At 39.9% G+C, this 72,089-nt stretch overlaps 2 protein-coding genes and 1 pseudogene across 2 annotated transcripts; 1 reads left to right on the forward strand and 2 right to left on the reverse strand.

Annotated features, from left to right (window-relative positions):
- Positions 1-1,916: 1,916 nt before the first annotated feature.
- On the forward strand, positions 1,917-57,546 carry LOC114305379 (BTB/POZ domain-containing protein At1g03010-like; annotated as a pseudogene).
- LOC145806244 (uncharacterized) lies at positions 39,305-40,020 on the reverse strand. Its single transcript, XM_082902687.1, has 3 exons — positions 39,934-40,020; positions 39,492-39,833; positions 39,305-39,394 (listed from the first exon to the last, which is right to left on the reverse strand). Exons 1-3 carry the CDS (start codon positions 40,018-40,020, stop codon positions 39,305-39,307), a joined length of 519 nt encoding a protein of 172 aa, XP_082758813.1.
- On the reverse strand, positions 40,346-41,234 carry LOC145806245 (uncharacterized). The gene is made up of 4 exons (XM_082902688.1): positions 41,036-41,234; positions 40,909-40,938; positions 40,570-40,820; positions 40,346-40,489 (listed from the first exon to the last, which is right to left on the reverse strand). Exons 1-4 carry the CDS (start codon positions 41,232-41,234, stop codon positions 40,361-40,363), a joined length of 609 nt encoding a protein of 202 aa, XP_082758814.1. The 3' UTR covers positions 40,346-40,360.
- Positions 57,547-72,089: the final 14,543 nt, after the last annotated feature.

Below are 72,089 nucleotides of genomic sequence, written 5' to 3' on the forward strand. Positions count from 1 at the left end.
TGGAGATCCCAAGATCTAGGTTCAAAGGGGCAACCGAGTTGTGATTGACTCAGAAGGATCACTGTGGAGTCCAACTCCTACCCATTTCTATGATAAAATAAGTGATGTCTGCAGCGTTTGAGGTTAAGTAAAATTTTAATGATTCTTATTTCTAGGTAAACCTAGTGGAGTATGGCAGGATACTTTTCATAAGAATCACCTATGTGAGCATGAACTGGGCCGGTTCTGATGGTGTTTGGGAAGTGGGTTTTTATGTAGGTTTTTTTAGTTGTAGGTTTTTATTGGATAAAATTTTTTGGTGTTTGGGAAGATAGTTGGGTTTTTATGTGGTTGGATGTGATGTTTGTGAGAGAAAAAGTGAAATGATTATGGGGTTAGATGTGATATTTTGTTTGGATGTGTTTTTTTTGGTTTTGTAAAAAGTTTGTCTTTTAGTGGAAAAAATGAGAAAAAAATCCGGAACCTAGGTTCCCAAACACCACCTTTATAAGATTTGTGAAGGGCTACAAGTCTTTAGAGCACTCATGAAAGACCAGGTTGTTCAGGGCCAAAATGAACACAAAAGTGAGAACTAAACTGTGTCTGGGAATATACTGTGTGAGTTCTATTGTCTTGGTTTACACAAACGACTGAGCAGTTCAAGACATCATGTTCACTGGTTAGCTAGTAAATCCGATAGTGTCTTATAAGGGAAGGTTCAAAGCCAAAAGCTACCTATCCTATGCAGAATATTTCCAATTTCTGTACTATCTGACATTAGATCATGTTGTTGCATTTTCTCTCCGTCAAATTCCATTCTTGTGGGGGATTGCTGGAAAAATGGTTTAATATAGGCATATTTTAGAGCGCAAATTTGAGTGGCCCCAAACGTTGTTTGGGGTGGGTCCGAAGAGGTGAAAACAGAACGTCAAAACCATTTATGAGTGAATGGGAAGTTAACGTCGTTTTCGAATCTAACATTAATTTTTTAGATAAAATTCATTTGAATTTTTTCAATTAAAAATTATTGTGGGAATTTAATTTAATTCTAAATTCAAATTTTGGATTCCTAGGTGGTTTCCTAAAGTTTGTAATTGTGGGAATTTAATTTAATTCTAAATTCAAATTTTGAGTTTCTAAGTGGTTTCTAAAATTTATACCTCTTACTTTATTTATTAAACTATTCAATTTGTTTAATATATATATTCAATAGTTTAATATATATATATATATATATATATATTTTAAATAGTTTAATTAATATATAAAAGTTCCATCAGTTTGTTGCAGATGCACTAACAGACGAAATTGTTTCCAAGTTATTTGAATTGTTTGCAACGGTCAAATCTTGTGTGATTTAGTGGTGCACCTTTTCATTCAATTTATGGAACCTGTTCGGGCTGTATTTTTGCCTATTTATATCCTTCTTTTCCAGCAGTCCGGATCGAGATGAAAAAAAGATATATGTCTTTGTGATCCGAATTTTCCATCCGGAATAAATCAGTCTGCAAATTGTTTTTTGTTGCTGTCTATTTCTTTTATTTTGGGCATTTTCCTACATTCTAGTTTTTAGGAAAATTATTAAAGAGAGTATTAGAACACAAGGTTTGGTTCACCGAACAAATTGTTTGGAGTACTACTACAATTTGTGAAGATCATTGTATCCTGGGAGATAGACGCTACTCATCCGTAAGTACCTTAGCGGGGCGAATCTGTCTTAAGGACAGAGTGTCACACACTCGACTTGGTCTTAATTTTATTTCGGTTCGATAAATAAATCTGGTATGTTATTTATTTGTTTTGTTTGAATTTATTTCAAGTTTTTTTATATACACAGAAGATTGTTCCAACACCACCATGGCTACATTTTCTTGACTTTATCTTAATCAAATCATAAACACTGATTAAAAGTATATCTCTCTACCCTTTAATCCTGCATGGGTTCATGTGTCTTTCTCCTCACTCCAGCTTTCTCTTTCTTTCCCACATGAGAGAGAGAGAGAGAGAGAGAGAGAGAGAGAGAGAGAAGCGTTCTTCAACATAGTGGTAGCAGAGCAAAGGAGTTCACTGTTTGGGGATCTTGAAAAAGTCAATTCTGTTAAGTTTTGGAAAGAGTGGCTAAAGGCTGAATTTTGTTAGGTTCTGAAGAGCTGGGAGTTGTGACTCTTAGTGAATTGAAGCCAAGCATCTCAGGGAAGAGCTCTTTTTGGCCGAGTTCGAGTACAAGGCATGTCACTGAATGGTAATCTTCTTCTCCTTCTCTGTTCCACACACTAAACTAGTACTATGTTTTACAAAAATTAGGCAGTTTCAAACCAAGTAGGATAAAATTTGGTTTTTGCAGCCTCTAATTCTACATTTTAACATAAATCTTGATTTTTTTTTTTTTTTTGAAAATCAGTGATGGGTTGGGTCTGGTTTGTACTCTATACTTTTGGAAAATTTGAGGTTGAATAGAATTAAGAACTCGTTTGGCAAGTAGCTATTTTAGCTTTAAAACCAAAAAGTTACTTAAAAAAATCAAAAAGCCTATAACCTATACCAAAAAGTTAAAGATTCCATTTTCTCTCCACTTTTTGCACATTTTTTCGTAAAAAGTCAAAAAATAACCCCAAACAAACTAGTTTTTTTACCTCATATTTTAGCCAAAAAACTAAAAAGTTACTAAAATAGTATGTTCCCAATAGGAATGGCAACGGGGCGGGGCGGGGCGGGGCGGGGTCGGGGATCACCCTCCCCGTCCCCGATCCCCGATGGTGGAAATCCCCCTGTCCCCGGCCCCGATCCCCGACGAGGAACCTATATCCGCCCCCACCCCCGCCCTCTAACGGGGATTGGGTTTCCCCGACCTCGATTAATCCCCGGCCAAAAAAAAAAAATAGATACAACAAATTCGTTCATCATCAACAACAACAACGTAGAGAGAGAGAGAGAGAGAAATCTGATGCTCAAATGTAAATAAAAATAAAAATTCAGATCTAATAGATCTATTCATCACCATAACAGATCTGATGAGCTCAAAAAAAAAAATTCAGATCTAACATATATATATATATATATATATATAACAAATCGATCGATCGAGAGAGAGAGAAAGACTGCCGCAAACAGTGGTGAGTTGTGGTAGCTCAATCGGCGGAGAAGGGAGATCGGCGGAGGAGGGCGATCGTCGGACGAGGCAGAGGAGGAAGACCGGTGGAGGAGGGGCAGGAGGGCGATCGGCGGAGGAGGGAGAGAGCTCGATCGGCGTCTACGAAGGTTTGAGAGAGAGAGATGAGAGACAGTGAGTGTGTGACTGTGTGATGTGAGTGAGGGCCAGCCAAACATATAATATAATATATGTATATATTATAATAACCCTACCTAAACATATAATATATATATATATATATATTATAATAACATACGGTACCTAAACATATAATATAATATATATATATATTATAATAACATACAGGGATCAGTCAGGGATCAAACGGGCCGGGGCGGGGCTGGGGCCGGGGCCGGGGCCGGGGTTGGGGGAATCTATCCCTGTCCCCGACCCGAAAATCATCGGGGATTTAATTTTCAATACCATCCCGGCCCTATGGGGATAATTTTCGAGAAAAAACCGTTCCAATCGGGGTCGGGGGATCGGGTCCCCATCAGGCCGGGTTTAAATTGCCATCCATAGTTCCCAAAGGAGGGTAGTTCAAAATTTTACAGAATTAAAGCTTGATTTGGTCTTGTGCAAGAAAGCAGAGATTCCACCAAGCATCTTCTTCAACTTATATTATTCATTCAGCCCAAAAGTTGTTTTTTCCACTTTCACTACTGAAAGAAAAAGAAAAAGAAAAAAAAAAAAACTTTAAATTTGAAATGCCTTTTTAGTATCGTAAAATAGGTTATTGAATTCATTTCATAACTGTAAGCAATCTTCATCATGTCCAATCCTCCAAATTTGACAGAAGGTAGCAAAATCTCACCTAGTTTTTGTTAGAAATGGTTTTTGAAAAATCTGGATAACAGAATTTTTCATCAACTTTGGTCTATTTTTTAGGTGGGATCCATACGCCGAATTTCACGGGTCTAAGTAGTAACGCATTCTATGCCGCGTTGTGATTCACGTGGTATATTTGGTTGCTCAAAACGATTATCAGGTGAATGGGAAATTGAAACTAAAGTGAGCTCCATGAAAATGAAGTTTTTAGTGGAAATTCCTTAAAGTTTGAAAATGACTTGTCCCACATTGATTTGGTGGGAAACTTTGAGTGAGTTTATAAGGTTTGGAGTTGGAACTTGGGAGAGGCCCCAAGGGGCATCCAAGAGGGAGGTTATGGACTAGACCCATTGGACCTAAAAAATCACCACACGTACGCACCGCTGTCCATCCAGGCTAGGTGAGTGGTGTAAGGTTGGGTTGGGTTTGTCCAACCCAATACCTATTTTTTTGGGCCAAAAACATTTAAATTTTATTTTTCTAAATTCAAATTCAAAAAATTAGAATTTAAATTTAGAAAAATTAAATTCGAAATTAGGTCCGTTTTTCCCACTCAGACAGATTCAAATCTGTGCAATGCGGTTTTAATCTGTTCAAGTTTGAACCCAAACAGTACCAATTCAAATCTAACAGGTACAGTACCTGTTCAAACAGGTATGCTACCTGTTCAATTCAAAATTAAAGGATGCCACTACATCTATAAATAGACTAGCCCTCATTTGATCATTGATTCAATTCTTTTCGTCCAAATAATTCTGCAACTATTCTCTACATATTGCTTATTTTCTTGTGAGAAAGAGTGTAAACACTTAGTGTGTTCGTTGTGCGAATAAATTATAGTGCTGCATTTATTCGTTGATTGATCATTTTATCCTAGGAGATAGACGTCCATATTCTGAAAGCACCGTGGAGACGACGAATTTGTCTTAAGGGCACAGTGTCTAACACTAGACTTGATCAGAATATTGTTCAAGAAATTAATCAAGTAAGTTGTTAATTTATTTTTTGTTATTTTATTTATGTAAATCAAATTTTGATTTTGCTTTTTGTAACAAAATAAAAATCTGTTTTTATTTATTTATTTTATTTATTGGTTTGATTTTTGTAATCAAACATTCTCCCTCCTTTCCTATTTTTCTTTTGTATTCTGTTTGTAGTTTAGTACACAAACAGAATTTATTTATTTAAATATAGTGAAGGTTGTCTAACAGTTTTCAAGATTGAATATGACTTGTCGATTATGTGTCAACAAATCTCTTGTGCTTAAAAAGCACCCCCACGAGCCCGTGATGCTAAATGTCCTTATTTCAACAAACACCCATCAATGCTCTGATCTGGTTTTAGTATCTATCTACCAATAATTTTTGCATCTCACCCCTATCCAGAGCCCCTCAAGCGTACGAAGGAGTCATATAATAGATGTTTGCGTATGACATTTTTTATGTGAAATAGACTAAACAAATGCAAACAGACAAATAGACACGTTTTCTGATTGATATAAAGGGTCCCAGCATACCTATGAAAGTAAGCGAAACAGCCAAATCAAATTGTTTCCTGAATGCAACCAACCTTGTAATCTTCATTGCAGGTTTTAGAACCATTGGGTTAAATTTGGCCTTATCTGCTAAAAGTACTGCTTGTGAAGTCCCACTCATTTTTTATAATTGAGCTTTTGCTTTCAACTAGGGTCCTCCATGTCGAACATAAGATCCAAATGGATCACTGTATATGAATTGAAACCACTTTGGAACACATTGGTATCATAGGTTCAAACATGGTGATGAAGATGCAAAGAAGAAACCAAGATTTTTAACTAATAATTATGTATGCGCAGTTTTCTTTCTTCATTCTTGATTTTACCCGTCTCTATGATGCTAATTTTAGCATGTCTTATATCTTGCAGGCCAATGTCTGATGTTTCTAGTGATCTTACAATTGAAGTTGGAACAGCAAGTTTTGTGCTTCACAAGGTCAGGCGAATGTACTGCAATAATGAGAAATTTCACCTTTTGTGTAAATCAATAGCTTAAAGTGCCATAAAATCCTTTTAAAATCAAGATTTAATCCAAGTATCCCACATCAGTTTTTTGAGGAATCAAACAATTTTCAACTTGAGAATTTGAAAATTCAGCAATATTTTGGCTGGAACAAAATAAAAAAATTTTGCTTGAACATTATGGTTTGTAATGGAGTAATAGAGGTGAAATTTTACATAAAAAAGTAGATGACAATGAAATCTTATTAAAAAAGGCTAACACGAAATAATAACCATAACAATGTTACAAGAAAGTGAATGAAAAATGTGAAAAGGAACTTTATAATATGATCAGGATTCTTTTGCAGTTCCCTCTAGTTTCTCGGAGTGGAAGAATTTGAAAACTGTTGTTGGATTGGAAGCAAAAGATTCAATAGTATCGCGTATAAATCTATCAGCTGTACCGGGTGGACCAGAGGCATTTGAGCTAGCTGCAAAGTTTTGTTATGGAGTAAACACCGAAATTACTCTATCAAACGTTGCAATGCTACGTTGTGCGGCTCATTTCCTGGAAATGATAGAAGATTTTGCTGAGAAAAACCTAGAAACGGAAATTGAAGTATATCTGAAGGAGAACATACTTCCAAACACATCAAACTCAATATCAGTTCTTCACTACTGCGAATCACTTCTACCCATAGCGGAAGATATCAACCTTGTCAATAGGATTATCAATGCCATTACAAGTAATGCATGTAAAGAGCAACTCACATCTGTCTTGTCCAAGCTAGAGCACAACTTTCCTTCAAAACCCAAAACAAAAAATATAAATTTAGGTATAATGCAGCGGGTAAAAATTATACACATACCGTAGGTGATAGAACCTAAAACGAAGAATCTCGTGGGTAAATCACGTGCTTCAAAAATGCGAATAACGAACACCCAGCAGTAGAGTGATACCACAATATCAGTATCACCCACACAAGTCATAGTGCAAAAAGCTTGATCGTTGTTTTAATGGGAGAGAGTCAGTATGGGAAAAAACATACGTTGTTTCATTATCCCATATCCTGTATATCATATCAGATGTATAGGATAAGTATATCATCTATCCATATCAATTGATATGATAGATATAGATATCATGAGTGGTTATCCAAATAAGTTTTGAATTCAAATTCAAACTTACATGGATAAGGTTTAAAAGGTTCATGGGTCATGCCACATGGCCGCCCAATTTGTAACATCTCCCACTCGCACATGAGTTGGTGTAGACGTCCCCGAACGCCCCGGGAGGGTGAGTCCCGATCTGTTCATTTGGGGTCACTACAGCTCAGGACTCTCAATTTTGTCACGGTTCTAAGTCTGAACCAAAGAGTCCAAATCCGGCAAATCGTTTTGAGAAAACAGATTTTTAGAAAAGAAGTGCCAAACATGGACTGCTTTGCCAGATACAGAGTCGCCACCTAAATGTTTTATTTTTGGAAAATTTAGGAAACCCTGACTCGTTTGCCTAAGGCCACGTGTCCGTCATCACCAAAGTTGCCTCGGCTCGGGAACTTGGGTACGATTGGGGAAGGTCACTTCGTGAGCACCCCTGCTCGCCCGATCAAAGATCGGCCTCTACTAACCATGATATCAAGTTTTGAAAACATTGTGTGTTCTTATTCCGGTTAGCCTAGATTACTATGTGATGCGCATCATACAAGTATAGACTGGATCGCCTGAATTGGAACAAAACATTTCATGTTTGTTTATTTGAAAATGGTTTGATGGTGCTACCCGCAAGTAGGCTAAGACGTGGATTTGCCACCCTTGGGTGGGCTTAGAAAATATGATTTTGCCACTATGTAGTGGGCTTAAAACACACATTTGATGAATTGTTCCAATCCAAATAACCCAACCTTCACCCACAGGCATTCAGGCAGTTATATCACATAAGCAAATAGTCTCATGGCAAGCATGCTATCATGGCAGTCACTCACACGCATGCAAGGATGCTAAAGCATAAAACTTACCGAGTACTCCAAGCCAAAACAGAAGCTTATTAGAAATCCATGCATGATCCTAACTATACAGAAATGCCTAATGCAACACATGCAAAAATGCAACTATAGCAGGCTCGGCTATTCTAGACATGGTATATGAAATGCTACAGCTAACATGTATTCAATTTGGAATTGAAAATACGATGCAGTTAGTATGATGCGCCGAGCCCGGTGCATGCAAAACAGATGAATGAATGCAAACATGCTATCATACTGTATGCTAATTGAAATATGCCCTAATCTAACCATCATAAGCGGGTAAATAAAAGGGAGAAAGACGTGGGGTTGGAAGACATGCATCACACACACGCACAGTTATTATAATTTTGCCCTCGCACGGAGGGTCCGAATAAATAGTACAATCCAAATATAAACAAGTTCCTAATTAATTTACAAATTAACTAAGAAAAATAATAAACTGGCATGCAAGCCAGGGACTGCCTTGACTCTTCTTCAGATGATGGATGATGCATGCTCGGGTTGCCTTTGCACGGAAATCCACTGGGATGCCCCAATTAGCCTCTGTTTTGCAATTATTCTTGGAAAGCGCGCCAAGCCCCGGAAGACTGCTGATTCTTGATTTGCTGCAACAGAGAGCAGGAAAGGGGCATAGCAATGTATTTTCACAAATGTATGCATGCCTCGATCCTCGTGCCACTAATCACGCATCTCGATGCATGATGGCCGAGGAATCGGTTTGCATGACTCAATATGGAATGGATGCACATGAAAACTCAACTAAAACCTAACTCCATCATGGATAATCCGGAGTGTCGGTGACTGGGGAATTGAGACACGTTCCGTCACTCGGAGTACGAAACGTACCTCGTTTCTCGTGCTCGGGCTAACCCCTATCCCAAGCACAATGCAATATGCATGATATGCATGAAATGCAACTAAAATACAACCTAGCATACACAATGCTATGAAATGGCATACACGATGCACGAGGTAACATGGCATACACAATGCGCTAATCATATAACCTAGTATACGCAATGCTATGAAATAAAATGGCATACACAATGCATAATGGACTTACACTAACACAAGTGGACCTCAACCACACTCACATAAGAGGCCATTAGATGAAAATGAGATACTCGAAATGCGTGCACACGTGCACGCAAACCGAGGACCGACCCTAAGGCACCAAATGCCACTCTAACAGGATATGGCAAGGCATGAAATATGATATGCCAGCATGAAAATTTCAGCACTAGAATATGACCCGAAACAGCCCCGAATCATGACAATATAGCACCCGATGCATGAAATGGTCCCGAAATGCAAGATTAAGCACATGAAATGACTTGTAGCTACATCAAGCATGCATTATTTGGTCATGACATGTGAAGACAGATTCAAGGCAGTCCCAAAGTAAGCATGTTTACAGTTCTAAGCAAGGCCAAACAGCAAACACAAATAGGGCAAAACTAGCATGCAAAAATGTCCCTAAATGTGAGATAAAGAAGCAAGTCACAGCTTCAGGCCTCAAACAGATGAGGGCCCTTCAACAAACATGAAGAGAGGCCCAAAAAATGATATTTTACAGTTTATGAAAAACCACAAAAACCAACACAGGTATGGCTAGGCTCTCATGCAAGAAATGGGCCAAAAGATGGACAAAGAAGCAAGTGGTGGTTGCTGGCCTCAAACACAAAGGGGGCCTTCAGAAATGTTGAAGAGGGGCCCAAAATATTGCACTTTACAGTTGATGGGCGGACCCAAAACAGTATGCAAGAATGCTCAAAATGCTATGCAAAATAGGGCCAAAAGAAGAGATATAACACAAAGTATATAAAGGATTCTCCAAATAGTGAAAGACCCTTAATGAAACATGAATAGGGGGTCAAAATAAGGTCATTTTTAGTTTGGACCAGAACCCAAAAACAGAAGCATAGGAGGCTAACAAATCATGCAAAAATATGACCAAAAGAGAGATATAATGGCAAGTGGAAGATAGAAGCCTCAAACAGCAATGAGCCCTTCAAGAATGTTGAAGAAGGGCTCAAAATAAGCAACTTATCAGTTCATGACAGAGCTCAAAACAGTTTATACATAGGCCAAAAATACTACACAAGATAATGGCATACAAGAGGGATAATGAAGCAAGTGCAACAAGGAGGCCTCAAACAGTGAGAGGCTCTTAATGAAATATGAAAAATAGCTCAAAATAAGCCTAGTTTCAGTTAGGGTCAGAGCCCAAAACAGCAAGAAAGTATGACTTATATATGAATCAAGAAAAGGGTAGAAAAGGGAAAAAGGGAGCTCACCCTTGTAGACCAAGTCTTGACAGCCTCTTGGCTTGAGTTGCAGCACTCCTAAGCTCTAAAGAATCACCTCCAGCTGCTGGAATGAAGGATGAAAGGGTGGTGCTAGGTGGTGGTGTAGAGAAGGGTGTAGGACTTGAGAGGTTGGAGGATTGAAGTGTATGGAGAAAGAGAGATACAAAGCAAGAGCTTAGAGGGGATTTTTTGTAACCCTAAAACCAGAGCTGGAGGCTCTGTTATATAGGCAAAAAGAGGGGGAAAATGGGGGGAAAATAGAGGGAAAACCAACCAAGTTTCCCTCCAAAAAGCAGCCCCCCGGATACAGAATCTGGGGGGAAAACAGATGCGTATTTGCACTGTAGATGATGTAAGGATTCTGGCCGGCTGCTTATCTAGGTTTCAGGTGGCCGGCTGGCTACTTCCCATGGCCGGCCGGCCAAGGGTCAAAAGGGTTAAGTGTGATTAATGGCCGGCCACCACAGAAACAGGGCCTCCCATGTGTGCACAACACAACCCTGTGGTTAAACATTGAAAAAAGTGAACCAGGAGAGAGAACAACCCACTTTTCAAAGGGGTTCAAAAGGGTCAACAAAAATTACTGGCCGGCCACCAAATATTGGTGGCCTCCCAGATGTGTACATCACAAATATGTGGTTTTGGGTGCAAGAAAATGGCCCAAGGGTGTTCAACATTTGCTTTGAAGTGAAGAAAATCGGGCGACGGAGGGCGATGAAGGGATAAAGTTGGCTGACAGAACAATTACTGGCCTCCCACCCTTCTATGGCCTTCCTAGCAATGAAACAGAGGTCCCTGCCAAAAATGAACCAAAACCGATGCAAAATGAAGGTTCGGGGGCTGAAACGCGCAGTTCGAGGCATCGAAAACTGACCGTCAGGCACCGGGAGTGGTGTTCGACCACGAGGTTGGTCTCTCGGACCACAGTGTCCCTCAAAAGGGAGCAAATAGGATGTATGCCAGAAACCGGAGCAAACGGAGATGGTTAAGCGGTCCCGAACCGAGGCACACGGCCAACGGCCTCGAAAAATCGAAAATCGGGCTCCAAACGGGCAAAATGACCTACGACCACGAAACGTAGCCTACGGCCACTGAGAGATGATGTACAAGACCTCTCCCTCCTTTTGGGAAGAGAAACAGAGAAAACCAAGCCTGGTTCGCAAACCGAGGCAAAGCACAGAAGAGCCCGAAAGTCCGAAGGCAAGGCTCGCAGCCGAGACTCTGAAACTTCTGAGCAAGCACAATATGCAATATCACCGAGTGCTCAACTGGTGACGTCTGAGTCTCAAGGTCGGTCAAAAATGGGGTGTCTACAGTTGCCCCTCTTTGACAGAACTCGGAAGTCATAAGTGACGGGAGTGAATGTCAAAGCCTAGAGACGACCCATTTTTGACAAGGCCGAAGACTTAGACAAACAGGCGAGATAACACAGATGTGCCCGCAGGCAGGGGCAAAATGCAACCGAAAATGCAAGAAGCCGAAAGCAACTAAATGATCATGCAAATGCAGCAAGCTGTAATGAAGCAAGTATTGCGCAAATAGATGCAACAGTTTTAAGCGAGAATGCAAAGCAACAACTACATTTCATGCAGTTAAGAATGCGGAGAATTATTCAATTCTCGTCGCGTCTCACACGGAGAAGATACGATACCTGTGCGATTCGTCTGGTCGCACCAGCCTCAAATGAACCGTACATACAATATCATGCCTGCAAAAGAAACTCAACATGCATAACATATCTAACAGCATACGTTCCATGTGATATCGAATACAGACAATCATGGTGTTGATAGGAAAGTGCATCGCAATGCGGGAAGAAATGCTCGTTTCGGTGAGGGCGACTCGATCGCAGCCTCCGGTTCACCTCCCGGAGAGGTTACAACATGTTCAAAAAGGATACATCTCAATTTTGATGAGTAATGATGAGACACACATCGGAAGTTGAAGCTGAGGTCCCGGCGGAGCGATTTCGCGACAGGAAGTAAACTTCTCTTGTACTTTTTCAGGTCTCGGGGACTTCAATCCTCCTCAAAATTTGCAGGGACCTTGGGGGGCATGTGGGGAACATGGCCGGCTAGTTTTATTGGGAGAGGGAGGCCACCGGCCATTTTTTGAAAAGTAAATGGCCGGCCTGCCAGAAAAAGTGGCCGGCCGGCCATTTTGCCTAATCCGGGGGCAGTTTTGTCTTTTCGGCCTCTTTTCTTTAAATACATCCACCCAAACACTTCGGGCTCATAAGTGTAGGTCCGAAATCTTCTTCTCTAGCTTCCCAAACCATTTTCTCCCTCAGATCTGTGCCCTATACGCGTTTTCCAACGTCCCACGCAACTTGTTATCGCGAAATCTTTCAGTTTCAAGCACTTTGAACCGATTAAACTTTGGTTTCGGGGCTTCTTTTCTCATTTTCGCCACTTGAGGTGAGTTTGTCTCAATATTTGGAAGATTTTCTCGGGAGTTGACTTTTGTTGACTTTTTCATTTCCCGAGAGTTGACTTTTGTTGACTTTTTCCAATTTTGGCTCATTTTTGCCCCTTTTGCAGATTTCTCGAAATGGCGGGTCAATTTCCCCACGGCGGAGGTTCTCCAGGCGTCGGAGGCGATCCTGACATCATGTCTCTGCCTCCGAGGGTTCGCCCCTTCATACCCGAGAGGTATGACCCACCAGTACACGTCCTTCCGCTGGCGGTTTTTCATCATTTCACAGAGTTCGACGAGTGAGCGCCCGGGGATCTCCTCCTGCGGGAGCCTGAGTATCATCTCTCCTATGAGGCACGAGAGGTATTTACTTCGTTTTTACCTTTTCTGTAACGCATTATGAACTTTTCTTGTATTCTGTTCGCACTCCGAACACACGGTTCAATCACTTGAATTTCTGAACACGCAGCCCATAAATTGATTGTGAACACACAGCACACACCGGTTGAGGGTTGAACACGCAGCTTACACACTGATTTTCTGAACACACAGTCCAATTTGAAGGTGAGCACGCAGCACACACTGATTGGGAGTTGAACACGCAGTCCAAACACTGATTTTCTGAACACACAGTCCAAATTGAAGGTGAACACGCAGCCCACATTGATTGAGAGTTGAACACGCAACCCAAACACTGATTTTCTGAACACACAGTCCAAATTGAAGGTGAGCAGCAGCACACACTGATTGGGAGTTGAACACACAGTCCAAACACTGATTTTCTGAACACACAGTCCAAATTGAAGGTGAACACGCAGTCCAAACACTGATTTTCTGAACACACAGTCCAAATTGAAGGTGAACACGCAGCCCACACTGATTGAGAGTTGAACACGCAGTCCAAACACTGATTTTCTAAACACGCAGTCCAAATTGAAGGTGAACACGCAGCCCACACTAATTGAGAGTTGAACACGCAGTCCAAACACTGATTTTCTGAACACGCAGTCCAAATTGAAGGTGAACACACAGCCCACACTGATTGAGAGTTGAACACGCAGCCCAAACACTGATTTTCTGAACACGCAGTCCAAATTGAAGGTGAACACGTAGCCCACACTGATTGAGAGTTGAACACGTAGTCCAAACACTGATTTTCTGAACACGCAGTCCAAATTGAAGGTGAACACACAGCCCACACTGATTGAGAGTTGAACACGCAGCCCAAACACTGATTTTCTGAACACGCAGTCCAAATTGAAGGTGAACACGCAGCCCACACTGATTGAGAGTTAAGCACGCAGCCCAAACACTGATTTTCTGAACACGCAGTCCAAATTGAAGGTGAACACGCAGCCCACACTGATTGAGAGTTGAACACGCAGTCCAAACACTGATTTTCTGAACACGCAGTCCAAATTGAAGGTGAACACGCAGCCCACACTGATTGAGAGTTGAACACGTAGTCCAAACACTGATTTTCTGAACACGCAGTCCAAATTGTAGGTGAGCACGCAGCACACACTGATTGGGAGTTGAACACGCAGTCCAAACACTGATTTTCTGAACACGCAGTCCAAATTGAAGGTGAACACGCAGCCCACACTGATTGAGAGTTAAGCACGCAGCCCAAACACTAATTTTCTGAACACGCAGTCCAAATTGAAGGTGAACACGTAGCCCACATTGATTGAGAGTTAAGCACGCAGCCCAAACACTGATTTTCTGAACACGCAGTCCAAATTGAAGGTGAACACGCAGCCCACACTGATTAAGAGTTGAACACGCAGCCCAAACACTGATTTTCTGAACACGCAGTCCAAATTGAAGGTGAACGCGCAGCCCACACTGATTGAGAGTTAAGCACGCAGCCCAGACACTGATTTTCTGAACACGCAGTCCAAATTGAAGGTGAACACGCAGGCCACATTGATTGAGAGTTGAACACGCAATCCAAACACTGATTTTCTGAACACGCAGTCCAAATTGAAGGTGAACACGCAGCCCACACTGATTGAGAGTTGAATACGTAGTCCAAACACTGATTTTCTGAACACGCAGTCCAAATTGAAGATGAACACACAGCCCACACTGATTGAGAGTTGAACACGCAGTCCAAACACTGATTTTCTGAACACACAGTCCAAATTGATTTTCTGAGCACACAGCCCACTTACTTTACTTTGCGCGCAGCTTATTCATTTCATTTGCACGCGGCTGATTCATTTCATTGGCACGCAGCTTACACATCACACCTTGAACACACAGCTCACACATTTCACTTGTGAACACGCAGCTCATTCATTTTATTTGCACGCAGCTTATTCTTAATCCTGAAACAACTATTCATTCTGAATGCAGGTGACTTCCCGCAATGTGCGGGGATACGGCTCTACCGCGGCCAGAGACTGGTATGCTGAGCTCCCGGAGGCCATTCGGGATTTGGTCGACTTGACGGGGTTTGGGCCCTTCTGTGCTGGGCTATCCCGTTGTCCTGCCAGGAGGACGCTGATGGCCGCCCTGGTGGAGAGATGGTGGGACACCACCAACTCTTTCCATTTCTCTGCCACTGGGGACATGACTATGACCCCTTTTGACTTCGCTGTATTGACCGGCCTTGATGTGGGAGGCTGGGCGATCCCATATGATGAGGACATGGGCGAGTGGGTGGTCGCTTGGATATATCTGCTGGGGACTCGCCCGCCTGTTGACAGAGCTTCGGGGAGAGTCCGATATACCTGGTTCTCTTCCCACTTCCGGCGGGCGAAGATGGAGCCCGGGACTCCTAATGAGGCGGCACAGTATGCCCGTGGCTTCCTGATGTTCCTCTTTGGGACCACTCTGTTTGCTGATAGAGGGAACACCGTCGGGCTTTATTTGCTGAGTGCCTTGGTGGACCTGTCACAGGTCAGGCGGTATGATTGGGGTGGTGCCGGCTTGGCCACCCTTTACTGCTATATGAGTGCGACTTCCCGCGGACGGGGGACTTACTTGGCAGCTATTGGAGAGCCTGGGAGGTACTTTCTGCCCTTTTACATTTCTGCTCCTCATTACTTGTACATTGCACACACGGCGCACTTTATAGTCTGTATCATGCATTTTGCCCTCAGTATTTCACATTCTGCTTTGTTTTCTACAGTTGTGGGTCTATGTATATTTTTCGACATTGGCCCCAGAGTTGATGGTAGCGGGACCTCTCATGACCCCGTACTCACTTGTGTTTGAGGGCCGGCACTGGCCAAGACCTCGGGAGTCTCTTCTTTACCTGCGAGAGTATTTCGACACAGTGCGCTCATCGGAGGTACTTCAGAACTCTCAGTTCTTTTTGTTTTCATCTTTGATTTGTCCTGTACATCTTCAATTTTTGTTTGGTTTATGCACCTGTTATCTGTAGATTACATTGCAGCCCTGGGCGCCCTTAGGTGAGAGTCTCCGATTCCAGTTTGCCGGAGGGTGGGGTGCCTCCCGGTATAGACTCTTGTTCGAAGGGCCGGTTGGTAGGGCCTTTTTTCTGGGGGAGCGTTTCCTGCGTCAGGTCTGGGGGTATACTTCTCAAGACCCTCCTTTAGCACCCCCTGTCGATATGCGGATTGCTGATGTGCTCATTTCCCGAGATGTTGTTAATGCTATGCTGGGCACTGATGCTTTGCTATATCTTGAGGAGGGGGACTACGCCAGTTACCGTCACACATACCTGATCCCTCCATTGACGGGAGTTCGCGCTCCGATGGTGAGGCTTGCTGGTATGCCATCTTCGAGCCAGGCCCGGGCTCGGGCTGCGGACGCCCCTTCCACCAGCAGGGCTGGTACATCTAGAGGTGGGGGTGGATCGGTTCCCCCGATTCCTCAGACTTTTCCTCATCCTGGGTGGCCGGATATGCCGACTGAGCTGATGGGGTGGCAGTATGGGACTACCTCTCCGATTCCGATCCCGATAGAGCCTCTGATGCCCGGTCATCGATACGTCATTGATCCCGACTCACCGCGGGTATGCCCCACTGTTTTTTGTCTATCATTCAAACACTTAGACATTCCTTTATTCACTGATGATTGTGAGCTTGTATCTGCAGCCACCCAGAGAGTACATGGAGGAGGTGATCGGATTGGTGGCCTCACTTGAGGGGATGGTCCTGCGGAGGGAGGCACAGTTGTCTATCATGGGCCTCCAGGTACCCCTTAGTTTTCTGGCATTTATCATACTTCTGATGACATGCTGATTTCTACTGCATTGATAGGCTACTTGTGTAGAGCACATCTGACACACGCCTCACTTGTACACTGTGTTTACATGCACTCATTTCATGTAGTTTTGGCTTGTATTTGCATTTGATGCACACATTTGGACTGATGTATTTGAATTGAACTCTTTATTTTCAGATGCCCCCAGTATATGCTCAGCCGCAAGCCAGGCCACCTGGGCCTTCTCGGGGAGCTGGGCCATCCAGGCCTTTTCATGGAGCTGGGCCATCCAGGCCTTTTCACGGGGCTGGGCCATCCAGGCCTTTCCGAGGAGCTGGGCCATCCAGGCCTTTTCGAGGGGAGGGGTCGTCTCGCAGACGCAGAGCTCACATTATAGAGGAGGAGCCCGATGAGGATGAGGAGGAGGAGGTTGCAGACCGTCAGTCGGAGACATCTGCTGATGGAGAGGACGGCTCTGGCCTTGGTTCCGGGAGTGGAGGCGAGGCTGAGGGGGACCCCGAGGATGACGGCTCCGATGCAGATGATGGCGATGGCGACGGTGGTGGAGAGTCTATTCCGCAGAAGAGGACGAGGAGGGCCTCTTACTCCTGCTCTTGAGAGCACAGATGCAGCTGTTTCCTGTTTTATTTATCTTTTTGCTAGTAGTTGTAGCACATTTGTACATTATCGGGCAGTTTTATTTTTGTAAAACTTGTGCCTTAGTCTGTAAAATGTTGTAACAGGCGAGGCATGATGGAATGAAACAGCTTTTGAAAGAAATGTTGTATTTTAAACTCTTAGCATCATATTGCATCATTTTGCACCATAATGAGATTGAATGGAAACATGTATTGTGCATTTTGCCCAGTCAGGTAGTGAACCGACACAACAACTTAACTTTCTAAGATATAACAAAACCTTAGCAAGCTTACAACTCGATAAACAAAATATAATAATGTTGACAATTCGATAAACAGGACTCAAACAAAAGGCTTAAACAAAGAGTAACAACTCAAAACATGAAACACGACAGCTCGAAAAACAACTCGATAAGCAAAACGACAACTCGATAAACAAACAACAACTCGATAAACAAAACTCAACAAGATGAAGTGTACTTCGGACGATCTGGGCAACGAAACGCATCCAAAACAGAGGGAAATAGAGGCCTTCGACACATCCGTTGCATGGAAATGCTTGAAACCTTCCCTCGGAGGGTAAAACAGGGCCAAAGACATGCATTGGAGCATGGCCGGCCACTTTTGGGAGCCGGTCGGCCAGGTTTATTGCAGAGAGGGGGCCACCGGCCAGTTTTGAAACAAGAAATGGCCGGCCTGCCAGAAAAGATGGCCGGCCGGCCACTTAATTCAGCAACCGCCCAATTTTTGACACTTGTCCCCCTGAATAGTGTCTTTTCCTCTTTAAAAGCCTTAGCTCCGTGTTTTGATTCAATTCATCTTAGTTTTGCACAAAAATGGAGGCGTTTCTCGTTGAAAATCTCACAGCTTGGATCGCTTCTCTAGATGGCTCAGAGAAGTTGAACTTCCGGGGTTTCGGCTTGAATGCACTATTCACGCTGAGTCGCACCCCGCTACATCTCCCTTTCCTCCATGCCGCGGCGAGGTTTTGGAACCCGGTGACGCATGTCTTTAGCTTCGGTGGTCAAGAGGTATGTCCAACTTTTGAAGATTTTCAAGTTTTGATGGAGTCTGAAAGTCATGAAGAGATCTTGCCCCAGTTCCGCTTTGGCCACGCCCAAGCTTTAGGGCGGATGTGTGGACTCAACGCGCATGATGCTCGGTCTCTGATCTGTAATGGGGAACTGGATATCCTTGGTTTGATTCATCGCTTTTCTGACGCCGGTGACCGCAACAACCATTATTGGCAAGGTTTCCGGCAACACGCCCTTTGCTTGTGCCTGCTGTCTCACTTTCTGCTTTCCCCGGGCTTTGGCGGATTTAGCATTCTTCTGATTGAAGTGGCTCAAGGCTTGAAAGAAGGAAAGAGCTGCATTGCCATGACCTTGGCCGAGACATTGATGGGCTTGGATTCTATCTATCGTCGGGACACGACTAGATTTGCTGGGAGTCCACTGCTGCTGCAGGTAATGTTTCCCACCCGATCTTACATATGTATTTGCTCACATCACTCGGCGCTCAGGCTCGATTTTTCTCACAAAACCCTTATCTTACTTTTCTCTCATCGTACATCTCTCTATTCTTTATTCTCTCATTTTTCATCCCTCCCCAGGTATGGTTGATGGACAAATTGCAGGTTGTGGACTCTTGCCCAGCCTACTTAGCTCGAGGTTATTTCTTTCGACAGCGCCTAGTTGATGCCCTTGATGAAAGGTGGTGGTTTGACTGGATGTGCAATTTGTCCACAGATCGCATTGCTTGGCATTGTCCTTGGCTCAATCTCCCAGCAATGAGCTATAGCATGTCCCGGCTGATCGGGATCCAGTTGATTGGTCTAACCCACTGTGTGTTCTACTTTCCGTTCCGGTTCCTGCGCCAATTCGGTCATGATCAGATTTGCCCACCAGAAGGGATTGAGTACTTAGCTGCTTTCCCGGTCCGAGGTGCACAGCTTGACCGATATGCCACAGCATGGAGGACTAGAGAGCTCCTGGCCCCGGCTCCCACTTTCAATTGCACTTTGTCTGACGAGTGCTTAGATTGGCTCAACGAGGAGGCACAGGTTGGGCCTAGCTTGGCGTCAAAGGCTTCGACCAGCTCTGGGAGGGGGCGCAGGGATACTTGACTTGACTATGCCCCGGATTTATTGCTTTATTAGTACTTTCAAGTTTTCTTTATGAATGTAATAAAAAGCAACTTCGATTGTATGCAAGAGCAGGAGAACTCTGTTTTGAAATCAATGAAATTGAAGGTTGTGGTACTGAAAATTTTCCGCTTTGGTCCAAAAATGGTCTTAGTTGTAAAGAGATTAATTTGAACAAAGTCAACTTTTATTAAAACTTTTCAAAACCATTTTCGATATGGATCAGAACTGGACACGCCTAAGATCTGTCACTGAGATGCACAACCCCAGATCCCTGCAACTGGAAAGTTGCCCCTAGTTTGAAGAGTACCGCGGCACTGCATGGCAACGGAAAGTTGCCCCTAGTCTGAATAGCGCTGCACCGTCGTGGCAACAGAAAGTTGCCCCTAGTCTGAATAGCACTGTACCAAAGATCGCGATAAATGCTGATGGATAAAGATGACCGAGATGGTCAAAATAGACGAAGTTGATCGGGGAAAAGTTTATGACTGAACTTCAAGATGAAGCTGCCTACGTATCCCGAAGATGGGAATCAAGCCTTACGTAGTTCAGGCTTAGGTTCACTCGGGTATTTTCACTCTCCTTTTATGCTCTTACTTTTGCCAAGGCCGCCCTTTGCGGGTTTTCAACCTTGCGAGCTCAGTTTTTATATTTTCCAATTTTTTGTGCTCTAACTTTTGCCTAGGTTGCCCTCTCGGGTTTTCGGCCTAGTGAGCCTCTCAAGGGTAATATTTCTTCAACTTGTCCATATTGATCGGTTGTGAGAACTCTAAGCCATCTAGATCCATCAAAACCACAGCTCCACCTGACCAGATAGCTTTGATGATATAGGGACCAGTCCAATTGGTTTTGAACTTGCCCCTTGGGTCATGGATGGGAGCTCGGTTGTCCTTGAGCACCAAATCTCCTTCTTTTAGATTCCTAGACTTAACTTTCTTGTTGAAAGCCCGGGCAATTCTGCGCTGATAGCCTTGAATATGGTACAGTGCTTTCAGTCTTCTCTCGTCAAAAAGCATGAGTTCCTCAAATCTGCTCTGCTGTCAATCTGCTTCGGCTATTTGACACTCAGCCAATACTCGTAACGACGGAACCTCAATCTCGATAGGTAGAACGACCTCCATCCTATAAACCAATGAATACGGAGTCGCTCCAGTGGAAGTTCTGATTGAAGTCCTGTAGCCCCACAGAGCAAATGGCAGCTTATCTGGCCAATCCCGGTAGGTTTCCACCATCTTCTGCAATATGTGTTTGATATTCTTGTTGGCGGCCTCGACTGCTCTGTTGGTTTATGGCCGGTATGTAGATGACTTATGAAAAGCCATGTTGTATTTCTCCAACAAGTCAATCACTTCCTTCTTGAAGTGGGAACCGTTATCTGAAATTATCTCGTTCGGGACCCCATAGCGACAAATGATGTTGTTTCTGATAAACTTTGCAACGTGTGACTCCTTCAACACCGCATACGATTGGGCCTCGACCCACTTCGTGAAATAATCTATCGCAACCAGGATGAACTCATGCCCATTCGACCCTTTCGGAGTGACAGCTCCGATCACATCGATTCCCCAAACTGAAAAAGGCCATGGCGAAGTCATATTGTACAGCTTCGACGGCGGGATGTTCATGCGATTTGCATGAATTTGACACTTGTGGCATCACCGAACAAAGTCGATACAATCCTCCTCCATGGTGGACCAGTAGTAACCCTGTCTGAGGATCTTTCGTGCTAGCATTACTCCGTTCATATGCGCACCGCATTCTCCTCCATGGATGGCCTCCATCAGGCGTTTCGATTCCTCGGCTTCAACATACAGCTTGTGCATTCCCAGATGGCCTCTCTTATACAGCTTACCCCCACAGATGATGAACTGAACGGCCATTCTTCTGATTGCCCTTGGCGAATATGCTTCCTTCTCCAAGAAATTCCAAATGTCGTAATACCAGGGGTTTTCGTCCTGAACCTCATCTATAGCAGCGGTCGACTCATAGGCTGGCGCAAACTTCTGGTCAATGACGACTGGACGCATCCGGATTCCAAACGGGATGTCTATCATGGAAGATAGAGTTGCTAAAGAATCTGCGAACCTGTTGTTCTCTCTTGGAAGATGAGCAAAGTTCAGCTTTTCAAACCGAGGAATTAACAAGTCCAAGGTCTGGTGGTACATCATCATCTTTTCTTCTTTTGGTACATCATCATCTTTTCTTCTTTGACTTTCCAGTCTCCGTTTGCTTGAGACACAACAAGGTTCGAATCCCCGATGACGTCCAACTGTCTTGCCCCTAGTTCCAGGGCCGCTTCTAGACCGACAATGCACGCCTCATATTCTGCTTCATTGTTCGAGACTTTGAACCGGAGTTTGAAGTCTAGAGGGATACGGGAATTGTCGGGTGCTATCAGCAACACTCCTATCCCATACCCGTACTGATTTGACGCTCCGTCAAAGTACATCGTCCAATATTCGTCGTCGATGTACAAAATGGCTTCATCTGGGAATAAGTACTCAACTGCTTCACCTCCTTCGACTGAATGATCGGCTAAGAATTCTGCCACTGCTCTTCCTTTGACTGACTTGCGTGTCACATATTTCAGATCGAATTCGGAGAGCAACAGCAGCCAACGAGCTAGCCTGCCCGTAAGTGCCGGTTTCTCGAAAAGATATTTGATGGGATCGAGTCGTGAAACCAACATTACGGAGTGAGCTAACAAGTAGTGCCGCAGCTTCCTGGTAGCCCATACCAAAGCTAAGCAAGCCTTCTCAAGCGGAGTGTAGCGGGTCTCATAATCCAACATCTTCTTGCTCAGATAGTAAATGGCCCTCTCCACCTTATCTTCCGATTCTTGTGCGAGCATGCAGCCCATTGTAGTCTCAGTCACTGAAAGGTACAATATCAACGGTTTCCTCGGCTCTGTGGCAACAACACGGGCGAGTTCTGCAAATATTTCTTGATCTGTTCAAAAGCAGCTTAGCATCGGCCGTCCCATTGAAATTTCTTGCCTTTTTTTTCAGGAGACCAAAAAGTGATTCACAAGTCAAGGTTAATTTTGAGATAAACCGTCTTATGAATTGCACTTTACCCAGAAAGCCTCGCACCTCCTTTTCAGTCCTTGGTGGTGGCATTTCTAAGATGGCCTTGATTTTTGAAAGGTCGACCTCGATGCCCCTTTGTGTAATCAGAAAACCCAGCATTTTTCCCGCTGTAAAGCCGAACGTACACTTCTGAGGATTTAGCCGCAACCGAAATTTTCTGATCCTTTGAAAGAATTTTTGCAAGGCGGTGTAGTGGCCCTCTCTTTCCTTGGACTTGACAATCATGTCGTCCACATACACCTCAACCTCTTTGTGGATCATGTCGTGCAATATTGTGGTCGCGGCCCGTTGATAAGTAGCTCCGGCATTCTTCAACCCAAACGGCATTACTCTGTAGCAGTATGTTCCCTACGGGGTGGTGAATGCAGTCTTTTCTCTGTCTTCTGGTGCCATTACTATCTGATTGTACCCTGAGAAGCCATCCATGAATGAGAGCAAAGCATGCCCTGCTGTGAAATCCACCAACTCGTCGATATGCGGTAAGGGAAAGTCGTCATTCGGACTGGCTCTATTCAAATCCCTGAAATCCACGCACACCCGGATCCTGCCATCCTTCTTCGGTACTGGAACGATGTTGGCCAACCAAGTCGGGTATTCGGAAACCAGCAGGAAGCCTGCGTCGATTTGCTTGGTGACCTCTTCCTTAATCTTGAGAGCCCAGTCGGGGCGGATCCTTCGGAGTTTCTGTTTGACAGGTCGGGCCTCGGGGTCAAGGGGGATCCGGTGCTGTACAATCTCAGGATCGATCCCAGGCATGTCTTCGTAGGACCACGCGAAAACATCTTTGAAATCTTTTAATAAAGCGACTAAGCGCTCGCGTTCCTCCGAAGACAGCGTGGACCCGATCTGGACCAGCCGCGGGTCCTCCTCAGTACCAATATTCACGGTAATGATTTCATCTGTTAAGGGTTTGACAAATCTCTCCTGTTCTTGCTCAATTAAATGTTGCAAAACCGGAGGAATTTCTTCCTCGTCGTTTTTATCAAAATTTTGAAAGTCTGAGTTTATGCTATAAATTAAGGGCACAGAAAAGTACTCAGAAACCACAGTTACTTGATTCTCATTAAGCTCATCCAAATCGTCCGAGTTCTCGGTTACAACAGGCTCAAATGAGAAAGAAAAAGACGACCTGGACATAACTGTGGCATCCGGGTTATCATTCCCAAGATTACCAGACTCAGACTTAGTCGAGCTGGAACCTGATTCCGACTCACAGGACTCGGTGGAATCAGATTCCGGCTCACTACCTGACCCGGTGTTGCTGGACAAAAATCCCTCCTCGTACTGCCAAGCGAGAGAGGGTACGATAGATGCATCCAAAATAGTCGTTGGAAGGCCCGCAGCTGTTTCATCCTCAATCATGGAAACCGAGGAGTTATCCCCCAAGCACTTTTGGTCGATCGAAGGATCTGAAAGTAGGCATGCCAGCGCTACCCCCATCTCAAGTTCGGTGCTCTCGGAATCTACCGCCTTACATTGCTCAACCTCAGCTGATGGGTCTGTCTGCTCTTCGGTAACGTCATCCCCGGGTAGTTGCAGGTCGAAGAAGATCTCGAAACCAGGCACGCGCTCCCTCTCCGCGTTCAGCCATGGCTCTGGGAAGCTGCAAAATGGAAAGTCCTCCCCCTCCCAGACGAAGCGTCCGTTCAGGGTACCCCAAATGGGCCGATGCATTAACTCAAAAGGCTTCCCAGCCTGCTTTGCTCTGGCTCTTCCGGCCATTTCCTTTCCCTTTCTCACCCAGTCCTCTTTGGTGGGCAGATAACCCACACCAAAGGTATGAGGGTTGTGTGGCACTTCGGCCAATGCTGAGACGCCCTTCCGGCCGCTCTTTCCCAATCCCATCCCAGGGATGTGTTGTAACTTGTTCATGAGGTAGACGGATTGAGAACTAACGTACATCCCCTCATTCACAGCCATAATATTCTGCACCACTCGAGCCTCAGCCAAAGTGAACCCTTATAAGAACACATCCTCAGTGCCCTGCTCGATTTCTAAGACTGGTGTGGACACTTTCGGCGGTGGATGGATTGATGAATTCCCAAAAACAATAGCTACCCCCTTCCCGTGAGGGTACTTCAGCATCTGATGCAAAGTGGAAGAGACTGCCTTGACCTGGTGCAACCACGGTCGCCCCAAGAGTAGGTTAAAGGTTGCGGGAACGTCCAAGACATGGAATTCAATGTTGTGTTGTCCTGGACCAACCTGGGTCTGAATTTTGACAGTCCTCATCACTTCCCCGCTAGTATTATCGTATGCTCTGATTACTTGAGTAGTCGGCACGAAGTTCGCGGGTTTCAACCCGATTGCATACGCTGTTCTAGTTGGGTAGACATTGATGGCGGACCCGGTATCAACAAGTACCACCGGTATCCACTTGTCTCTACATTCCACGGAAATGTAGAGGGGTTTGTTGTGATTTGTGCCCTCAGGCGGTAGTTCTTTGTCTGAAAAGGTTAATGCTGGGGAACCTCCTCCCGGAAAAACCAGCCCAACCAGCTGTTCTGGTGTAGTATCTATGGAGAGTTTGGACTTGTCCATAGCAGATAAGACAGCTTGTCTATGTACTCGCGACGCCATAAGCAGTCCCCAGATGGAGATGTCTGCTTGTATCTTCTTTAGCTGTTTCAGCACAGCTTCCTCTTCGATCTGCTTCTCCTTCTGTTTCTCAGCTTCTTTATCCTTCCCGGATGCCTCGGGTTGGTCTAGGTGCGGGGGCTTGAAGTACCGCCCACTTCTTGTCATGTGATCAACCTCATCGAGGTACCAAGTGTCATCCGGTTGATCGCTTCCCTAGTCTTCGTCTGTGTGGGCAAGACATAAGTCATCGTCTTCCCACCACATTCCGCTGGCATTCAAAAGGCACCTGTCTGGTTCGGGCATGTTTGTACTCACAGCACTTTCAGCCTGCATGCTCACAACATCCTCTGTTCTCGTGCCCGCAGCACTTTTGATCCCCTCATGGATTTTGGCTTTCCCGGTTCTCTCAGAACCCTGTTGTTCCACCTGCGTCAGTGCAGTTTGTTGCTCAACTTTCCCTGCATTCACAATGCTTCTGTCCCGAGCGAAATTCTTCGTACCGGCGCTCTCCGGCAATGTAACCTGACTTCCGGCCCTTCCGACCACAGTTGATACTCTCGCCCCTGCCGGGCCCTGTTCTGTTTGGGATTCTTCCACTATATCTGGTTGATCATCCAGCCATCCAGTGGCCTCTGCCGATTCCTCATAGTCGAACCAGTTGACTGCCGCGCCCTCTGATTCTTGGTCATCAAAAAACTGTAGGTTGGCAAAGTCCTCCTCCACAACTGTCAGATCATTTGCCCCTTGCTCAAATCCATCCCCCTGGATCACACACAACTCTTCCTTCTTTGGCAATTCTATTCCCAGCCTAATCTGGCTTGTTGACAAGATGTACTCACTTGGATCATAGGCTCCCCCAGCAAAACTCTGTTCAATCCTGGACTCAACAATCCCATTCTCTCCTGGAGTTTGCCTTGCCCCATCTTCGATGGTCACCACCGTCGGCTCTGGTTGGGTTGTGGAGATGTCCAACATGCACAAGAAGTCAGTGCAGTCGGGAAGGAGCACCTCCGGCTTAGATAGATGGGTAGGAGTAATATAGATGCTAGGATCGTAGGACACGACCCCAGTCTGGATAAGATTGACTCTTTTGGGAGGTGGAGTTTGGTTGTGTGTAGGGAGTGGATTGGTTGTGACGTTAGGTCTCTCTGGAGGTAGAATCACATTTTTATCAACGAGGACTTGAATCTCGTGACGCAGCCTGAAACATTGGTCAATATCATGACCGTGCTGCTGGTGATATGCACAGTACTTGGCTGGGTTATGAGAGGGTGGAAGTGGATTTGGTAATGGCCTCGGCTCTAGGGGTTTTAGATGCTCCTTTCTGATTAAGACCCCTAGAGCCTTGGACAAAGGCATGTACAGTGGGGTGAAGGTTCTTTGGCCTCTGGGCTGGTGTTTAGAGGTTTGAGTATTGCTTCCGGATGCACCGGAGAAGGGTGTGGCTGCCATGGGTCTCGGAAGAGGAGGGGGAATAGTGGTGACCATGCTCACCTCTGAAGCTCTTGCAGTCGCAGCGCCGCTCGGGCCTGCATTGTTGTTACGGTTGAAAGTCCTCCTCGGTGGTTCCCTATCCTGGTCAATCAGACCTTGTTTCATTGCATCCTCTATTTGTACCCCCATCTCGTGTAAATCTGAGAAGGTGGGAAAGGGGAGTACAATCATCTTCTGCATTAATTTTGGTTGGAGATTGCGCACAATCATCCTGATTTGGTCTTTATCAGTGGGCCTCAAAGTCATCATCGACGCCTTTGCCCTCCACCGGGTTACAAAATCTGAGAAAGTTTCCTTGGGCTCCTGCCTTGTCGTTTTGAGATCACGAGTTGTAATCTCGATCTGAGTGTTGTACGAGTACTGTGCGACAAAGGCCTCAGCCATTTCATCCCAGCTCCTCTTTACCTCATCTTCTAACTTCGCGTACCAGATGACGGCTACACCCGACAGGGTTCGGCCGAACAGTGAAAGCTTTTGTGGTCGGGTTAGGCCCATTGGCCGCAGGATGTCTGAGAATAACCGGAGGTGGACCATGGGATCCCCGGATCCGTCGAATCGATCAATCTGCGGCATCTTGAACCTATCGGGCAATGTCACGGCCACATCGGTATATCCATCCTCGATATCCGAAATAGCCTTTACCCCTTGTGATTTCTTGAAGAGCTTCTCAAGCTTGCTCAGTTTCAGAGCTGTATGGTCTATTTCAAACTCGAAGGGAGAGTCCGGGTGGTTGGGTGTATGGGTCTTGGACAGTTGAGGCGGAAGCGGGGGCGGAGCTGGCCCCGTTGGAAGGTTCGTGTCCTCTTGTATGTTCTGGATATTTGGCACGGTGTTCTGGGTGTTTAGCAGAGTGTTTTGGACAGTAGGTGCCTGCTCGGGTAACGGAGCCCCTGGCGGAGGAGGAACTTGATGTGAAGCAGATGCCGCATTCTGCTGTTGCAGTCTAGTGATTAGCTCAACCTGCTGGGCCATGATCGCGGCCTGCTGTTTGGAGAACTCCGCTTGACGGGTGGCATCCTCCTGCATTTGTCTCATGCTCTCCTACATTTGGCGCATCAGGGCTTCCATCCTGGATGTATTTTGCTGATCCATCCGACTAACTGGTATGTCTATTTCTATAGCAACAATTGAGACCTCAGTCCTATTGTCCTCTGATGGAGTAACCCATTGTTCTGGCAACCTCTGTTCTGACGCACTACGCTTTCGTGGCTTTCTTCTGACAACGGGGGGTAGAGAATGGAACACTGGTTGTCCGTCAATTAGATCCTCAGATCGATTGAGTCGACGACCTCGTATCCAAAGTGCTTGGGGAATATCTACTGGGTTGGAAGCAATTGTGCTAAAACTGCCCTAGCAAAAAAATAAATAAAGCAATAAGGAAATAAATAAATAGATAAACGGACAGCATAATAGCTTAAAGTAAATGCATGACACACAACCAGGCATAACAACACACGGTTGACAAGCTGAATACACACTGTCCTCAAACACTGATCATTATCCCCGAATCACTGTCCCCAAAGACTGAATTTGATACCCGCAGATAACTGATTCTCAAACACTGACTGATGCCCGCAGGCCTGATACCCACAATACTAAACTGACGCCCGCAGGCCTGATGCCCAAACCCTGTAAACTGATACATGCATTCGTATGGAGACGCACCCCAAAGCACATAACAAGTAAGTGAGAGCCAAAACACCCCTATGTTGGGGTAAGGTTTCCCTGTCCTATTTTGTCAGGAGCTAGGGTTTCACTACGCATGCAGCGGTTTCAAACAACCTATAAACGGGTAAGCAACCTGTCATAGTTTGGAATGGTCACTACGGATCTGAATATGCACTAGGTCGAATGGTCAAAAAGGGTGCCCCGGTAAAATCGGGGTTTGTGTTCCCATACTAGCAGAGCCCACAACCGGTCAGCCTTATGGTCATGCCTTGACAAGACAAGCCTCCGGCAAACCGTTCAGGAATAACAGATGGCAAACACAGTGTCCTAGGCGCACCAATGCAAATGCAATGCAAAGAAACACATAAGTGTAATCAAAACAAGATATCATGAGTTCGAGTCAAGTTCTCTAAATCCCCAGCAGAGTCACCAGAAACTGTAGACGTCCCCGAACGCCCCGGGAGGGTGAGTCCCGTTCTGTTCATTTGGGGTCACTACAGCTCAGGACTCTCAATTTTGTCACGGTTCTAAGTCTGAACCAAAGAGTCCAAATCCGACAAATCGTTTTGAGAAAACAGATTTTTAGAAAAGAAGTGCCAAACATGGACTGCTTTGCCAGATACAGAGTCGCCACCTAAATGTTTTATTTTTGGGAAATTTAGGAAACCCTGACTCGTTTGCCTAAGGCCACGTGTCCGTCATCACCAAAGTTGCCTCGGCTCGGGAACTTGGGTACGATTGGGGAAGGTCACTTTGTGAGCACCCCCGCTCGCCCGATCAAAGATCGGCCTCTACTAACCATGATATCAAGTTTTGAAAACATTGTGTGTTCTTATTCCGGTTATTAGCCTAGATTACTATGTGATGCGCACAGCATACAAGTATAGACTGGATCGCCTGAATTGGAACAAAACATTTCATGTTTGTTTACTTGAAAATGGTTTGATGGTGCTACTCGCAAGTAGGCTAAGACGTAGATTTGCCACCCTCGGGTGGGCTTAGAAAATATGATTTTGCCACTATCTAGTGGGCTTAAAACACACATTTGATGAATTGTTCCAATCCAAATAACCCAACCTTCACCCACAAGCATTCAGACAGTTATATCACATAAGCAAATAGTCTCATGGCAAGCATGCTATCATGGCAGTCACTCACACGCATGCAAGGATGCTAAAGCATAAAACTTACCGAGTACTCCAAGCCAAAACAGAAGCTTATTAGAAATCCATACATGATCCTAACTATACAGAAATGCCTAATGCAACACATGCAAAAATGCAACTATAGCAGGCTCGGCTATTCTAGACATGGTTTATGAAATGCTACAGCTAACATGTATTCAATTTGGAATTGAAAATACGATGCAGTTAGTATGATGCGCCGAGCTCGGTGCATGCAAAACAGATGAATGAATGCAAACATGCTATCATACTGTATGCTAATTGAAATATGCCCTAATCTAACCATCATAAGCAGGTAAATAAAAGGGAGAAAGACGTGGGGTTGGAAGACATGCATCACACACACGCACACTTATTACAATTTTGCCCTCGCACGGAGGGTCCGAATAAACAGTACAGTCCAAATATAAACAAGTTCCTAATTAATTTACAAATTAACTAAGAAAAATAATAAACTGGCATGCAAGCCAGGGACTGCCTTGACTCTTCTTCAGATGATGGATGATGCATGCTCGGGTTGCCTTTGCACGGAAATCCACTGGGATGCCCCAATTAGCCTCTGTTTTGCAATTATTCTTGGAAAGCGTGCCAAGCCCCGGAAGACTGCTGATTCTTGATTTGCTGCAACAGAGAGCAGGAAAGGGGCATAGCAATGTATTTTCACAAATGTATGCATGCCTCGATACTCGTGCCACCAATCACGCATCTCGATGCATGATGGCCGAGGAATCGATTTGCATGACTCAATATGGAATGGATGCACATGAAAACTCAACTAAAACCTAACTCCATCATGGATAATCCGGAGTGTCGGTGACTGGGGAATTGAGACACGTTCCGTCACTCGGAGTACGAAACGTACCTCGTTTCCCGTGCTCGGGCTAACCCCTATCCCAAGCACGATGCAATATGCATGATATGCATGAAATGCAACTAAAATACAACCTAGCATACACAATGCTATGAAATGGCATACACAATGCACGAGGTAACATGGCATATACAATGCGCTAATCATATAACCTAGCATACGCAATGCTATGAAATAAAATGGCATACACAATGCATAATGGACTTATACTAACACAAGTGGACCTCAGTCACACTCACATAAGAGGCCATTAGATGAAAATGAGATACTCGAAATGCGTGCACGTGTCAATATAGCACCCGATGCATGCAAATGGTCCCGAAATGCAAGATTAAGCACATGAAATGACTTGTAGCTACATCAAGCATGCATTATTTGATCATGACATGTGAAGACAGATTCAAGGAAGTCCCAAAGTAAGCATGTTTACAGTTCTAACCAAGGCCAAAAAGCAAACACAAATAGGGCAAAACTAGCATGCAAAAATGTCCCTAAATGTGAGATAAAGAAGCAAGTCACAGCTGCAGGCCTCAAACAGATGAGGGCCCTTCAACAAACATGAAGAGGGGCCCAAAAAATGATATTTTACAGTTTATGACAAACCACAAAAACCAACACAGGTATGGCTAGGCTCTCATGCAAGAAATGGGCCAAAAGATGGACAAAGAAGCAAGTGGTGGTTGCTGGCCTCAAACACAAAGGGGGCCTTCAGAAATGTTGAAGAGGGGCCCAAAATATTGCACTTTACAGTTGATGGACAGACCCAAAACAGTACGCAAGAATGCTCAAAATGCTATGCAAAATACGGCCAAAAGAAGAGATATAACACAAAGTATATAAAATATGCTCCAAACAGTGAAAGACCCTTAATGAAACATGAATAGGGGGTCAAAATAAGGTCATTTTTAGTTCGGACTAGAACCCAAAAACAGAAGCATAGGAGGCTAACAAATCATGCAAAAATATGGCCAAAAGAGAGATATAAAGGCAAGTGGAAGATAGAAGCCTCAAACAGCAATGATCCCTTCAAGAATGTTGAAGAAGGGCTCAAAATAAGCAACTTCTCAATTCATGACAGAGCTCAAAATAGTTTATACATAGGCCAAAAATACTACACAAGATAATGGCATACAAGAGGGATAATGAAGCAAGTGCAACACGGAGGTCTCAAACAGTGAGAGGCTCTTAATGAAACATGAAAAATAGCTCAAAATAAGCCTAGTTCCAGTTAGGGTCGGAGCCCAAAACAGCAAGCAATTATGGCTTATATATGAATCAAGAAAAGGGTAGAAAAGGGGAAAAGGGAGCTCACCCTTGTAGACCAAGTCTTGACAGCCTCTTGGCTTGAGTTGTAGCACTCCTAAGCTCTGAAGAATCACCTCCAGCTACTGGAATGAAGGATGGAAGGGTGGTGCTAGGTGGTGGTGTAGAGAAGGGTGTAGGACTTGAGAGGTTGGAGGGTTGAAGTGTATGGAGAAAGAGAGATACAAAGCAAGAGCTTAGGGGGGATTTTTTGTAACCCTAAAACCAGAGCTGGAGGCTCTGTTATATAGGCAAAAAGAGGGGGGAAATGGGGGGGAAAATGGAGGGAAAACCAACCAAGTTTTCCTCCAAAAAGCAGCCTCCCGGATACAGAATCTGGGGGGAAAACAGATGCATATTTACACTGTAGATGATGTAAGGATTCTGGCCAGCTGCTTATCTAGGTTTCAGATGGCCGGCCGGCTACTTCCCATGGCCGGCCGGCCAAGGGTCAAAAGGGTTAAGTGTGATTAATGGCCGGCCACCACAGAAACAGGGCCTCCCATGTGTGCACAACACAACCCTGTGATTAAACACTGGAAAAAGTGAACCAGGAGAGAGAACAACCCACTTTTCAAAGGGGTTCAAAAGGGTCAACAACAATTACTGGCTGGCCACCAAATATTGGTGGCCTCCCAGATGTGTACATCACAAATATGTGGTTTTGGGTGCAAGATAATGGCCCAAGGGTGTTCAACATTGGCTTTGAAGTGAAGAAAATCGGGCGACGGAGGGCGATGAAGGGATAAAGTTGGATGACAGAACAATTACTGGCCTCCCACCCTTCTATGGCCTTCCTAGCAATGAAACAGAGGTCCCTGCCAAAAATGAACCAAAACCGATGCAAAATGAAGGTTCGGGGGCCGAAACACGCAGTTCGAGGCCCCAAAAAACTGACCGTCAGGCACCGGGAGTGGTGTTCGACCACGAAGTTGGTCTCTCGGACCACAGTGTCCCTCAAAAGGGAGCAAATAGGATGTATGCCAGAAACCGGAGGAAACGGAGATGGTTAAGCGGTCCCAAACCGAGGCACACGGCCAACGGCCCCGAAAAATCAGAAACCGGGCTCCAAACGGGCAAAATGGCCTACGACCACGAAACGTAGCCTACGGCCACTGAGAGATGATCTACGAGACCTCTCCCTCCCTTTGGGAAGAGAAACAGAGAAAATCGAGCCTGGTTCGCAAACCGAGGCAAAGCACAGAAGAGCCCGGAAGTTCGGAGGCAAGGCTCGCAGCCGAGACTCTGAAACTTCTGAGCAAGCACAATATGCAATATCACCGAGTGCTCAACTGGTGATGTCTGAGTCTCAAGGTCGGTCAAAAATGGGGTGTCTACAGTTGGCATGACACTGCCACATCTTTATCTCAATCTCCCCAAAAAATGAACAATCCCATACTAGCCAATGCACCGTGCGACCGCTAAGAACACCTGCATGTGGGAGCTCTATACTAGAAACTCAATATGAGTCAGCATAGAGACATCAACCCAAAATGAAAAGAAATAGTGTCTTATGTACCCAGACCCATCTAGCTACATTGGTCCAAAAACATCTCTAATCCCTCAAAGAGCATGTTTGACTATTCTACGCCCCGCATTATATTCACACCCAATCAGCATCCCATAGAGAGCGATGTGAGTTGTCGACAGTGAATATAGAGCAGAGATGTAGAACTAGATGATCTTCCCCTCACCCTCATATCATTTAATTTGAAATTGACCGCTTTCCCAGTAATGTCCCTTAAAGCCGAATCATACATGACCGCATGCAACATACCAAAGTAGCTAAACATCAACTCCTCATCTTATGACATAGTCAAAGGTCACAAAAGGCACAAAGTGAAGTCATTTAGGGAAAAATGACTTTTAGGACTCACACAGTGAAGAAGTAAGGATCCATTCTTTCACCTTGTTAACAGTTCGATAAGCACATGCAGTACGAATGCATGTTATAGTGGAGTAACTCTTCCAAAGAGTGATGTTAAACTCACACACCATACAGATCTTAGTTTAGTCGCTCTTAAGCGCATAAGTAGCTTTCTAGCGTCTAACTCGAATTCTCTATTTGCTTGCCTCTCAGGCATCAAATGAGATCTCGCATCTGGTTATCCATAACAGGCACATCATGGAAAAGTGGGTACTCTTATATCCATGGTCGGTCTCTAACAAGACCTCATCTTGGCTCCAACCAAGGTGACATAGCTAGTGGATAATTTTAGCTTCTCTATTTGCTCCAAATACAATAAGCCACTAGTCTCATCCTTGTTCGCTACCTAGCGCTAAGGGAAATTGCTCGTGTGAATGAGCCAATCTTGCCTGCTAATATCAATTTTTTTATTCTGTGTATGCTAATTCACAAACCATTGTAAAAAGTAGTAAACATAAATGTGTAATAGAAACAAATATGAATACTAATGGCATAAATATCCCAAAAAATGAGTTCAACTGAATACACACACACATATACATATATCACCACCTACGTAGTCTTAAAGCCCTAACATGAGTAAGATAAACATCTCTAGCAATGGGCTTAGTCAAAGGGTCCACAACTATGCGACTCGTAGGGATGTGCTCCAGGATCACTTCTTTCTCTACCACAATGTCTCTAATAAAGTTGAACCTCACATCAATGTGTTTGGTTCTCCCGTGGTATTTAGGATCCTTAGCATAAGCGAGTGCAGCCATGCTGTCACAATGGATAGTCACAGGGTCTAGAGTGTGTGTGACAATATCCAAATACTGAAAGAATTTTCTCAACCAAATGGCTTCCTGAACGGCAGATGAACAAGCCACAAACTCAGCCTCCATAGTCGATAAGGCGATACAGGATTGCTTCTTACTGCTCCAAGAAATAGCACTATCGCTAAGCATGAAAGCATATACTGAAATAGACTTACGCTCATCTAAGTCTCCTCCCCAGTTAGCATCACAATAGCCAACTAGATGTAGATCTGAACTTTGGTAGCAAAGTGTGTAATCTGTAGTCCCTCTAAGATATCGTAATATCCTCTTAACTGTTTTCCAATGAGTTGGTCCAGGGTTGGATTGGTAACGACTCACCAATCCGACTACATAACAAATGTCAGGGTGTGTACACATCATAGCATCAAGCTTCAACAACATTTGCATAGGGAACTCAGGCCATCTTTTCATTCTCTTCTGGAATCTTAGGACCCATATCAAGGCTTAGGCTCTCGCCTTTCGCAACAGGAGTGTCAATGGGTTTGCAGCTCTGCATCTGGAATCGCTCTAGGATAGTCTTAGTGTAAGTCTCTTGAGACAAACCAAGAAGTCTCCTAGAGCGATCCCAAAGGATCCTAACACCGAGCACATAGCTCGCTTCACCCATGTCTTGCATCTCAAATGTAGAGAACAACCACCTTTTAGTGGCGACAATCATCTCTTTGTCATTTCCAGCCAATAATATGTCATCTACATATAATGACAATATCAGAAAAATATCCTTGGACCGCTTAACGTACACACAGTGATCTTCATCGATCATCGTAAACCCATTAGAAACAATGGCTCGATGAAATCTCAGATTCCACTGTTTGGATGATTGCTTTAAGCCATAAATAGATCGTTAACGTTTGCAAACTTTGCGCTCATGACCTACTACCACAAAGCCTTCTCGTTAATCCATATAGATCTCTTCATCCAATTCTCCATTGAGAAATGCAATCTTAACGTTCATCTGATAAAGCTCTAAGTCCAACTGAGCTACTATGGCCAAAATTAGGCGAATATAGGCAAACCTCACAACTGGCGAAAAGGTTTCCTCATAGTCCACACCCTCTCGTTGGGTGTAACCTTTCACCACTAGGCGAGCCTTATACCTTTCTATGGAACCATCCGCTTTGCGCTTGATTTTGAGAACCCATTTGTTCCCAATAGTCTTGCACCCTAGCGGCAAATCAACCAAGTCCCAGACATGATTTTTCTTCATAGACTCTATTTCTTCATCCATTGCAGTACTCCATTCTTTACTAGCAGGGAATGAGAGAGCCTCTTTGAGATTCTTAGGCTCCATCTCATCACTCGGAGCAATAATGAATGCTTTCCCTTCAATCTCAAAACGATGACGAGGTATAGCTCCACGTTTGCTTCTATGCAGTTAAGAATCCTGAGAATCCTCATCCATTGGATCTAATCCATGGGCAGGTAGATCGCTCCCACTGTCCCTTGGAGCTTGAGGGATTATCTCCTCATTCTCTACTAGGCTACTTGGTGCGCCACTACAAAAAATTTGCTTTTTTGCGACGGTAAAATACCGTCACCAATACCCAAAAAGCCGTCTCAAAAGCTTTTTTGCGACGATAAATAGCTTTTAGCGACGGTAATAAGGGGGTCGCAAAAAAAGGGGTAGCTAAAGGTCTTTAGCGACGGTAAGACGCCGTCGCAAAATATTGGCGACGACAAAAATGCCTTTTAGCGACGGCAAAATACTGTCGCAATTAATGTGTAAAAATCTGAAGTTTTTGAGACGGCACTAAAATACCGTCGCTAATATGGTTATTTGCGACGGTAAAATACCGTCGCAAAAGGGTTTATTTGAGACGGTAAAAATACCGTCGCTAAAATGGTTATTTGCGACGGGTTTAATACCGTCGTTAATACTATTATTTGCGACAGAAAAATGTGCCGTCTCTAAAAATATTATTTGCGATGGTGAAAATACCGTCGCTAAAGGCCTTTTGTTAATATTGCCAATATCATTGGCGACGGCTACGCTACCGTCGCAAAAACCTGGTTCTAACAAAAATGCTGCAATAAAATTATTAAAAATATGCAAATTACCTGTATTAAATAAAAATAGCTAAAAAAAAATCGATAATTATATAATAATATAAAAATTCCTGTATATAAATAAAATTTCATCCATAATTAAAATACTTTTCCATTCATAACAACACATCATCAAAATTATCCAACCACATAATTTTGCATAATACATACATAATGTTGTTCACAAATCTAAATAGCGTAAATCAAAAATAAAAGTTTTCTTCATAATTCTTCCGTGGGTTAAAAAAACAAAAGTTCGTCGCAATCTTCACACGGCTGCATTCCACAAGAAGCAAACTGCTACTCAGGAAATATCTGAAAATAAAAAATAAAAATAATTAATGACAATATAATTATGTGTTAATAGTTTAATTACAAAAAAACATAAAAAATTAATTACTATATAATTACAAAGATAGTTAAGTAAATAATTTTGGCTAGATAGAAATCCGACCCTAACTCCCAAACCGGAAACCCGATTCGAGTCTCGTTTTCTCCCACAAGTCTATCGTGTCTAGGCAATCATGTGTGCCAAGTTTCGTGCTAAACCGACCTCTATTGGTGATTTTGGAGCGTCAACACCTCGAATTCAAGTTTCTTAAGGAACTAGTTTGCCTAGACCGAAATACGACTCTAACTCCCAAACCGGGAAACTAATTGGAGTCCCGTCTTCTCCCACAAGTCTCTCGTGCCTAGGCGGTCGTGTGCCAAGTTTCGTGCCAATCCGACCCCGTTTGGTGATTTTGGGGCGTCAACACCTCGAATTTAAGTTTCTTAAGGAACTTGTTTGCCTAAACCGAAATATGGCTCTAACTCCCAAACCGGGAACCCGATTCGAGTCCCGTCTTCTCCCACAAGTCTCTCGTGCCTAGGTGGTCGTGTGTGCCAAGTTTCGTATCAATCCGACCCCGTTTGGTGATTTTGGGCCGTCAACACCTCGAATTCAAGTTTCTTAAGGAACTAGTTTGCCTAAACCGAAATATGGCTCTAACTCCCAAACCAGGAACCCGATTGGAGTCCCGTCTTCTCCCACAAGTCTCTCGTGCCTAGGCGGTCGTGTGTGCCAAGTTTCGTGCCAATCCGACCCCGTTGGGTGATTTTGGGGAGTCAACACCTCGAATTTAAGTTTCTTAAGGAACTAGTTTGCCTAAACCGAAATACGGCTCTAAATCCCAAACCGGGAACCCGATTGGAGTTCCGTCTTTCCCACAAGTCTCTCGTGCCTAGGCGGTCGTGTGTGCCAAGTTTCGTGCTAAACCGACCCCTTTTGGTGATTTTGAGGCGTTAACACCTCGAATTCAAGTTTCTTAAAGAACTAGTTTGCCTAGAGTGAAATCCGTCACTAACTCCCAAACCAGGAACGCGATTGGAGTCCCGTCTTCTCCCACAAGTCTCTCATGCCTAGGCGGTCGTGTGTGCCAAGTTTCGTGCCAATCCGACCCCGTTTGGTGATTTTGGAGCGTCAATACCTCGAATTCAAGTTTCTTAAGGAACTAGTTTGCCTAGACCGAAATACGGCTCTAACTCCCAAACCGGGAACCCGATTCGAGTCCCATCTTCTCCCACAAGTCTCTCGTGCCTAGGCGGTCGTGTGTGCCAAGTTTCATATCAATCCGACCCCGTTTGGTGATTTTGGGCCGTCAACACCTCGAATTCAAGTTTCTTAAGGAACTAGTTTGCCTAAACCGAAATATGGTTCTAACTCCCAAACCAAGAACCCGATTGGAGTCCCGTCTTCTCCCACAAGTCTCTCGTGCCTAGGCGGTCATGTGTGCCAAGTTTCGTGCCAATCTGACCTCGTTTGGTGATTTTGGGGCGTCAACACCTCGAATTTAAGTTTCTTAAGGAACTAGTTTGCCTAAACCGAAATATGGCTCTAACTCCCAAACCGGGAACCCGATTCGAGTCCTGTCTTCTCCCACAAGTCTTTCGTGCCTAGGCAGTCGTGTGTGCCAAGTTTCGTATCAATTCGACCCCGTTTGGTGATTTTGGGCCGTCAACACCTCGAATTCAAGTTTCTTAAGGAACTAGTTTGCCTAAATCGAAATATGGCTCTAACTCCCAAACCAGGAAACCGATTGGAGTCCCGTCTTCTCCCACAAGTCTCTCGTGCCTAGGCGGTCGTGTGTGCCAAGTTTCGTGCCAATCCGACCCTGTTTGGTGATTTTGGAGAGTTTCTTAAAGAACTAGTTTGCCTAAACCGAAATACGGCTCTAACTCCCAAACCGGGAACCCGATTGGAGTTCCGTCTTCTCCTATAAGTCTCTCGTGCCTAGGCGGTCGTGTGTGCCAAGTTCCGTGCTAAACCGACCCCTTTTGGTGATTTTGGGACGTTAACACTTCGAATTCAAGTTTCTTAAAGAACTAGTTTGTCTAGAGTGAAATCCATCTCTAACTCCTAATCCGGGAACCCGATTGGAGTCCCGTCTTCTCCCACAAGTCTTTCGTGCCTAGGTGGTCGTGTGTGCCAAGTGTCGTGCCAATCTGAACCCTTTTGGTGATTTTGGGGCGTTAACACCTCGAATTCAAGTTTTTTAAAGAAATAGTTTGCCTAGAGTGAAATCCATCTCTAACTCCTAATACAGAAACCCAATTTGAGTCCCGTCTTCTCCCACAACTCTATTAGCTTAGAATGCAAAGAATGCAAATATACATTTTAGCTTAGAATGTAAAGTTACATTTTATACCTGATCTTCTGGTGGTGGTGTATATAGATTCTCGTCTTCTGTAGATTCCCTAAATGCCCAGTGGCCACTCGATGCATCAGGAGCCTATGATAGTCAATGCATAATGTGTTAATCATGTTCGAATTTTAGACATAATGTTGTGTGATAATTTAACTATCAAACAATTTAATTTATATCGAACCTGTCTGTTAGGATCCACACTTGCCCCCTGTGACACAAAGGCCATCATCTCAGCTCTCAGCTGCTGTAAATGTGTAGAGAACTCTGCTCTCATCTCCTCCCTCAACTCATCCCTTAGCTCCGCACGAACCTGCTGGGTGATCTGAACAATAGTCGATGGCTGGGGTGCTGACTGTGATGGCCCTGTACCATCTTTATACACTGCTCTCCGAGGCACAGTTCTCCCGTATGTGCGACAATATCCATGATTGTCATGACCTATCAACTCATGGAAAATGGCATTCCTAGCCTCCAAAGTCCGACAATCCTCAGGTAGCATAGAGAGTTGGCCATTAAACTCATCCTGTATTGAATAAGAAACACAAGTATATGCCAAATTAAGATGGTTAACACAAAAAATAAAAAATAAACTTTAAATACAATCAAAGGTGTTTGAAAACTACCAAGGTCTGGATAACCTCTGGGCCATCTGCTCTACGTGTCATAAGCCAAACATTCATCTTATCAGTAGACTCCCCCTTATTGGTCATCTACATTTTTTTAGAAATATGAAAATTATAATCCAAATAATTTGTAAATATACAATGTTTATTTATATACAAAAATAAAACAGTAAATATAAACCTCATGCCATATCTGAGCGAAAGTAGTACGCCCTGTGGTATGAGCTATGCCGTGAGCTCGCCGATTTTTAGCGTTCCTAGTTGCAATTTTCTATAATAGGTTCAACAAATGTAAGTATATAAATATGATTTGTATGTTTACATATCATACATATAACTTATTTGTATACCTTAGCATCGGAAGTATGCCAATACTCCACAAGTTCTTCCCACTGGCTTGGCACAATGTGCAAAGGAACATCATCCTTCAGATTAGGATCTTCACTTCTAGGCTTGAAAACTTACACTTAATCTTATTCTTGTGATCCTTCCATATGCTGTTACAGTTTTTCATGCAGATTGGCTTGTACTCCTCTGGACATATATTCAAATTGTCCTATAAAACACAATTTCAAGGTTTAAATAATAATAACACAATTTTGGAATTTAAATTTTTGGACAAAAATATACTTTTACCTTCACATCCTTCCAGATAGCATCAAGAATTTCATCAGGCACAGTGTTCCAGTCAAGAAAAGTAAGAGGAACAATGTTACCATTTCGCACAATAATGCCAAGTTGAGTAGTTAACTTAGACACGTTATCCCCTATTGGACAGTAATTTTCATCAAATTGTATGTCCAATTTGGTACCGGTACCCCACTCCCTAATGCCCTTGGCACATCCTCTACCACGCCTACTCGAGGTTGATGAAGAACTAACATGACCTGTGAGATACAATAAGAATAAACAATATGCAATGATAATAAACAAATGTAAATTTAAATAATGTTAATACAAATCAATTTCTTATACCTGAGTGAGGCTGTGAAGAAGTCGAAGGATCTGAAAAATACAATGAAAATAAACAAGTTATATGTAATGAGAACAAATAAATATATATTTAAATAATTTTCATACAAATCAAAGCAAATTTATATACCTGCGGATGGCTCATAAGCCGATGACTCTAGTCGGGATGATAGCTGTTGCGATGCCACTGATGGTGGACGCACCGATGGTAGGCCTAGAGGCTGAGTAGATGATAGCTGGTGTGGTGCCACTGATGGGGGTCGATGCGGTGGCACTAATGACCCCTCTGATGGTGCTCGCTGTGATGCCTCCTCGAATGGTGGTGGCATTGATGGTGGACGCACCAATGGTAGGCGTGGTGGCTAAGTAGATGATAGCTGCTGTGGTGCCACTAATGGTGGTCGATGCGGTGGCACTAATGGTGCTCGCTGTGATGCCTCCTCTAATGGTGGCACTAATGGCCCTTCTGATGGTGGTCGATGTGATGCCTCCTCTGATGGTGGTGCCGCTGATGTCCTCTTACGTACCATATCAGACATCATGCGCCGGGGATGATCAGGTTTCCTCTTCCTTCCCATAATAATCTGCAAGCAATATAACATTAATTAGAAACATAGATAATGGTTTGTCATCAACTAAAATATGACATTAATTGAACTAATACAATTACAAAGACAAAGTAAATTAAGAAACTGATGATTAACTACAACCTTGGCCTTAAGTGAATTACTGATGTTGATTAAATATCAACCTATTTGAACATCAACTGTTTCCCCTTCTGCTGCTTCCCTCACCCAACCAACTTCTTCATCACGAAGCATTATATTTTCTTCCAATTGTTGGCTCATATATGGCTCAATTTGTGGATCATTCGAACTCATATCAAATAAACCTCTTTGAGACATCTTCACCACCACTTGCCAGTCTGGTTGTAACGGGTCTGCAACATACCAAACTTGCTCTGCTTGGGATGCCAAGATGAAAGGTTCATTAGTAATTCGATCATCTCGATACAACAAATGATTGAAGTTGACTAACGTGAAATTGAAGACATCTTGTATCTTCCCGTGAATGCTGTAAATCCAATCACACTTAAACAACACATGCTTCTTCTCATTGGAATATCGAATCTCAACAATATCTGTCAATTGTCCATAATAGTACACAGACCCCGCACAGCATAACTTATGGTATATGCCTTCAAAGCTACACCACAATTTTGTGTGGCTCGACGGTCATCCATGGCCTTTACTTGATACCGAAACCCATTCATTATATACCTGTTGAACCTCCTTGCCAGGTTATGAGGACCATTTGCCAATACAGTAATCTCTTCAGAAAATGTGACATCACTAGTCCTTCGCAAAGTTTGAACCTATTTTAAATAATAAAAATTGTAAAATTTAAAATATAGTTTGACTTAGGTAAATAGAATCTGTAGATTTAAATACATACATGTTCCTTGAACCAAATGTGAAAAGTTTCAAAATGTTCACGCCGAAGCTTATGATCGTCAACATGAGGCATTTTGACCTTAAGTTCTTCAAGATGTTTGCTGTGTAAATTGAAATTTTATCAAAAAACAAAATTTGGTTCAAAATTCAATGAAACATAATAAAATATTGAGTGAGTGACATAACTTACTTTATGAATGGTTGAACCGCGGCTGTATTGAATAAGACATACCAATGAGTTTGTACCCAAGAAGTGTTATCAAGATAAAAGCTTGTGATTTCACCAACAGCACGACCCAGATTATCATCACCACTGTAGTTCCTCGTGGGTCGATTAGATTTAGTTTCCACATCATTGAGATATTGTGCACAAAAATTCATGCATTCTTCCATACGATATCCTTTAGCAATTGAACCTTCTGGACGAGCTCTATTACACACATATTGCTTCAAAGTAAGAAGATACCTCTCAATTGGATACATCCATCGAAACTGAATTGCTCCACCCAATAATGCTTCGTCAACTAGATGTATAGGCAAGTGCTCCATTATATCAAAAAAAGTAGGAGGAAATATTTTCTCTAAATGACAAAGTGTTACGGCAATACGATCTTGAATATATTGCAAATCTGTCGCACGATTGACTTTGGAACACAATTGTCTAAAGAAATTGCTCAATTCAATCAAAGGTTCAATTACATTCTTCGGTAACGATCTTCGAATGGCCAATGGAATTAGTTGTTGCATCAGAATATGACTATCGTGACTCTTAAGACCCCCAATACTTCTATCATGTAAGCGCACACGACGCGATATATTAGATGAATACCCGTCGGGAACTCTAACTTCCTTCAATACTTTCAAGAACAAATCTTTCTCATCCTTGGTCATCGTGAATTGTGCCGGTGGTAAATAAGCTTTATTCGACCCTCTTAACTGCAAATGTAGGGGTTTTCTAATATTCATTTCTTGTAAATCACGCCGAGTATTAACACCATCCTTCGATTTTCCTACAACCCCTAATATTGTCCACAACACATTATCACAAACATTCTTCTCTATATGCATCACATCGAGGTTGTGTCTAATTAGATTGTGCTCCCAATATGGCAGTTCATAGAAGATACTCTTTTTCTTCCAGCGATGGGTGCGATGTCCAGCTTTCTCCTTCTCTACTTGTCTCCTATGCCTCTCCTTAAGGTCATCCCTCTTGTATTGGGTTAAAATACCCTCAGATTCTAATTGTAGCAGCATCTCAGTTCCAGACAACAATTTTAGTTTGAATCTGACTTCCCGACTACCATCAAATGATACTTTATCCTTTCGGAATTTATGGCCATTAGGTAAAAATCTGCGATGACCCAAGTATGATTGTTTCCTACTATGCTTCAACCAACACGATGTAGTTTCTCTATTGCAACAAGGACATGCATATTCGCCTTTAGTACTCCATCATGACAAGTTTGCATATGCAGGAAAATCACTAATTGTCCACAGTAAAGCTGCATGCATTTGAAACATTTGATTTGTTGATGCATCAAATGTGGAGACACCGTCATTCCATAGTTCTTTCAACTCCTCAATCAACGGTTGCCTATACACATCAATCTTGTCACCAGGTCCTTTCGGGCCGCCAATAAGCACAGATAAAATTAGAAATGGTTGTTTCATGCACATCCATGGCGGCAAGTTGTATGGAATGAGTACAACAGGCCAAGTGCTATGAACTATGTTCATCGTCCTAAATGGGTTAAAACCATCAGATGCTAAGCCAAGCCTTACACTTCGGCAATCATTACTAAAGTCAATATTCCGACGATCAAAATCTTTCCATGCAAGGGAGTCTGCAGGATGCCTAAAGACACCGTCATTAGTTCGTTTCTCTGCATGCCATCTCATTAACTTAGCCGTCTTGGATGACTTAAACAGCCTCTGCAACCTTGGCTTTAAAGGAAAATACCTCATTTGTTTTGCAGCTATTTGTTTGCCACCATTGTGAGGACCATTTGAACCACCATCACCATTTGATTTCCATCTTGAACTGTTGCATATGACACATTTATCAAGATTGGCGTCCTCGTTTCGAAACAACATGCAACTGTTGGGACATGCATCCCATGTCTCATATGTGAAGCCCAAATCTGTTGTGACCTTTTGAGCTTTATAATATGAGTCTGGGAGTTTCACACCCAACAGGAACGCCTCATTCAATAACTCAAGCAACATGTCAACAGACTTGTTTGTCCACTGATTAAGCACCTTCAAATGTAGAAGCCGAACAATGAATGACAAAGATGTGAACTTCTGACAACCCGGATACAATTCACTTTGTGCATCTTGAAGAAGTTTGAAATAGTTTGCAGTCTCTGCATTTCGACCGAGCTGTGGTTCAGATGCATGGGGATCAGTGCTCTGTGCTTCATTACCATCAACACTTGTACCGGCATGTGGATTTCCCACAGCCCCTTGTATCATTCTAACCATATTGTCGCCAATGTCTAAATTAGCCAATGTTTCATTCCCTCGATTAGCATGCAGAGATACGTAAGATTCTCCATGATTAATCCAATGTTTGTACTTTTTAAAAAAACCATTCAAAATCATATGCTTCTGTATACCCTCTCGCACAAGATGGTATCGATTCTCACATTTTCTACACGGACAACTAATCATCGAACCTTCAACCCTATTGGTGTAGGCAAACACAAGGAATTGATCAATCCCATTAATGCATTCCCTCGACATCCTATTTGGCAAATCAATCCAACTCTTATCCATCATCTGTACCTCCCTTATATGTGTTTCCCACTATTAATTTGCTTCAGGCAAACTTACTGGGAGATATACATCTCACATACAAAACAAATATGCCCTAGAAAAAAATATAATTACAACAAATGTAAGAGTCATAATGAGATGTAAGGGTAAAAATATAATTACAAGACATAATATCACATATTAATTATCGTAAGGGAAGAGGGGATTGGTGGGCTTCGAATCCCGATTAGTGAGGAAACAACCAAGGGCATGCGCTACTGGGGCAAATGCTATCCTCAAATGCATTGATAAATATAATAATGGGTTATAAAGCTTTTCTATGTTAATTCAATTGCCCCATTCTGTTTTCATATAAAATGCTTGCATTTCAATTCTATTGTGCAAGTGCTTCAGTTCTAGATTTATTTATGTAAGGTGATTAATCATGGTCTTTCTAGACTGAAAAAGTGATAAGGGTGGTAGTAAATAAGAGTACTGGTTGAATTATTCATTGGGGGCTTGTTGCCAGAGTTATTACAGGTATCCCCTAATACTTGGTTCAAAAAAATCCAAGCATCATTTTAGTAAAATGAAGGATCTTAACTTCTCCCCCTTTCATCTTCACCAAACATAAAAAGAGTATATATATATATAGGGGGAGGGAAGGGGATAAAAGATTATATTCCTCCTACTAGTTCTTCAACAAAAGTGAATACTCAACTTGCCTTTGGAACAACAGTGAGACAGGGAACTTTTCCTCCACCCCCAAAACATAAAAAAATAGAAAACCCCCGAGTACCCCCTGCCAAGGGAAGCAAGAAACTTGAGTAAAATTTTTCCTTAAGGCATGTTGCATTAGGGTTTCAAACTAAAATGTAAGTCAAACATTCACTCCCTAAACTCAAGCAACTTGAGAAACTTCAAAAACTATAACATCCAACATAAAATCTGCAAATTAATTCATATGTTCTGCATGTCTCATTTAAGTAAGAAGCAAAACTAAAAGGAAATTTTATATCTTAACCTCCTTATTTTCTATCTTCAATACAAGCAATAGAAATTAGAATTGGAAATCTGTAATCATGTAAGAAGCAAAACTAAAAGGAAATTTTTGACAGATTCTAATGGGTGGACAAATCACGCAAAGAAAACATAAAAAATGGGAAAGATTACCACAAAAGCAGCAGCAAGTGGAGGTGAAAGTCCAATGTCATAAACAGTAACAAGTGCAGTTCCCAACCCTTTAGGAGCCAGTACTGACTGCGAGCATTGTAAACCTGATGGTGGCTGAATCACTTCTACAACTTGGGAATTATTAACAACAGCATCCAAAAAATAGCTTCCTCCAGTGATTGAGAGATTTAGCTGGAAAAGAAAAAAGCATCTCATATAAGAAGCCCAAGTATTGGGTGATAAAACCGAAATGTGCCGATGTCTTGGGGAGAAATCAATAGAGGATATAAAGCCCAAGATGAAACATAACATCAATAGAGGATATAAACAACCTAGATGATATCAATATATCACAAAATATAGATATCGTTTGGGGAGAAATTCAGATTCAAAAATTAAAATCATAATAAAATATATCAATAAATTAAAATATCAATGTCTAAAAAATACACAGATAACTACATTTCAATCTCTGAAGAATATTTATATATCAATTGATATTATAAACTTCCCAACCTTAAAGTGGGAATCAAATTGAAGAATAGAAAGGATTGAAGATGCCTCGTCACTCGTTCATAGTCGTTCACAGTCTTGCCTCGTCACTCGTCGTTCGCAGTCGTTCACCCTCGTTCTTGCCTCGTCACTCGTCGTTCACAGTCGTTCGTCACTCGTCGTTCACAGTCCCTGCCTCGTCACTCCGACGAAGGCCGTCGTTCACCCTCGTCAATCTGCGAATGCCGTCGTTCACCCTCCTTCACCCCGGTACTAAATGATTTTCATTTCAGGATTTTGGGGATTCTGGGATTTGGATTTTGGGGGTTTTGGTTTGGTGAGTTTAGGGATTTTGATTTGGGGGTTTTGGTTTGGTGAGTTTAGGGATTGGGATTTTGGGGATTTTAGGATGACCGCGAATGGGAGAAATCCCCGCGAATGGGAGAAATGAGCGGGATGTGAATTTTTTTTTTTTTTTACGACGGAATATATACCACCGTCGCAAATGATACTTGATTAACAAATTAAAACGACATCGTTTTACAAAAAATTTTTTTGCGACGGGCTTATGCCGTCACAAATGGTCCACCATTTGCGACCGCAACTCTTTACCGTCGCTAAATAATACTTTTTGCGACGGTATACGTGCGTCGCAAATGCTCCTGCATTTTTCGGTGAAATTTATTAGCAACGGAGGTAAACCCCGTCGCAAAAGGCCATTTTCGTCGACGGTAGATAAACGCCGTTGCAAAAATACTTTTTTGGCGACGGCAACTACACTGCGTCGCGAAAACTCATTTTTTGCGACGGTAGGTGCCCCGTCGCAAAAGCCTCCGTGTTATATAACAGATTTTCTTGTAGTGCGCCTTCAAGTAGATCATCCATCTCATAGAGTTCTACATCTTTAGTTACCTCACCTCTGCTAGGGAAATCCTTCTCTAGGAAATCCACATCTCGTGACTCAATTTCAGTCACACTTCCATTTGGATGCTCCCTAATAAACACATAGCCCTTAGAATGCTCACTATAACGAATGAAGATACACTTCTTTCCTCTAGGGCCCAACTTCCCAAACTTATAAGAAGCTTTGTGTATGTAAGCTGCCGAACCCCAAGGCCGCAAATTGCCCAAATCAGGCTTTTTGCCAGTCCACATCTCATATGGGGTGGAAGGAACTGATTTGGAGGGCACACGGTTAAGGATGTAGGCAGCAGTCAACATAGCATCTCCCCAATAAGAAATGAGAAGATTAGCTTGCGCCATCATTGATCTAACCATGTCAAGCAATGTGTGATTCCTTCCTCACAGAGTACTTTAAATTGCTCAGATAGATACTCGTGTCCCCGGTCAGTCCTTAAAGCCTTAATGCTCTTGTCTAATTGATTCTCAACCTCATTAACATACCGTCTAAAGCAATCAAATGCTTCTGACTTGTGAGAAATCAAATAGATATGACTAAAACACGTGCAATCATCTATAAATGTGATGAAATAAGGGGCTCCATGCCTTGCCCTCACATTCATTGGTCCACATATATCAGAATGAATAAGTTGTAATGGGATAGATGCCCTTTTAACTTTCCCAAATGGTTTCCTTGTTGCCTTTCTAGCAAGACAGTGCTCACAAGTAGGCAAAGTGACTCTAGCGAGTGGGCCTAAAAGAGCTTCTCTCGCCAATCTAGTCATCCTATCTTACCCTATGTGGCCTAATCTAGCATGCCATCTCATAGAATCATTATCACAAAAAGATGCAATATTAGAAACAGAGCCATTGGCATTTTTATTAAAACTAGAATCATCCACATACAAAACTAAAAAACCATCTGAAAGATAACCAAAGCCATAAAAAATTATTCCCAAATAAATGATAACACCATTATTCTCAAAACAAAAGCTAAAAACAAGGCTCATCATGCTAATAATTAAAATTAAGTTTCGCCGAATATCCGGAGCATAAAGAACATCATGAAGATATAAGGTGCACCCTCGTCGAATTTCCAGCTTGTATGTGCCAATGCCAAGCACCTCCACACTGGACTCATTCCCCATGTAAAATTTTCTGCTCCCAGTAGGTACTCGGCGATACTCAACGAACCCTACTCTGTCCGTCGCGATGTGGTCTGTTGCTCCAGAGTCTACAACCCAAAAATAAGAAGAAAGAGCAACTCATGCTTGACTAGAAACAAAGCATTGAATGGGAGGAATTAAGTAAGGGAGTACCTTCTTCTGCTCAGGGCAATCCCGAGCGAAGTATCCTTCTTTGTTACAGTTAAAGCATGTCAATTTAGCCTTTACCTTCTTGCCACCTCTTTTGCCCCTACGCTTGAAATTTCTAGCGCCATTGGGCTTTAGCGCAGCTGCTGCTTGCTTCTTAGGGGCACCTTTTGCTTTTCCACGATTGAACTGAGAAGTCCTACGTGAGCTCGACTCAACCACCATAGCAGAACCATCAGACTTAGCCGCCTCAAGGCGCTCAGCCTCTAGCTCCAAATGACGCGATGTGTCTTCGAATGTTTTCACACTCTCATTATGCATCATGTTCTGCTTCATCTACTCCCAAGAATTTGGCAGAGAGCGAATCACAGCTTGTACTTGCTGCTCTTGAGTCAAATTGTGCCCAGCAGCCACAGGCTCACGTATCATGGCTGACATGACCCCCAAATGCTGCTTCATCGAGTGATGCACTCTTTTCTAATAGGAGTCAAACTTCATAGTCAGCCTACGTAGCTTTGCCAAAGAGGTAATACCAAACTTTTGCTTGAGAGCTTCCCACATCTCAAATGCAGTCGGGCAATACTCAAACTCACTAATCAAGTCGTTGTGCATGCTGCTCAACATAGTAAAGCACGCACACCGATCTTTGTTACACCAAGTCTGAAAGACTTCAAGATCACGACGATGTTGAGCTGTATTGCCCTGTTCTGGCTCAACCATCACTTATTCAAGTGTAGTCAACACTTCTTGCTCATTGAGGAGGTATTGGATCTTACGGCGCCATATGTCATAATTGTCGCCATCCAATTTCTCTCCCTTAGTTAAGTCTGCCACCACTGTCTTAGCAGCCATTTCTATATACAGAATAAACAAATGCGCAGGGGATATTAATGATAGTAACACAAAAATTATTTTACAGCAAAAGAATCTAAATTAAATAATGATAATATTACACGTCTCAAGATCGAAAAATTTGCTATGCTCGTAATCATCTCTTGTGCCTCTAGTGACAATTATCAAAATTTAATTTAATTCCAAAAAAAAAAAAATCAACCTCCCACTGCTTATGACATGTACAAAGCATGATATATTCTATACAATAGTATCTTAATGTAAATTTATAATTAACTCATGTTATATTCATTTAATAATGGAATTTAAATAAATTAAAAAAAAAACTAATCATGCTTCTCTAATCACAACATATCACAAACCAAAAAAAATAATATGTTGTATTTAATATTCAGATTATGCCATAATTAAAAGTACATCATTCTGAAATTTTTTGGAATTTTTCTAAAATTTTCTGAAATTTTAAATAACTAATAAAACCATCTAAAATCATAAATAAATATTGCAGAATCTGGTAAACTGAAACAATTATACCAGTAAATAGTAAACCTTTACAGTAGTCTATAATAAAAATTTCAACCTCAGAAAATTAGTCATGCAACACCAGAAGCATTTTAATGTCACGACCCAAACCAGTCCCTATGGGTATAGCATCGTAACTGGCCAGTAATCCATGGATTACCAAAGGCCTCTGAACAGATTAACAAATAATAAGGGGCTGCAGAAGCAATAATACAAAATAAACAAGGTCCAATGAGTGTGGTAACGTACATGGGACAGAAGATTTCAAAACTTATTTATATATATATATATAAGCATGCCAGTCCAGATACACAGTATTTACAAAATATTTACAGGAGTGAACTTCCCAAGATCTGACTATACAGTGCTTACACAAAGACTAGCATGAAATACAAAAACAGCCTTGGCGTTAGACTTCGGACGGAACCTCCTCGGGAGGCACTACGGTTGGCTGACCAAAAACGGTACAAAAGGGCGTCAATTCTGGCCCTGGTCGTGTGCCGACTCACCTACATACATAATATAAACTATAAGCGAAAGCCCAATGAATAATAACAGAGTAAAGGGGTTATATGAATGATTTCCATCACAAGTTAGAATCCAGTATTTAATTCAGAGCATAATCAGACTTCAAAATAGAAACAGATTCATATATATTTGCATATTCAGATTTTGCATAAGATCATACGTGGTACACCCATTAGCTATCAGAACAGATTGGTCCAGAGACCCATATACATAGTTGGTACCAACGACCACAAAGGTCCATAACTTGCGCGCAAGTAGCCATGGTATTGTTACCCCCAAGCAAGGGCCACGTGCAGATTGGCCGCGGTATTGTTACCCCCGGGCAAGGGCCACATGCAGATTGGCTGCGATATTGTTACCCCCGGGCGAGGGCCACGTGAACTAAGGGTGCCACAAATACTTTTCAGAAAATTGGACATTCATTCATAATTCATAAGATAGCATTTCAGAAAACTGATCATACCATATCAGTCAGAAAATACTTAAGTTAAACATAACTTTACAGAGTTATTACTCACAGTGGGCTCGGAGACAGACAGACAGAGCAGATCGATCAGATAGGACGTGGCACGTGACCTACACGACACATAACAGATACACACCTGAAACACACGTTCTAATTGTACAAAACTTAACTCGTTGGCTCTTAGTGTGTTTCTAATCTCTTATCCTCATTACAGAGTCTAAAACATGGCCTAGGAATGCCTAAGATGGAATGAGGATGCAAAGATGCACTTTGAAACACTTTTCAAAATTTGGCTGAAACAGGGGTCCCGCTTGAGCGTGGCCTTATACGCTCGAGCAGACATGCAGACAAAAGGAATACGCTCGAGCGTGGATTACTCCGCTCGAGCGGACTGCAAGCTACATTAAAAGTGCTGGATGCATGAAATTCACGCTCGATGGGCGCTCGATACCCGTTCGAGCGTGAGACACAAGTCCTGGCTCGAGCGTGAATTACCCCGCTCGAGTAGACTGAAAACACAAGCAAAGTACTGGATACACGAAATTCCCGCTCGAGCGTCATTTTACCCGCTTGAGCGTACTTCATGAACCCAATATGTACGCTCGAGCGTGAGTCCAAAATCTGGAATTTCCCGATTCGAAGCTCAAGCTCAAAACTCAACTACAATGCATCAAATTCGATCCTTTTGGGCTAATTTTCTGGAAAACACTTGTAAACTCATAATATGACATGTTTCAAAGATCAATTTGAGAAATCAAAGCCCAAAGGTAGTTCAATTAAACATAATTTTCAAATAAACTTCAAGAACATAATGGATATGTAACATGCATGAATTTAATCAACCTCAAGGCTTCTAATTCATGCTCCTAAGAGCCAATTCTTTCAAAAACAAGATGAAATCATGGACTTCAACCAAAATGTAAACATGCATGCAAGAATTTCCATGAAAACAACTTTAAACTTCAAGATATGCACATGCATGCATGATTAAAGCTTAAATTCAACATGTTTGAGCTAATCCTAGACTTAGGTAAGTAATTTCACATGAATCATGCAAGAACTAACTCAATTCACAATTAAGAAGGTAATTCTCCTACCTTAAGTCTTCAATTCCAAGCCTAGAAGCCCAAGTATGCACAAAATTCTTCAATTCTTCCAAGTTCAAGCTCAATTCTCTTGTTGAAAACAAGTTTCTCACACTCTCACTCTTTCTCACGTTTTTTGGTCACAAAGTGGCTGAGGAAATGTTATGAAGAGCTCCTAATCAAGTTTGGACAAAGTCGCCCACTAAGGGGCAAAAGTGTAATTACTAGCATTCACTAAATCTATGTTTCATCAAGCATTATTTAATCTAATTTAATCGTTCTGAACTGAATTTTAATTAAACCTACCACAAAATTCTGTAAATCCTAACTAGCACATAAATCAAGTCGATTTCTGATTCGGACGCCGATAAGGCTTTCAATTCGCAATTTATAGTCAAAGACATGAACAGATCACTTTATTAAAAACAGATAGAAACACATAAATAATGCAATACACATGCAAATAAATTCCAAATCCTTCCTAAATTACTAGTAAGCATAATTAATCATGAATTAGCATTAATCGGAGATCGGGGTCATTACAACGACCCAACCCCAGAGGTTTAGGGTTGGAATCGCAACTTACTAACTTATGTTATCTGTAGCAAATTAAACTGCGCAAGCGGAAACAAAAATAATTAAACAGAAAATTTACTTCATTTTACTATTTAAAAAGAAAATACATCTATAGGGCTTTAGTTATTTTATTAATCGGTGACCGGCCCTGAGTAGAACAAAAAGGAAGCAAAACTAAAAAAAAAAGATAAAAAAAAAAAGTGGTTCAACAGTAATCCATTTGCGGGTTCCATTTTGTGGGGTTATGGGTTTCCCCTACATTTCGTCACCTGAAAGGGGTAACAGCTATAAGCACGCAGCAGAGTGAGAAATATTATGCCAAGAGTATAGGAAATGCAAAATAACCATGGATAGTTAGTTAAGCCAAAACATTTACATAACTCAATTTGGTAAATAAATCATTTAAGTGGCAAAAACTAAAATAGCGAAATTATGTAAATAAATAACCATAACCACGGTACAGAACAAAACAGAGCAAAGGTCCCAGAAGTGACAATCAGAACAGAGGTCAATGGATCCATGACAAACAGAGGACCGCAACGTGGCCAAACAGAAGCCAATGGTTATTTAAGTCCCCCAAGGCGTGGGACTCCCGTGGTGGTACTTACAAAACATAATTGTTTACGAGGTTATAGTCAAATATATACTAAAATTTAAACAATCATATCCATGGGTTTCCTTTTAAACAAATAGAGTTTAGAAAATAATCCACGTAACTGAAATATTTATAAAACATAACTTTTATTAATATAACTAATAAAATATAACTTGTATGAAATAAGTTATGGTAACTCAAAACATACGTAAAACATATAATGGCAACTCAAAGTATAACATAACTCACCTTAATATTGACCCTTAACCTTTTCTTTTTTTCTTTTTTTTTTGCTTCCGAGGCTCCTTCTTTCTTTCCCCCCCCCCTTTTTTTTTCTTTCTTGGCTAATCCTAATTCCACAGCACCTTCCTTCCTATTTATACACACGGCTAGCAGTGATGACTCACCCATCCATGATGGCCTACGTGATGAATCACTCCCCTCTCCTAGCCTAGATGTATAAATGGCCTCCTTTCATTGCTTTGACAATATTTATAAATCTATTCATTAATGCTTAATATATTTGCAAATCTATTCATTATTATTCAGATTTGGAAATCCAATATAGTCATTAATTTAAAGATCTGATATCACTTCTACACACACACACACATATATATATATATATATATATATTACATTTATTATATTTATTTATTTAACCTATTTATTTATTTACTATTTTTAACTTTAATTTGGCCCAACTAGTATTATAATTTCATATTCTATTAATTTGGTCCCAAATAATAATCCCTAATTAATCCCATATAACCCAGTGCCAAATTAGATTCTGTATTTATTATTAATTATTTAATAATATATTATCACATACACCCACAATTATATATAACTATAAATATTTATGTGGTATTTAATTAAATGTTCAGGGTGTCACATTTAAAGCAGAAATAATGAATTATTATCTCAAGAAAAATATTTTTTATTTTCATAAAATTTTTAAAATTTTACAGAAGATAGAAAATTTAATTCTGAGTCTAACAGTACTAACCACGCTTTAAACAAAGCTAAAACGAATTATTTATGATCATTTAACGTGATTCAGAATTAAAATTTAAAAAAAAAAACAATGCCTTAACATCAGCAGCCAAACCGGCGGAAAAAAACGGCGCGACTCAGCGCACGGCGCGCCTGGCACGAGCGTGGCGGGTTTGACGTTGTCAGATGGCGTGTACAGCTCACGCGCCGCCTTCCAGGGTGTTTTCTGGTCCAATTTTGGTACTGTCGGACTCCATTTTCCAAAATAAACACATTTGTGGTCTCAAAAATGACATTTAATGAACATAAAAATTATGTGTATTACACTCTCAATCTAATGAGAGTGGAAGTGCAGAAACCCTGCACTTCATCTTCCTCCTTAAGCCATCAAAAAATCAAAACGAACCTAAATTAGGGTTCGATGTATCTCATCAACCGTAAATCCAAATCCAACAAATATATATGGTTTCGAAGGTCTTGAAATAAGGATTCTAAATATGTAAGATTTGCAGACTGAAATTAAAGCATGTAAAACCATCATGCATGTAAAGTTTCGAAAATATAAAATGGGTCTCCATTTTTCTTGAAATCTAACTGTTAGACTTTCATGAAACTTTGCAGATATGTTCTACATTAAATATACTACAACATATATAAATTTCAGTTCGATTGGAGATAGTTGGAAAAATTATTAATTTTCATGCATATATCGTGTATATATTTGTATAAAATTATCCACATATTTTAATGCATAAAAATAAGCACGACAATACCCATATTGGCTCTAATACCAATAACGCAGCGGGTAAAAGTTATACACATACCTTAGGTGATAGAACCTGAAGCGAAGAATCTCGTGGGTAAATCACGTGCTTCAAAAATGCGAACAACGAACACCCAACAGTTGAGTGATACCACAATATGAGTATCATCCACACAAATCACAGTGCAAAAAGCTTGATCGTTGTTTTAATGGGAGAGAGTCAGTATGGGAAAAAAATACGTTGTTTCATTATCCCATATCCCATATATCGTATCAAATATATAGGATAAGTATATCATCTATCCATATCAGTTAATATGATAGATATAGATATCATGAGTAGTTATCCAAATAAGTTTTGAATTCAAATTCAAATTGACATGGATAAGGTTCAAAAGGTTCATGAGTCATGCCACATGGGCGCCTAATTTCTAACAAAAACACCCTCAAACCGGTGGGGAAAATCACTCACCATGCTTAATCTTGACTTCTTCCAACGCGTTCTATATGCAGTAAAAAGTAAGGGTCTGAAACAGGATATAATCAGCACGATTTTGATAAATTATGCCCACAATTCTTTTCAGGGACTTGTTGCGGTTAGGGATCCACAATTGGTTAAAGGGGGTTTCTTGGACTTGGAATTGCAGAAGAAACAAAGAGCCATCATCGAAGCTATAATCGGTTTATTGCCAACACAGTCAAGAAAAATTACTGTTCATATGGCCTTTCTTTCTAGTTTGTTGAAGTCTGCAATAGCGGCATTAGCATCTACTTCATACAGATCTGATTTAGAGAGGAGGATTGGTTTGTAATTGGATCAAGCAAGTCTTGAGGACATACTCATTCCTGCAAATTCTCATGGAAACAATCACAACCCAATGTATGATATAGATTCAATCCTAAGGATTTTCTCCATTTTCTTGAACTTGGATAAGGATGATGATGAGGATAATCACTTGAGGGATGAAAGTGAAATGGTATATGAATTTGATAGCCCTGGATCTACCAAGGAGAGCTCAACCCTAAAGGCATCGAAACGGTTGGACAATTGTCTTGTAGAAGTTGCACTCGATTCAAACTTGATGCCCTCGAAGTTCATAGCATTGGCAGAATTACTCCCAGACCATGCCCGTATAGTGAATGATGGATTATACAGAGTTGTGGATATCTTTCTCAAGGTGAGCAACCCTTTCTCTCTGACAAATAGAGCTGCAGATGCCAAAACTCAGCTCGTTTGCAGCTTTACCCACAGATGGAAAAACACATATCATTTCTATATTTTTGTGTCTGGAATTTTCAAGGCTTTAAACACTATTGTGTTTTATGTGTGCTTCCACTAACAGGTTCATCCAAACATGAAGGACTCCGAGCGTTATAGACTTTGCAAAACCATCAATTGCCAGAAACTATCTCAAGAAGCCTGCAGTCATGCAGCACAGAATGAAAGGCTACCAGTGCAGATGGCAATCCAAGTGTTATACTTTGAGCAAATCAGGCTTCAAAATGCAATGAATGGCGGTCACAATCAGTTGTTCTTTGGCTCTGTCAACGGCCAATTCCCTCAACGTTCAGGGAGCGAAGCAGGAAGTAGATACATCTCACCAAGAGACAACTACGCGTCAGTGAGAACAAAAAATAGAGAACTCAAGCTAGAAGTTGCAAGAATGAGGATGAGACTGACTGACTTGGAAAAAGACCATGTTTCGACGAAACAGGAACTTATTGTGAAATCACATCCTGCTAACAAGTTATTTAGGTTATTTACGAAGAAGTTGAGCAAGTTAACTGCCCTGTTTCGGATTAAAGATATGAAGCTGATAGGTGGTAAGGCTAATTCAGAAACTCAACTTTTGTTTCAGGAGCGAATGCGTTATTCTGTTACATGATTCATGATCAAACATGTGCGTACAAGAAAGAAAACACTTTTAATGTTATTGCGAATTATACAGTGTTGTGTTCAGTGAGATTTATTCTCTACACTTTTTCTCCCATTTCATCTAATGGAGTCTTTGAAAGAAAACACTCAAATCAAACTTTGTAATTTGTATTCTAAAGGTTAGGAATTTGATTAATGGCAATACTTGGGAGGAAGATGTTGCAGGAAGCATTGATCGACCAAGTGAGGCATTGATCGACCCGGAGCATTGGTCGAGCTTAGTATTGATCGACCGTGTTAGACATAATCGCACATTACCTATCTAATCCACCCAAAATTGGTTAATATGCAAGGGCCTCTTCACTTTCATTGTCAATTGATTTTGAGTTGGATGCTTTAACATGGTATTAGAGCTAGATCTTAGGTTACCTATGTAAATATTTATCCACTCAATCAATAGGACTAATTGGTAATTAATCTTTAAAAAAAAAAAACTATTCACCCAAAAAAATTAATCTTAAAAAAATATCTATATTTTTATTAGAGCATCTCTGATCCTTACTCTCTTTTTCATAATATCTGAGTGAAATTTTTGTTAAAACTTTGGTCTTTAGACTTGTTGAATACTCTAATTCTTACTCTCTCTCATATTTGTTCATTTTATTTGTAACTTATCGTCAATTTTTTGGAGAACTTTCAAACTTATTTTAAAAGACCTATTTTAATTATTTTTGATGAAAGAAAATCATTGCTAATCCTTCCACTTTTTAAATTTTTATCAAATTAAAGATGACTGTTTAAAATTTGGTGAAATTTTTCACTTCTCCCTTGATTTGATACAAGTTTTCATGAAAAGATTGGAGTTCACTTTTAAATTTTTATTTATTAAATTTGAATTTGATGAAGAATTGGTGAGTTTGAACACCAATTCTTATTTTACTTGTATGATGTGACATTTATAAAATATAAGATTATAAGAAGTGTTTGCAAGAGGGAGAATATTAAAGCATTCTTTTTTTTCTTTTCTTTTTTTCAATCAAGCATTTAAGTGTATTGACGTGCACAGTTGTTTTTGGTTAGAAATATTAATGGTGTAATGTACAATGATTATAGTGTGTTGATAAGTAAGATATTAAAACATAATATGGTATAGAAATATGATGAGTGTAATATTATTAGATAACTGAGCGACTTGAAGGCTGAACTTGATCGTACTAGTGGAGTATTGGATAAGGCACTTGCTCGGATTGCCTTGTTTGAACAAGAAAAATTAAAATGAGAAGCTTTTTTAATGGAAAATATTTGGGAGTTCTAGAAAAGGAGCTCTGATAGTTCTAATGTGTGTGTGAACCCATTTGATATAATGTTTTGGCCTTGTGCTTTTCTTTTTTCTTTTTTTCTTTTTTATTTTCCACATCACTAGAACTCAATTAGATTTCTAGTTTTAGAGGGATGAATCACTACTGCTTTTAAATATAGATGTGCTTTGTTAACTTGACTTTTTTTTGACCAATGATTTTTGTTGATATCTTTTAAGCCAAAAAACTGAACTGTGACATTTCTAAAAGAATGGCGTGTCTGTGTTGGACATCAACACTTGTCAAACACTTTCCTGACACGTGTTCGATACTAATCCAAGCGTATCCTATTTTTTAAAAAAGAATTTATACACGGATATTTTTTAAACACTGTGAGGACACACGTGTCCATTGATTAGATACACAATAAAATTAATTATAGGTTTGAACAAAATAACTTAGAAAACAATGGTAAAATAAAAATAATATCAATTTATAGAAATTAGTATTATATTGTATTTATTTATTATCTTAAAATGATATATTCATATATATGACATATAATAAATATATAAAATTATATATTTTGTGTGTGTCCCTCACGTGTCGTGTCTTGTATTTTTTGAGAATTATCGTATCAGTGTATCCGTATCGTATTCGTATCGTGTTATGTGTTCATATCCATACTTCTTAATAACGGACTTAGGAATGAACTTAAAGGTGATTAGTTACTTGTTATGAAGTTCTTCTGTGGTATGTATGTAGTTGGGCTACAATTGGATGCCTTGGGGTTCATATATTATTCTAGTTTGGTTTTGTTTTTAAAAAAATAAAATTTTATGAACTGTGTTTGGTTAATTAATTTGGATTGGAATGGAGAATGAATCGGTAGGTAAATGTGAATAAAATATTATTACATTTTAGATATGAATTTTTACTAAAATTTATGATCTAAACAGTCTTAGTGAGGTAATTTTTAGTTTATTTAAGTTTATTTTTTGTTACATACTATTCTTTTCGATTTTTTCCCCTTCATATACTCGCCTATTATAAGTAAAAAAATATATATTTGTCTATTTAGAGCTACACCGAAACGTTCTTGAGGTAACATGATTCTTTATTTTCACTTGCAATTTTATGGAATTTTTGGCATTGATTCAATGCTTTTGAAACAAGTTCATTCCTTAGCTCGTAACCACACTTTAAATAATTGCATTGATTTATGTCCTAATTCATGGGATACTCGGCTCATTTTTATCAATTTATTTTAAATGGCTAAATACATATTATTTTAAAATTTTATTTTGAAAATAAAAATATATATTAATGCATATTTAATAATATTTACACAAATCTAAAGATAAAATTATATTTAAAAATAAAAAATAAAAAGCTATCTAAGGCCGAGTAGCAAAGTTGTGATCTAATTTGAATTTCGATAGAAGCAAATCTATCGTTTGTGTTAAACTGTGGAGTAGGGTTCTTCGAAGAGGTTGCCAATAGTAAGTTGGTAAATTTATGTGAGGGGCACTTGGCCATTTCATCTCCAACATAGTGAGATGAGTTTTATTCTATTTTATTTTTAAAAAAAAATTAGGCCTTTCAGTCCATAAACCAAAAAAAGTACATAATCTTGACAAATATTTTTTTTTTTCCTAAAAGCTTATCATCAGCAGATATAAGAAATATGGTAATTTAACATTGCACAATATTATTAATGTCTCTTTAAATTAGTTATTTGATTAGAAAGGATAAAAACTCCACCCGATATAATTTACAAAAAAAAAAAAAAAAGTTATATAATTTAAGTTCTTACAATTTTATCTTTTTTTCTCTCCAAATCCCATGTTTTAAGAAGAAAATCATTTAGAATGTTAGAATAGTAGAGAGAGAGAGGTGGGGAAATAATATGTATTGCAATCAATGAATTATATATAATGTATTGTCCTATACAATAGAAGGCCTGTATATATAGGCTAAGAAAAAGTATCCTACTATAAATCTAACTATGAGAAAGAGTATCCTATAAGAAACTTAACTATGGCAATACCTAATATATTTAGAAAATTAATACCTAATATATGTAAGAATATATACCATATATACATTAGCATCCCCCCTCAAACTCAAGGAGGATAAACATCTTGAGTTTGGAGAGAGAAACAAAAACATGAAATAAAACTAAATAAAATAAAAGACAAATAGATTGCAAAATCTGAACGGGAGTGCAAAGGCGCTTGAAATAGATCAGAGGCCAGAACTAAAGCCGGGAGATAGTTCGACCATTGTAGAAACTAGCTAAAACTAATGCCAGGACAATTTCAGGTCATGTAGAACCGATATAGAAACTGGCTTGAACTAATGTCGAAAAAAAGTTTATGGTCGTGTCGAACCATTCTAGGAACTGGCTGGAACTAATACCAGGACAGTTTAATGGAGTCATGCCGAACCGATGTAGGAATTGGCTGGAACTAATGTCGAGAGACAGTTTATGGTCGTGCCGGACCATTGTAGGAACTGGCTGGAACTAATACCAGGACAGTTTAAAGGGGTCATACGGGACCGATGTAGGAGCTAATCGGAATCAATGTTGGAGCAGTTTACAGAGTCATGCCAGACCGTTGTAAAGACTGGATGTTGAACCAACAACATAACTTATGTCGTGGTGCTGAACGATGATGGCAACAGATGACTGAGTGCGCCAGGAGACGGCTTTGATGGTGCACTAGGGGGCGAGTTTGGTGGTGCGCCAGAGGAAGCAGCTTGGATTGTGCGCCAAAGGAGGCAGCTGGGTAGTTTGCATGGTGTATAACCATGTTCACCATGATATAGGTATAGTACCCCCCTCAAACTCAAATAGGTTTGAAGATAGAAACTAATTTGAGATTGAAGCAGAGAGAAAGATAAAGTGGAGGGGAAAAAAATGTATTACGAGTAAAAAACAAAAAAACATTAAAAAAAATTATATTTGGGGTAGGAATAAACTAGCAGATAGAGGAAGAAATTACCACGAAGCGATACTAAAAGGAAAATATGGCAGTGGAATGGGTTAAGGTCCAGCGGGCAGCCCAGGCAAGGCTGCCGCTCCCCAGTAAGGCAAAAAACGCCAAGAGCTTAACCTATAGCTCTAATACCATGTTAGAATAGTAAAGAGAGAGAGATGGGAAAATAACATGTATTGTAATCAATGAATTGTATATAATGTATTGTTCTATGCAATAGAAGGCCTGTATATATAGGCTGAAAAAGAGTATCCTACTATAAATCTAACTATGAGAAAGAGTATAACTTAACTATGGCAATACCTAATATATTTAGGAAATCAATACCTAATATATGTAGGAATATATACCATATATGTATTAACATAGAAATTCATAATGAGTTTCTAAAACTTGACAACTTAACTGTAGTGAATGTATTTTTACAATAAAATGCTATTGAAAACACAATAGAATAGGACCCCTTATTTTTGGGGTAAATTATCAATAGGTCCTAAAAGTTAAATTTAATTACCATCAAGTCCTATTAAAAATAAGTCTTAGTAAAGTCGTCGCTAAAAATAATTTTTTGTAATATTTTTTTTTGCATATGTCGTTAAAAATTGACAATTAATGACTTTTTTTTGTCACAGTTTTTATAAATTGTCGTTAAAACTTACAATTAGTGACGTTTTTCCATAAAGAATATTTCAAACTGTCATTGAAAGTTAAAAATTAGTGATTTTTTGGTGATATTTTTTTAAACTGTCGCTAAAACTTATAATTAATAACATTTTTTACGACAATTTTTTAAATTGTCACTCAAAATTAACAATTACTAACGTTTTTTAATAGTTTTTTTTTATGAAAATGTCATCAATTCTTACATGACCTATCCATCTATTAGGACGTACATGTAAGTCCCCCTAACTTCAGTAACCTTAGAATTTTTTTGGTGCCATGACTTCTTCAAAGTGAATATAAATTGGATAAAGTCTTATCTAAGGTTCTTGCTATGATAATATCATCCTAAGGTTCTCACTTTAATCTTTAAAATATGTAATTATTTTCAATTTGCATCAACAACAACTGTCCATCTAAAATTGTACCAAAAATTTCAGGTCTGTGTCACGTCTCTCGAATTTATGGTGTAATAGAAAAAAAAATAATATTTTAAGTATCAATGTGACAAAAAATATAGTAATACTTAAAAGGTTAGTATGAGAAATTACTAATTTTAATTCTATGGTTATCCTTAAGTTTGAGTCAAATAAGATATCACATGTCACAAACTGATATCACATGATATTGGCATGCCATTTTTCTATCTAATTTGAGATAAACATTAGTTATTGGTCTAAATTAAAAAGAATTACATACCTTGAGACCCAAAAGTTTAAAAAAATAGTAATAATAAAAATTAAAAATTAAAGTTAAAATAATTTAAGAGAGAGAAAATGAAATTGACCTTTGGTTAAACGACGCGTGCACACATATGTAAATGGCCCATCTTTCGGGTTAAAGTAAACTTTCCTTTGATTGTTTTTGATGCCCATAATTAGTCCAACCCAAATATTAACACATTAACCAGTTTTAGGTATATACTGATAATGATCCAAAACTGTCCATTTTGATTTTATGATACCCTAGTGAAGATAGATGATTTTCGGGTTTTTTTTATAGCTATACTTGAAAATAGTCCATTCCCTTGTCCTAGAAGATTGATTGGTTAAATATCAATATTTTATATATAAGGCAATGAGAATAACTAATGTCACTAATTCACCAATCAAAAAGCTGGATTTTTTTCATAATTTGTCTGCAATAATCTTGTGTCTTTTTTGTCATAACAAGACATATTAATAAAATATAAATTTTAATGGTTCGAGTTAAAATTGAAATAAAATGATATCAAAAAAGCACTAATTTTTTTTTTCTTTTCATTTTGCTCCTTGTCCTACATTGATTTCTTATTAATTTCTTACACATTTTATATGTAGACCTTTGTCATTGAGTAAGGGCCAAGAATGTGGAGGAGACTATGTAAACTTTTATAGCGATCCCGGTTTTCCCCGTTACTTATAGTGTTCCGGACTTGGGTTCCTTGGTTGAGTATGGTTGTATATATATCTCTTTTCCGTCATTTAATTCCTTGTATTTGAGTTTTGGGTTCTGTTGGGCAAGTTCGGATCAGGTTGGTTGCCTTCTTTTCAAAGCCTGTGTTACCCAGATTTTGGTCTCCCCGCTCGAGCGGGACTTTTCACGTTCGAGTGGGCTTTACTATATTTGCTCCTCCGCTCAAGCGATCATTCTGACGCTCAAGCGAGATTCTTCAACTTTTAGCATTTTTGCAGGTTTGCAGATGCTGGAAGTGTGCTTTCAACGCTCGAGCGTCCAGTTTCACGCTCGAGCGGGAGGCTGTGTCTGACGCTCGAGCGGGGATTCCCACGCTCGAGCGAACTGCACGTATTTCAGTTCGAGAAGAGGTTATTTTGAACCATTTTTTCTTCTCTCTCTCTCTAAGACCTTCCAAAAGACTTGTTCTTGAGCTTCTCTCTCTACATTTTACCTTCTCTCTTGGATTTCATCTAGATCCATTAGGATTTCCACCCTTGGGCCTTTGACAAAAAGATAAAGCTTGTCAAGGTCTTTTTTTCGATCCGAAAAAAGTGGGTTTCGGCACTTTTGGAGTTTGTCTCTTGTGTGGTTCATCTTCTCCATTTGAGGTAGGGATAATCTCCTCTGTTTTTATGAGTTTTAACATAAATGTTGGGCATTTGTATAAATGTAGAGATTTTGGAAGTTTTGAAAAGTTAGGGTTTGGTATGAAAATTATAAAAGAGGGGTTTTTCTTATTTGGGCTTCATGTGTGTATATGAGACCTTGATAATTAGGATAATAGTATATTAAGGGTGAAATTTTGCATTGATTGCAACATTTGAGAAAAGGGAAAGATTTGCCCTAATTGGGATTAAATGGGTTATTTAGTGGAAATATGAAATTGGTTTGGTAATTATGAAATTGGGAAAGTTGGTGATATAATGGTGTAGTTGGATTGATAAATCACTCATCTATGGTAAATGTGATGAATTATCTGTTTGATAAATTTAATCATCCGTTTAGAAATAACTGTTTTGGGCTATCGGTGGAAGATAGCCATGATTGTTATAGAACTGCATGACTGTTTTGGGCTATCGGTGGAAGATAGCCATGATTGTTATAGAACTGCATGACTGTTTTGGGCTATCGGTGGAAGATAGCCATGATTGTTATAGAACTGCATGATGATTAGGTAAACTAAAACTAATCAATTGAATTATGTCATTGAATATGGCAGTTGGATTAACACATTGAATATGTGCTTTAATTGATCATTGTATATGATAAAGTGTTTAAATGCATTGCATATGTATTTTGTTTGGGAGGAGAAAGGGGATGTACTCCATGGTTTGGGAGGAGATAGAGGATGTACTCCACGGTTTGGGAGGAGATAGGGGATGGACTCCATTGATAACTAAGTTGGCTGGAGTGTCCAGGGTGAAAGTCCCGAAATCTTAATTACGTTTGAATGACGTTGATGATTGAAGTATTGATGATATGAGCTGTAGTCTCATTTTGAATCATTGATGAATTGAAGTGTCTTTTTATGATTTGTAGTCTCATTAGAATTATTTGGATGGATGAACCATGTCAAAGAAAGTGAATTGGAAATATAAATGAAACCGAGTTGAAAAATGAATATCAATGTTGATGGGTTATAGAAATTGTGTAAATCGATGTACATATGTTGAATATTTATCAGATACTAACGTTTTAGTTATATCTCATATTTGGTTTAGCATATCTCTACTGGATTTTGGCTCACCCTATATGGGACATCATTTTCAGGTACAGGAGACATGTCGCCTCCAAGGACCTAGCTTAGGTGGTTTAGAGGCAACAGACTTCTTTTGTTGATATCTCTTTTGTGTTACATGTTTTTATTTCCAAGCCGAGGGCTTTAATTGTAAAGGGCTTTTGACCCTCTTTTGTTGTAACCAAGTGTTGACTTGGAAAGTTGTAAGCCCGTAGGGCATTTACTTTTGTTGTCAACATGTAACACCTTTGTGGAAAACACTTTGATGAATGAATATATTTTATTTTCTCATGTCCATGGATATTATGAATGATTGATTTATGCATTTATTTTGAGGGCGTTACAACTGTGGAGTCCGGATCCTTTGTCGTGATTTCCTTCAATTTGGCACCACCGCAGGGACCATTGCAGAAAATCATGGCAGAGGATTCAGACTCATGGTAGTGGTAGTAGTTTGGTCTTATCTCATTTATGCCTTTAATTAGTGAAAAAAAAATTTCCGCCTAAATCAACTTTATTTATTTATTTTTTGATCATGCAAAAAAAAAAAAAGGATGAAAAACATTTTCAAAGGTTTTCATTTAAAACAAAAATGGAGATTATGGTGAGCCTCATAAGCTGCATATGTAATATATATATATATATATAAGAAAATAATTTATTAATAAAAAAATTTATAAAAAAATCTCACAAAAATAATGTGATAATAACATTTTAAAAATTATAAATGACTTTAACAGACTTTTTGGTTTGAAATGAATAGATACACTTGTCCCATCTCATTTTTTGTAATTTTTTTTTATTGTATATTATCACTCTAAATATTATCATGAAATTTTTTTTTTTAAAAGCAATAATTAGCTGGATCCATACTGTAAATCGCCGTACGTGATTGGTGTGCCAAAACATTCATCCAAAAATTAGAGGCGATTGGTCCCAAGCCTCCAATCTCCTCCTAGTAGGGGTGAGCAGCGGATATATCGATCCATCAAAACCGACCGAACCGAACCAATCCGCCGTATTTTGGATGGATGCATGATGACGAGCGGACGGTTGCGGATTGATTTTCTCCAATCCGCCAATTTGGCGGACGGATGGCGGATTTGAGATTCCTTTGGCCGCAATTGAACCGCCAAACCGTGAGCACCCTTAGTAATTTATAAGACTTTATGTTTTCAATTTGTTTAAATATTTTGTTTGTGTTTTCAATTGAAAAAGAGTTTAAATATTCTGTTGAAAAAAAAAATTCAACTTGAATATATTTTTTGAATTGAAAAAAATAAACGTATTATTTATCTATATTTTTTAGTTTTTAAATCTAACTATATATAGATGTAACAATATAGAGACATACAATCTCTACTACTGCTCTGTTTATAGTTTTGGTGGTTTGAATTGTTTTTACATTTTAACAACCACAGATTGTAATACTTTATGTGGATGAATCATGTTGTGATTGTAATATGTGGATGATGCATGCAGTGATTGTGATATTCTAAAGTTTTGAACTTTCTTTCTTTGAATAAGGCATATAGTGATTGTAGTACTTTTTAAAGTCATTGACTGTAATACTTTCTTCTTCTTTTTTCTTTTTTTTTTTTTTTTTGAGGAAGTGCACAAGTTGAATTATGTTAAAAATTTATAAAATTTTAAACCGCCAAACCAATTCGCATTCATCCGCCAAACCGCCAATTCGCTCAATCCCCATCCGCCGGATTGGCGGGTTGATTTTCTCCAATCTGCCAATCTAGCGGACGGATAGCGGATTGGAGGTTCCGTAGCCGCAACCGACCTGCGCCCACCCCTACCACCTAGAGAGCCACTTTCTTCCTCTAACAATGATAGAGACCTCTTTTTTTTTTTAAAGTTCCTATAATTTCTAAAGTGATTCACACCACTTATGGTATAAATCTCACACATATATGCGTGGATCTCACACATACCTAAGTAGTGTAAATCACTTTGGGAGTTGTAGCGGTCTCCAAAAAAGAAGGTCTCACTCATTTTCCTTCTTCCTCCCTCAAACAAATTAGGTGACCAACCACCATTTAAAAATAAATAAAAAAATAAAAAAAAATTACATAAATTTATGTTTTCCAAATTAAACATGTATTTGGTTTGGGAACTTTGGTAAAAAGTTAGTTTTTTAGCTTTTTAGTTTTTTTTTACACAAAAAAGTCATAAAAAAACCACAAAAAGCCAGTTTTTTTGACACAAGAAAACTAAAAAGTCACAAAAAAAACTAAAAAAATCAGTTTTTTATCAACTTCTCAAAATATCACAGAGGGATCCATAGTGAAAATCAATCTCAATCAAATAATTTATTTAGGTAAATTTTTGAACTGAAACTCTTTGGATAAATCTACAAACTCAAAATTGTTAATATGAAATATATCATGAAAACAATGTGTAGTATAGATTCAATTGTTATTTGGCTGAATCCTAGATTAAATATGAATCACATATTAAGTTTTCAGAGCAAATTTTCTAAGTTTGAAATATTGCTGAAACTTTTTGATTAATGTATGATAAGAAATTAATGAGCAATGCCGAAATACAAACGGAATCGCATGCACATAGTTCAATATGTTTAACCCAACATTATAAATGCCACATGAAGAATTAGTCATAGCTGACTTTACTTGTTGAGGAGCCGAACTTAGATGGGCTCAACAGAACATGGGGAAATCACATTCACTCTCTTAAAACGGACTTGAGCCATTACTTAATGTCTATTTCAATTTCTTTAAAAAAAATTCTCATTGGATCAATGTGTTGATCATTGAATATGAAATGAACCCACAAGCTTTGTTATGTGCAGAGCTTAATCAATGAAGAGATTTGAGCCATAACATGAATATAAACATTCAAATTCTTCTTCTGGTGAAACATAAATAATATAGGGAAATTTGACTATAAACTCCTCTTATTTTCCTTTTATTGTTAAAAGGACTAAAAAAAGAATTATACTTTTAAAACCCCCTCATAATTATAAAATCTTGTATAAAGGACAAAATTTATTATTTAAATATTTTATCAGACTATTATACCCTCAACTAAATCTTTCCTAATCACCATCTCAATCTCTCAAGCTTCGTCTGATACAACTATTGCTTTTAAATAAACGATGACGCCATGGCTAGGGTTTCAAAGGAGATCTGGATCAAAATAGTAAAAGTTCATCCTCAATCAATGGCTTCGTTGTTTGCACCTAAGGAATAAGCTCTCTGTCTTAAGATCTGAAAAAATCATCACACGTAACTTTCTCTTCGGATGATTATGACGATGAGCAACACTAATTGACGATGGAGATGGTAGAGGTATGAGAGATGATATGCGGATATGGTGAAGATTTGTGGAAGAGAGTTGTGTGTGTGTGTGTGTATGAGAGAGAGAGAGAGAGAGAGAGAGAGAGAGAGGACACAATAATGATAGAAGACGCAATAACTATTTGATCTTCGACATATGTTGATTAGTTTTTTTGTTTTTGTTTTTGATTTATTTTTGTTGATTTGCCGAGTTCAATCAGGTGTGTGTTCTAAGTTTTGTTTGATGGAATGAGAGTAAAATTTTACTTTGGTTTGTGCTCTGTTTTTGTGCTCTGTTTTTGTTTGACAGAATGACAGTAAAATTTTACTCTGGTTTGTGCTCTGTTTTTGCTTGGCAAAATGAGAGTAAAATTTTACTCTAGTTTGTGCTCTGCTTTTGTTTGACAGAATGAAAGTAAAATTTTACTCTGGCTTGTGCTCTGCTTTTACTTGGTAAAATGAGAGTAAAATTTTACTCTGGTTTGTGTTCTGCTTTTACTTGGCAAAATGAGAGTAAAATTTTACTCTGGTTTGTGCTCTGTTTTTGTTTGATAAAATGAGAGTAAAATTTTACTCTGGTATGTGCTCTATTTTTGTTTGATAAAATAAGAGTATACTTTTACTTTGGTGTCATCTGTTCTATTTTTTATTATTTTTTTGTATAATGATAGTAAACTTTTACTCTGTTATTGTGTGCTTCTGTTATTTGTTTTTGGACTCCTAGTGACACTAAAATTTTACTATCAATTCATTGTAGATTTGAATTATATAATGATAGTAAAATTGTACTTTCAGAGTAAAATTTTACTTTAAATCATATCTACTCTTATTCAAAATAAAATTTTACTCGGGTTAAAAACATGTTGATTTGCTTAACGATATAAAATTTTACTTTGAATCATAATAAACTTTACTCTGATTCAGAGTTTTTTTACTCTGAATCGGAGTAAAGTTTACTATGATGGTGTTTGGGAAGTGAGTTTTTATGAGATAAAAAATTTTTGGTGTTTGGGAAGATAGTTGGGTTTTTATGTGGTTGGATGTGATGTTTGTGAGAGAAAAAGTGAAATGATTATGGGGTTGGATGTGATATTTTGTTTGGATGTGTTTTTTTTGGTTTTGCAAAACTTTTGTCTTTTAGTGGAAAAAATGAGAAAAAAATTTGGGAACTTGCTTCCCAAACACCAGATTCAAAGTAAAATTTTACTCTGAAATTTTACTCTAGTTAAAAACATGTTGATTTGCTTAACGATATAAAATTTTACCTTGAATGATAGTAAATTTTACTCTGATTCAGAGTAAATTTTACTCTGAATCAGAGTAAAATTTACTATCATTCAAAATAAAATTTTACTTTGAAATACACTGTGAGGATAGCTTAATAGGAGAGCTGATAGATATGAGGGTAATATAGTAAAAGAAACAAGTTTTAAAATATTATGGGGTTTTGAAAGTACCTATATAATTCTTATCCTTTTGAAAGATAAATTAGACAGTGAGGGATCTATCACCAAATCTCCCAATAATATAAAATAAAAACTTTTTAAGAATGTTGTATACAATAGTAGTTTACTAATTATGTGGGCTAGCCCCTGCCAACTAATACTTAGCCATCATGTCAGATTGTTGGTCTGGGTGGCCCTGTATCAAGATGGGCCTGACCCAGCCCAAGTATGCACTCCTGGGCCTTATACTAAGCAACTGGCCCAACTTTTAGAGGGATTGAGGAGTTTTGACTTGAAATTTTCTTTGAAAAAAACTTGAAAGTAGAGATCACAATTTCTCCCATTCTACTCCACGCAAGGCGTGGATGAGTTATGGGCGTTGTTTTCCTTGCTTTATTTTACTCCGCGTCTATCTTGATTATATTTATTAAATATATTTATATAATATATATATATAATTTTTTTAAATATAATAATATTAAAATATTAAAAAATACTCCTACTATTCATTACACTTATTTATTTCTCATCTTACATCTATATTTGCTTAAGAAAGGGGTTCATATAGCTGTGATAGCCTGCCCTATTTTTACTCTTAATATTCATTACACTTATTTATTTCTCATCTTACATTTACATTTGCTTAAGAAAGTGGTCCGTATAGCTGTGCTAGCCAGCCCTATTTTTATTCTTAATATTCAGTACACTAATTTATTTCTCATCTTACATCTATATTTGCTTAAGAAAGGAGTCCATATAGCTGTGCTAGCCTGCCCTATTTTGCTTGTTCTAAACAAGGATAGCTATTAGATAGACAACTCTATTTTTCTCTATATAATAATTAACATATCACCCGTACTATGTACGAGATAAAATAATATATTATTTATTAAAAATATAATAATTATATTTAATTTCTTATATTTTGTCTCTTGTAAATAAAATTTTATACATAAGTTTATAGGTTTTTTTTTTGAAATTTTTCTTTACTATAATATAGAATATAAATAGATTAAAATTATTATATTGACAATTAATAATTAAAATTTTGCTTTGTTATAAAAAAAATGACATAATTCTAATACTTCACTATTTTAGAATAAAAATATATAAATTTTAAAAAATTATCATATTGGTTTTTGAAAGGAAAATAATTAAAGAAAATTTAAAAATTAATGAGTAAAAAAGAATCATCGTAACATGTAAAACCGCTAATATCGCGATTAAATCAGCAAATCATCTGTTTAGCTTAATTAATTAGGTCAAAAGATCAACCAGTTTACACAAAAATTAATAAATTAAAATTTTTAAATTGTATTTTATTAAAATTTAAACTATCATTAAATATGGAAATCAATTTATTAATTTAAATTTAAAATCGACACAATATAAATTTAAAATTATAATAATCTATCTCATAATTTATTAGTTTTAAATACAAATTTAAAATTATCATAATTATCTCACAATTTTTGTATTAAGGAGTAGTAAGAGTGCTATTGAGATTATCGATATATCTATCTATTTTATAAAATAATACTTTTAAAGAGAGATATTATGAGAGTTTCAAAATCCCATACAAAATTATTTTTAAAATCAAAACCTCTGTGGGATTGTAAAATAAAATTTAAATGGAAGCTAGTCAATCAAGATTTTCTTAATTGTTTAAAATTAAGAAAATCAAAAAAAATTAGTATGAGATTTGATAATAAGGTTTCTCACTAAAAATCTCATTTTGCTTATGTAAATGGGAGCATAAGATTCACTTTATGTAAGCTAAACAATTCACTTTTCCTTTCTTTTCTCGATGTGAGATTATAAAATAAAAGTTAAATGAAAGCTAGCCAATGAAAATTTTCTTAATTGTTTAAAAGTTAACAATTGACTGGGTAGGAAGTTTATTTTGAATCAAGCAATCTTAACCGTTTAATCTTTAATTAGGTCAATT

The sequence above is a fragment of the Camellia sinensis genome, chromosome 13 (assembly GCF_055761805.1).
Source record: "Camellia sinensis isolate YWXY chromosome 13, ASM5576180v1, whole genome shotgun sequence".
In the NCBI taxonomy this organism is placed as follows: Eukaryota; Viridiplantae; Streptophyta; class Magnoliopsida; order Ericales; family Theaceae; genus Camellia; species Camellia sinensis.

What these genes read in the sequence shown, in the direction of transcription:
- LOC145806244 (XM_082902687.1), bottom strand. Translation starts at nt 40,020, where the DNA reads ATGACCAATAAGGGGGAGTCTACTGATAAGATGAATGTTTGGCTTATG. An exon ending in CAGAGGTTATCCAGACCTTG is followed by an intron (nt 39,834 to 39,933) that starts GTAGTTTTCAAA and finishes TATTCAATACAG; the next exon opens with GATGAGTTTAATGGCCAACT. An exon ending in GTGTGGATCCTAACAGACAG is followed by an intron (nt 39,395 to 39,491) that starts GTTCGATATAAA and finishes TGACTATCATAG; the next exon opens with GCTCCTGATGCATCGAGTGG.
- LOC145806245 (XM_082902688.1), bottom strand. Translation starts at nt 41,234, where the DNA reads ATGCCACCACCATTCGAGGAGGCATCACAGCGAGCACCATCAGAGGGG. An exon ending in TTCTTCACAGCCTCACTCAG is followed by an intron (nt 40,821 to 40,908) that starts GTATAAGAAATT and finishes TGTATCTCACAG; the next exon opens with GTCATGTTAGTTCTTCATCA. An exon ending in CTATCTGGAAGGATGTGAAG is followed by an intron (nt 40,490 to 40,569) that starts GTAAAAGTATAT and finishes TGTGTTTTATAG; the next exon opens with GACAATTTGAATATATGTCC.